The 51179-nt window shown below is 36.8% G+C and overlaps 1 protein-coding gene across 1 annotated transcript; it reads right to left on the bottom strand.

Annotated features, from left to right (window-relative positions):
- Positions 1–43077: 43077 nt before the first annotated feature.
- Positions 43078–45057, bottom strand: LOC149833383 (cytochrome P450 94B1-like). The gene has a single exon (XM_090015089.1). It carries the CDS (start codon positions 44767–44769, stop codon positions 43318–43320), a length of 1452 nt encoding a protein of 483 aa, XP_089871215.1. The 5' UTR covers positions 44770–45057; the 3' UTR covers positions 43078–43317.
- Between the last annotated feature and the right edge of the window lie 6122 nt (positions 45058–51179).

Raw genomic sequence — 51179 nt, forward strand, 5'->3', positions numbered from 1 at the left:
TTTCTGGATCTTCATAAGGAGTTCTTCAGCTTCTTCTGCTTTTCCATGAACACAAAGGCCACGAATCATTTCAGTATAGGTATAAATGTCCGGTTGGCAGCCTCTTCTTAGCATTTCATCATACAATTGGAAGGCGAAATAAATGTGACCAATGCTACACAAACCACATAGTAACAGGTTGTAGGTCACAACATCAGGAAGACAACCATTAGATAGCATTTCCTGCTTTAATACAAATGCTTCTTGAAGATTCCCTTCCTTTATGTGTGCATAGATCAATGCATTATACGTGAAAACATTTGGTCTATACCCAAACCCATGCATCCAATCTCTTATCCTGATAGCATGACCAGCCTCACCACTTCGACCATATCCATAAATCAAAATGTTCCAAACAAGAGGACTAGGGACAATAAAATCATCTATCATTTTGTGGAAGAAAACTCGTGCCACATTAACATTTCCCTGCAAGCAAAGCCCATGAATAACCAGCTGGTATGAAATGTGATCAGCTGCAACACCCATGATTGACATGTCATTGTGAACGTCGCAAGCATCCATCAGTTTTCCTTCCCTGCAAAGTCCACCAATCAAACTATTGTATGTAATTACATCAGGACAAAAACCCTTCTTAAGCATTTCACCAAGAACTCCAAATGCTAGGTTTATATTTCTAATTGAAGAAAACCCGTTAATAAGAACATTGTAAGCTGTAACATCGACAACGATATCCTTTCTCATCATTTGTTCCCAAATTTCAAATGCCTGAATCATATCCCCTGCCTTGAAGCACCCTTTGATAAGTATAGTTGAAGTTATCAAATCGGAAGCCTCGTGTTCGTCAAGGATCTCTGCAAGAAGCTTCTTTGCTCCTTCAAGAAGACCTTTGTTACACAATGTGTGGACCAGTATGTTACAGGTTACCTTGTCTGGCTTGATGCCACCTTTGACCATGGAAAACAAGATAACAAAAGCATTATCAACACCATCATATCGACAATAACCATCGATCAGAGTGTTATACGTACACGTATTAGGCGTAAGTCCCTCTTCCACAATTTCCCTCAACAACCGATTTGCCTTCGGCAAGTCGCCAAATTTGCAAAGCCCATTCATCACATAGTTATAAGTAACAATATCAGGAACTAAGTCCATCTGTTTCATCTCCGCTCTAAGATAAAGAGCCACACCAACCTTCCCTTCCAAACACAATGCTCTAATCATGCTAACATATTCTCTAAAACGACTCCTCGATCTGATATGTCTCAACAATAATTGATTGTTCTCCCTACAAAAATTTTGATCGGTTGAACCCAGAATTCGGGTTCTCGAATTCCTATCGTACATCGAAGCATCGCTCAAATTTGTCAAACAAAATCTGTTTTTATCAAAACAAAATGTGTCATCATCCACATTACCCTCTTTAACACGATTGTCACGGGCATTGCGCAAACACGATCGGAAAACCGAAAAAATAACCAGATTCGAGTCTATAATCTCCTCATTAATCTTAAGGATCCTAACCAACCTATTACAAACCTTGAAAGGCAGAACGTAGCCGCATTTATCAATGGCACTAACAACCAGAACAACGTCACCAAACATGCTCTTCTTCACCAAAGAAACAACAACCATGTCGAAAACCACCGGGTTTACCGATCGTCGGGCGATAAAATCGACGACCCAGATAGAGAACGGATTACCACGATCGAACAGCAGCCTCTGGATCAGTCCCCACAAGCAGGCCCTCAATCCGTTCTCACCGAGGATGCAGAGGATGGCGCCGTAGGCCTCGACAGAGTGGCGGGCGCCGGATTCGTGGCCGAACCAGAGGAAGAACCGAAGCGCCCGCCTCGGGCCCGATCGCAACAGGGAGAGAACCGAAGAAACGAGAGACGGGTGCAAGCAGGGGAGGGTCTTCCTGAGGAGGGGCCACTGGTTGTGGGCGACGAGACCGCAGATGAGCTCCGCCCGGAGGGACTCCGGCGAGGGGGAGTCGAGGGAGGACGTGGAGAAGGGTGGTGGGGAGGCATTGGGGTTGCGGAAACGGTGGGTTTTGGGGGTCCTGACGAGGCATCTCAGCAACTGGTTCATTGGTGTCTCTCTTCATTCCCTCGCGGGGGAAGAAGATTGGCTTTGTGGGTGTCTCGTTTTCGAAGGGGAGAGTGAAGGAGCGTGCCCAGAGAGCCCTTTGGCTGCCTCCATGGAGGCGTGAGAATAACTCTCGCTCCGCAGTCGCTCTCTTGTCATACCGAGCGCTGTAGGGATGGCGCCTCTCTATGCACGAAAGGAGCGTACTCAGACTACGGTGGTGACTCGCTATGGATGTCACAAGGACACTTCATCGTGCCATCGTGTCGTATCTGCTAAAAGTGTGTTTCATGTCCTTAAAGTCATATACACTTCTAAAATTTTAAAAAACTAAAAGCCTGAGAGACTTAGAAGCTAACTAAGAATAGTCTTGGAAGCAAACTGAAAGCAACTTAGGAAGCGAACTAAGAAGTGAAGAGAAAGCCCGAGAGAAGTAAAAAATAAATAAAATAAAATAAAATAACGCGTTTTGGGGCTTCCCCTAAAGCTTTTTTGGCGCTTCCCTGCATGTTTCGAAAGCATCAGGTTTTAAGCTTCGGGGAAGCACACTTTCCCATACGTATGTTATGACGCTTTTGATAATTCTCATCTAGACCGAGTTTATTTTGGGTCAGTTCTGGAGGGTGGTGTGTGTTCTCCCCCGAAGACGGATGTTAGCTACATCGCATGTTCGGGAGGTCTCAATGAGTGCCACGTATGTAAGCACATGGGACTCGTATCCCCATGTTTGTCAGCATCAGTTAGTGTCGGAGTCTGGTGCGGTTGCAAAGACTTAAGTACCCTTTCTTGTTATTCTCGCCATGAACAACGGTTCAAGAAAATGACAAAAATGTCCTTCATTCAAAAAAAGGAAAACGATGGTTCAAAAAAAGACAAAAATATCCTTCATCCAGAAAGTCGAGGATGATGTTAACTCTTCAAAGTCCAAACAACAAAACAAACCTAAAACACTCTCTCTCTTTTTTCCGTCATCATCATCTTCTTCTTCCTTCTCTGTGAAACATTGTATTAAGGGAGGCAAAGAGTTGACGATCCGATGGTGATCGTCATCCTCTTTCTGCTAGTAGTGGCTGAAATGCTGCCTTCGTCTAGAGGGCAACCAACTACGGTGGCCCCTTTGCCACCTTCGAGGGACACCTACAATGGAATCTTTCTCCAGTACACCTACAACGGAGTCTTTCAAAGTACAATCCGTCTACCCCTACGTCGACAATACTTCAGATTAGGGCTATGCCTTCCAGGCCACCCTGACGCTGCTCAACACGGGCGTTCACACCCTCAAGTCTTGGCGGGCATTCGTCGGGTTCTGGCATCGTGAGGTCCTCATCTCGACCTCTGTCGTCGTGCTCTCCGACAGGACCCACCTCCCCTCCAAATCAATGGCAAATCGTTATGCGATTTTCGTAAATTGCTATATCGAATAGCAATTTACAAAAATCATGTAGCAAAAATAAATGGCAAATCGCATAGCGAAAAAAAAATGGAAAATCGCTAAATCGAGTAGCGATTTACGAAAATCGCGTAGCGAAAAAAAAAATGAAAAATTGCTAAATCGAGTAACAGATTACAAAAATCGCATAGCGAAAAAAAAACAGAAAATCATGGGAAAGGGTGTTACAAAAACCTTGAGCAATAAACAATCGAAGGAAACATAAGAGCGTCACGATCAAACAAAACACTTTATTGCTCTTTTCGACAATTACAAGAGGGAAAGAAAAGAAAGAATTTATACAAGGCCCAAAAATTTTTTTGTTCTGAGGGGCGCTGGCCCCCAGAGACCCCCCACCAGGGGCGCCCCCCCTTAGACCGCTGACCGCGCAGCGGGACCCGCACCAGGGGGAGCCTCCGGACCCCCCTCCTATAAGGGCAAAAACTCTGAATCAGGCTCCACATCACATCAAGTTGAACCATTCTGCAATATAGGATCGTCTGCTGGATGTGCACAGAGGCAATGTGCAAGTCAGTCAGTGCTTGATGGGGCAGTGTAGGATCGTCCGCTGGATGTGCACAAAGGCAAAAAGAGAAGGGAGAGAGTGAGAGAGGGTTGATGTTCATGGCCTTCTTCAGGGGGGATTCCTTTCTCGGATAATCCTGCAGTGCAGGGACTAGGTCTTAAATAACCATATTCGGGGTACTTAAGTCTTTGCAACCACTCCTTTTATAGAATCATTGTTTTATGGCACCAATAGAGGAAAGGGTACTTAAGTCTTTGCAACTGCATGCTAACTGATGCTGACAAACATGGGGATACGAGCCACACGTGCTTACATACGTGGCACTCATTGGGACCCCCGAACACGCGATGTAGCTAACAACCGTCTTCAGGGGGGAACATATAACCTGCTTCGATCTAATATGTAGCACTTTCATTTTTTTATCCCAAAATTCATGTAAAATTTTTTTTGTAATAGTTTTATAAATTTGCAGCGAAAATTCGAACGAGATAAAAGCTTTGGCATATTACAGTTTTCATATATGTGCTTCAAATACACTACAAATTTAAAATTAAACATCCACAATTAATTAAATGTTCATTACACTTTGAATTTAAATAATAACATAGTCTTTCAAATTAAATCAATATCAAAATCTTAAGCACCCATAGGTACTCATAGTCCAAAAATTGAAAAGGGCTTGGCTCGATTCTCGTTACAACCTCCCACTATCGTTTGGACCCTCGTTTGCTACCTTAAAATATTTAATTATAATAGGGTCAGACAATTAAGTTCTTAGTAGGCTAAAGCTATTCAATACACATAAATTAAAATAAGTAAACAAGAATTAATCTGATATTCTCTCGCCCAAATATGATTAAGCACACCAAAAAATACATACATGAAATTCATTACAAGACATTCAAACATACATTTATAAAATTCTCTCAATCAAAAGCATTCACTTAAGTAGAAATAATTAAATATGCATGAGCAGTTAAAAATTCATGCACTTACCATTGCAGAAGTCGAATTGTATGTGTGAGTAATTTTTTATTTTTAATTAGGTATTCTTTTTAAATGATACATGTCATACTTATTTGAATGCACAATCACTTTAGGTTTTAGTTCTTAGCCTTGTGGGCACTATCACAGATTTAAACCTAGATCAGGTTTATGGCGAAGGTAGTGTTTTCATACAATTGTGACTTTGGCCTGCTCAGGCACTTTTCACTAATCTACAGGTGAGAGACGAGTGTATTGAGAGAGCGCTCTCAATACCGTCATCCTGATGAATCAATTTTTCACTCATGAGTTTTTATCTTCCATACAGCAATCTAATGCAAAGGTTTTTTCTATCTTCATGGTTGGAAATGAGCAATCTTCTGTGCTCAAAATAATGCCACGAAGTTGAAAGTATTGCTTGACCTCTCCTTACAAGCATCGATCTTTAGTATTACATGGTCAGACTTTTTAAATTAATTAATTCCATGCAACACTCACTTATGAATCCAACTCAGGGATTCGGCCTCTTCCAGGCCCATGGATGCACATTCTTAAAACATACATTTCAAGTATCATTGAACAATGTTTTTCTTTTGTTTCAACTTAAGCATACATTTAACATAAAACAATGATTTTAACAATTAAATGCATCCAACCATTCACATTATTATGCACATGTCATTCATTTCAAAATCATCATTCATGAACAATTAACAATTAACAATTGCATTCGATCACAAGTCAGACTCAATTTGTCTCATTCATTAGCGAATGACTACAAAGGCAAGTTAGTTCATAAGCACTTCATTCAATTCATGTCTCATATTTGACACTTAATTCCTGCATAAAAATTATCTTAGTAGTTCACATAAGTATGATACTCATTCGCAAAAGCACAATAAAAAAACCACATAGAAATCATACGTACATGCTAACCAGACCTTTAACTGTTTCAAAACTTGTCGAAACTCAGTTTGGTTTGACTGTTACAACTATCACAAAAAAATGTACAATCATCAGACAAAGTTAAAAAATTTACAGGTTATATATGATTTTGTCAGCTTTCCGATGTCATAAACCGTTCGTAAAAATTTCTCTGGATGAGAGAGATACAATCAGTTTAGTGTACACCTAAACTTTTTTGTTTTGACTGTCACGGTTCAGTGCTCATTCTGAGAACAGAGCTCAAAATCTCATGGAATCTGTGAAATATTGTTAGCTTTCTAATATAATAAACTATTCATAAAAACTCATTCGAACGAGAGAGATACAAATAATTTATCGGTCAAGTGTCAAGCCAAAAATACGTAATAGCGGGCAAGATGCATTCGAGTGAGTAGAAATATGCCACTTGAATTCATATTTTTGTTATTTTACTTCATGAACACATTAAACAAAATCTCTAAATTAATAACATATGATTTTTAAATAATCCATCATAAAAATTTTCCATTTTCGCAGTCGTTAGGCCAAAAAACTGATCTGTCTTACCGAACCCTATTTCCTCATAAATAAATTTTGGTATTTTTGCAATAATAAGCAAAGAGATGAATAAATTTTTCATGGCAAAAATAACAAAAACATAATAGTCATTATACCACATGTACATGAACATTAGACTATAATTTCTAACTAGAAGTTTTGCAAAAAATCAATAAACTTTACCCTATTTTCAAGCAAATACGATTTTTGTTTCTGAAAGCTCATAATATATGGCATACATAGGCATATTCATTTCTTTTTCAAGTAAACTGTTGACGTTGAGGGTGGAACCGATTCTACCTTGGGAGAATCAAAATCAACTCCTTTTCATTAACCCAATTAGATTTTTATGAAAGCCTTTCTTCTTGACAATATGATAATTTGAACTCAATAAATGATTTTGACAAAAATGATTTTTGAGAAAGGTTTTCTTCCGAAAACCCTTTCTATTCAATTTCCGACAAACCCAACACAAATCCCACACATAGGGGTTTTGGTACAAAGTTTGTTCTATTAGAAACTAGAATAAATGCGTGCCTACGAGTTTCGATTTACGTGTAGAGAATAGAACCCTTTATCTTTCATGCAAAAATACTTATTTCTGTAATGACCTGAAAACTTAACCCAATTTTTGAGATTTTTTTTATTCACTTTAGGTTAAAGATCTCGAGCACGTCACAAGACATTCAAACCAATAATATTATTCCAAGTATCAATAAAGTTTAACAAGAGATAAAGTGTTAAGTTTACAACAAAAGCAGAAATGAAAATAACTAAATTATTTCAAGTTGTCTCGGGAACATAAAAAATTCATGCATCATAGTCCCTACACCATCCCGCAATCGCTCTGTATCATCTATTTTTCATCTGAAATGATGAAATAATAGGATTAGACTACAACCAGTCTGAGCAGTGGGATTACTATGATTAAGCATATGTACAATATAACAAAGATGTTCCATGCTATGGGTTTTCCATTAAATTATAAAGCTATAGCATATAATGAAATAACTAAATAAATATCACATTAAACAATTAATATCATGGCTCATGTCTGACATATGAATAAGCACAATTCATTAATCACATTTTCAGGCATGGTATATTGCAAGTTTCAAATGAATAAAAAATATAAAATAATTAATTTTAAATTTCTCTTTAATTATCTCATGAGTACTCGCAGGTCAAGGCAACTGTAAAAGAAGAGAACATTCAAGGGTTTGCTATGTCATGTGTTTTCTTAATCTAAGTGTCTAACTAAAACTGAAATTCTAAGAGAGCAGTTTAATAACCAAGAGAACCTCCCGAAGGCCAAAAAAACATGATGCACCCTAAACTTCTGCAAAAGAATTTGTACTTACCACTTAGGACAAATTAGTAGTTCAGGTCCCCTAACTTTGAGAATTGGAGACCAACGAGCCATTGTCGCTCGAAGCTAAATAATGCATGTTCCCAGAGTTGTATACCACCTACCTTCTTCAAGGTAAGCCTGAGTCTGAGTGGGTTACTTATTTTATTAATTTTTGTTACCTGACCTCTCAAGAGTTCAACATGTTTTGAACCCAATACCTCAATGTTACATGTACTCATATATACAATGAATTATGCAATTGTAGCAACATAATCTTAGAGATTTTCACCTTAGGTAGGTAGGTTGCCAATTATCAATTTATTTATACAATCTCACTCAGTGTGCTCTGGTGCCTTCAAATCGGCGAGCACAAGTACCCTAGTACCGTTAAACCATTAAGGCACAAATTTAAAGTTAGGAGTGTGTATTAGATTTATAAAGCTTATTGTGTATGTGCAGTACACTAAAATCCTTTGGTTTGCAAAACCCTGGTTTGACAACCCATGTGCCTTCATTGACATCATTACATCTAATTGTATATAAGGACATAACTCGTGCTCCCAAGGCACTATTATGGTTCACTCAAACTGCAGGTTCGATCATTAGCTCATTGCGTGAGAATTATAGGTGGGTTAAATTCCATAATTATTCACATAAATGTTGTTGTAAAACCTCATAACAACAGTTCCTGCATATGGCATAATTCCATTGTTACTCAATTAATAGCACTATATTAACACTTTATATGAACAGGCTACATAAACTATATCTTCTGTATTAAAAGTTTTTTTTATAAACAAAATTTGACAATGACATAGTACCTAACGTCTTATAAGACTTTAAATGTTTATAAGAACTTGCAGGGTACATAATCTATATAGTCTATATTATGACATGTTTGAAAATTTGTACAACACTTACGTCTCATGCAGGCCACATACATTCCAGTTTGTATTCAAGTTTCATCACTAATGAACATGTCAGGGGTAAGCAAGTTGTTCACCGATTTGTAGTATTGAACTTACATAGAAAGTAAATATGTAAACACAGAATTTTGGTCTTGGAACTTGACACCAAAACATATACTATTGCAAATATGCAGTCATCGATTTCTGTCATTGGATTCTTAATACAGAAGTGAATTTTTGTCCTTAATCCCTATATAAGAACAAGTAAGTTCCACATATTAAATCTGAAACAAGGATGATGTAGGAAAATTTAGTTTGGGAATATATGGATCAGGAACAACTATATCTACCAGAACACAACTAAACAACTACCTTTGGTAATTTATTAAGACAGTTTCAAAACAAAATTTTAAACTATAGTATTTCTTAGTTGCATCTGATTTTTTGTAGTGATAGTGACATACAAATTTAACATTAGAAAGGAAAGGCTTTTCTGAAGTTCTTAATTATTTGGAACAGTTTAAAGAAATTTTCCTTGACAAAACCCACATACCATTATATATAATTTTTTTGTTTTGAATCATATCACAAATTATGTCAAAAGAAAAGTACACAGATCAGTAAAAATTTTGTGAACCTATTACAAAATGTTCTCAAACCAAGCATGCAAAATGGGCATTTTCTTATGGAATCTATAGCCAAAACTGCGGATTAGATTTTTTTGTCATTGAGCATATTACTAAATATATCCAAAGCAAAACATGCAGATCAGAAAATTGCACGTATTTTCCAAAGCCAAACACACAGATAAGTTAACATTCAAAAGTGGTAACAACTACAAGATTATAATTATATATATATATATATATATATATATATATATATATATATATATATATATCATGATTTAACTCAAGCAAAAACGTAGGTAATTACTAATTGCTCAAAAACACAGGTTGTTCTCAAAACCTAACATAGTGTCTGAACCTATATGAAAAAACTGAGTTTTGAAACTAAGCGAGACACAAAAACTGGGATAAAAAAATTAAAGTAAACTAAAACTATAACTAGATGCGTGCACAATAGAGTTTGCCAAATCATGAATGCAGCCCTAGGCGTTTATGTATACAACAGGAATGTACCTGTTCCAACACAGAACTATGTGTTTTCCTATGCAACCAACATAGGGAAACACAGGTTTGTTTGTGCACATTTTTTTTTTTTGCATAACATTTCCAAAGCAAAATGCACATATCAGAAATTGAATACACTTGAGAATATTTCCAACGCAAACACATAGAGCAGTGTTAAACAACCCAATTTCACGCAAATTGATCATACCAAAAAAATGCATACAACAAAATCACATAGACCCTACCTCTTGGCAGCTTCTTGATGATGCATGAAATGCATAACATATTTATCATAAATTCATGCATTTATATATGCTTTTATAAGATAAATAGCCATGTTTCTGTTATTTTAGGTACAAAGAAGCCACAATTCAAATTTCATGTAAAATCGGTTTAAAATAAGAAAGATAGAGTTATTTCAAGGTAATTGAATCGATTTTTGAGATGATTTGGGTCGAGATCAGACCCAAAGCCTTCAACTTGGACCTTGAACCATACCCAAGCTCAAATCAATCCTAGATCCAAGGACCCAAGGTAAGAAATTAAAAAAAAAAAAACTCAATAGGTGCCACCAACCCTGTTTTTAGAAAGTAGTTGGTTTTAGGTAGTTTTCTAAATAATTTCTAACCTTGGTGTGTTTTAAGAATTTTCAACAAATTGTGTAATATAAAAAATGAAATTTTCATTGTGAAGGGCGTCTAGCCTAGGAAATCATGCCCCTCTCTTCCCTCTTCTTCTTCTCTAACGTCCTCTCCTTTCACTTCATTTTCTTCTTTCTTCTTTCTTCTTTCTTCTTTTTTCTTTCTCCTTCCCCATTGTTTTCCTTCATATTTTTCTCTGTGGGTTGCTGCATTTTTCTTTTATTTTCTTGTAGGTACAAGTGGCTAGAACTTCTTCTTCAGATTTGGTGCGAGATCACCATTTACCTCCATAGCAGGCGGTCGCAAATCTCCTTCCTTTATAACTGTCGACCCTTTACTCTTCTCCATTGATCTCCCTCCTCAACGATTTGGGTCCAGCATCAATTTCAGTAAAAGAACACATGTAGTAGCAAGCTTAGGAGACGTGTAGAGTGGTCTTCGAAGCTTTGGATCGCTCTCTTCTTCCCCAAACTTGTTGGGCATCCCTTAAGGTGCGCCTTCTCATCCATCACTTGTAGTTAAGATCGAGTCTAATTAGGTTTTTGCATTTATATTTTTGTTGATGCATCATAGCTTAGACATTTTGGATTATATCTACCTTTCTCACATTTTTATTTGGTTTAGGTGTCATTAGTGAAGGAGGATTAGCCTTCTTTGTAAGTAATAGGGTGATTAGAGTATTTTAGCACAATGAAATTTCTAAAATATTTTCAAAAATCGATTTGGCTTTCTTTCTTGGGTGGTTAATGTTTATTTTATTTTATTTTCTAGTAGCTTAATGTGTCTAGTTTGTAAAAAAAATAAGTTTTTGGTATGTCTTTGGCCAGATTGTCGGTATTTAATTCAAGAACCACATCTATCCAGAACCTGTCAGGCAACATGCCTGAAATAGAATAGTGAATTGTTTTGATCCTTCACACTAATACTGAAGCTATTTTAGACTGAGATTTGGGGCATAGTCTGGTGTATGTGTCTAAAGTTTACAGTCCAAATTTGGGTCAATCAGATATGTAGTTTGGGAGATATTGGCATTTTATCAGGGTTCTATCCCAATTCTGCAGAACGAGTTTCTGCATAATCCAGTTCTGACCTGACCTTGATCCCTAATTTTTCTAGGAAAGACCACTTTGAATTTTCTTGTGATTTTTGTTCCTATGTTTTATTAGGATCTAAGAGAGTCGTGTATATATTTTTTCTGATTTATTGAGTCGGTATTAGGTTCTATTTTCTCTTTTCTTTCTCCCTTTATAAAACTAGTTTTTACAAGTTCAAAATTCAATTTTTGCAAAATTGTGTTATAGCCTTTTCTAAGTTAAATTGCAAATTTAGTTTCTAATTTTCTAGGGTCTTGCATGTGGTTTAGGAAGTTGCTAGATTAGAGTTTCCATTTTCTAATTTGGTAAGTAATGTTTGCCTAAATAGTGTCTAATTTTTCTTAAATTTACTTTCTAATTTAGTTAATTAAGTTTTTAAGAAAGTCATGTGTTGTAAGTTTAGGATAGGCTGTAGTTTCTAATTTGCTTCTTGATTGGGTTTTAGAAAGTACCTAATTTAAGTTTTGGTAAATTTCTTTTTTAGAGTTGGTTTTAAAATACTACTTTTCTAGTTCGTTTGAGTCTATTTTTGGGCAAGGTAAGTCTTGGGAGTCAATGTGGGCCCAAGAGGTAGACATGTGGGCTAAGGGTAGTCACCCATTTGGTCTAGGCGTCATATCTTGGTGGGCCTGGTTAAGATAATTACTTTCCCATTTTTGTTAATTACTGTTTTAGATAGAACTTAAGTTAGTTATTTAAAGCTTTAAGTTAAGGTTAAATTAGAAGTTAAGTTGCCTCTGTTTTCTGTTAATTAGAGCAAGTTAGAGATAATTAGCTTTGAATAATTAAATTAGTTAGCCGTCCTATAGAGTAGTTAGGTTATACATTAGTTAATATAGTTAATTAAGATAGTTAGTAGTTAGTTTATTGCTTTAATTGTTAGATTTAGTTTAGTTAAGTTAGTATAGTTTGATTCTTGTCATGCATTAGTTTAAGTGTAGTTAATTTTAATTATTGTTTAGTTTAGTTAGTTTCAATCTAGTTAATGTTGCATAGTTAGTAGTCATCAATTGGTTAACCATTAGATCCTTAACTAGATAGTTAGTTTATATTAGATAGATTAAGTTTAGCTAGTTTACATTCATTATTGTGTTACTTCTTTGCTTGCATTGCTTGTTAGTTTAATTCTTTAATTGCTTTGTAGTAGTTTAGTTGGTAAACTTTCATTTGTTAGTTAAGTTAGTGTGCTTAATTATAGTGTAGTTAGCTTAGTTTTACTTGATTCAAGTAGTATAATTGCTTTTCTTTAATTATTTTGTATTTTATGATAGATTGAAAATTATTGAAATTTTGTTTTTTGTCAATATTTAGACTAATTCAGTTGTGTTTAATTAGTTTAAATTATAGTTAAGTTATAGTTAGTTCGTGATAGTGGCAGAAAATTGACAAAATTTTGCCAAACTTCGGGTCATCATTTTATGTGGTTTTCTATGAAGTTTTGACCTGGGCTAAGTTTCGTTAGCTTCATCAGAATGTTGACTTAAATTATGAAAAGTTCCATCTCATTTGGAGTCGATTTGACTATGTCTCCACTTTGTTTTTGAAAATTGGGTTTCTGTCAAACTGCAGTCTTTATTTCATAATGGTAGGGGTATTTTCATCTTCTTCGTTGTTGTTTAACTTAGTTTTTGATAGAGTTTAGTCTACGGGTAAGTTGGGCACATAAGTTTAAGGTTTGAGCCGGGTCTCGGCCAAATTTGGTGTCAATTCATTCTGTTTTGACCTTTCCCATAGTCTGTCCAACCCGAACAATCCTTGCCTTTGTTGTAGTTAGCTAGTTTTACATAGTTTAGGGTAATTTAGTCATTTCCTTTATTTTCCATGTTTTTTTTAAAGTTATTTCATGTTTTTAAATATTGTAGGGTAGTTCTTTAGTTGTTTAGTTATCTTAGTTGTCTTAATTGCTTTAGAAGTAACTTAGTTAGTCTAATTGTTTGATTAGTTCTGTTATTTCCTATTAGTTTTAGTTTTGATAACATAATTTATTAACTAACTTTCATTTTGATTAGTTATTGCATTTAGTTGGTAGAATAGATTTAGTTTTTTATGTTTTACAAGTGGTTCTCTGTGATGTGTTACTGAACAAGGAGGTGGGTGGGTTGAGGCAGACATACATATTTTGGAGCTTCTTGGTTTTGCGTGCGTGAACTCGAGTTTAGGATATATTTTACTTTTCATTTATTTGTTTATTTTGATTTGCATTGTAATTCAAGGATATTGTAAAAAAAAAATTATTTTAGAGGTATTAATAAAGTGAGTTTTTAAGTAAAATTGTGTACCTTAATCCCGTTTCCTGAGGAGATGATCCAACTTGCTACTCTACACAAGTTCAAGAACTGATTTAAAATTTATTATTTGGTGCGTGGTCCTTGGTTTAAAAGTATTATTTTCAAAATCGCATCACTTCTCCTTCTTGCTATCGTGATTTCGTGAAGCCCCTTCTCTGGACCTTGAGAGATAGATAGATAGATAGATAGATAGATAGATAGAGAGATAGAGAGAGAGAGAGAGAGAGAGAGAGAGAGAGAGATGGGTCACAACATGATAGGGTTTTTAAGATTTTCGTGAGAGGGAGAAAGAGAGGTCGTGAGTGGTAGTTGGAGAAGAAAGGGGGAGGAAGAGAGGTCGTGGGTGAGAAGATTGGGGAAAATGGGCAGTTAGAGGGTTTCCCCCATCTCAACCTAATGTGCGTGAATGAGGCTTTCACCCCCCCCCCCTTTTCCTTTTGTGTTTAGCATTTTTTTTCTATTTACTTAAATGCCCACGTTATTAAGGTTCAACCATGACCCCACCTACGTGTGACACACATTTCTTTTTTTTTTTTTTCCATGCCATAATGTGTGATAGTATGAGCTTAAAAAATAACAAACGTGATTTTGAATCTTCTACACAGGGACCCAATCCATTACATTTTTGGATCCATATTTGGGCTATCTGGGTCCATCAAGGATCCAAATTTTCCTGGAACTCGATTTAGAGATCCAAACATCCGATTAAAATATCATGGATCCAAATAAAAAGCTATGGATTCCATACTAAAATTCCAATCCAAGATTCAATTAAGATTCGTGGATAAAAAAAATGATATGGATCCAATATCAAAAGCCTAATTGGACCATTGTGATCCCACTATAAAATCCACTTAAGATATCGGGGATCCGATATTAAAGATCCGAACAAATATCTAGATATCTAATATTAGATATATAATTAAGATATCTGGGATCCAATATCAAAGATCCGAATAAGATATCCGGGACCCAATTTAATTTGACTAAAAATAAATAAAAATATCCATATAGAACATTTCAGCCATGAAAATTCAAGTTTATTTATGCTATAAAATTCACAAGCATTACATCCTCTCATCCTTAAAAGGATTTCGTCCTCAAAATTCTCATTTAAGGACTACTTAAATAGACCCTACCTCTTGGCTACTTCTCTCTCTTGCTAATGTGATTTTGTGAAGCCCCTTCTCTGGACCGTGTAAGAGAGAGAGAGAGAGAGAGAGAGAGAGAGAGAGAGAGAGAGAGAGAGAGAGAGAGATGGGTCACAACATGATAGGGTTTTTAAGATTTTCGTGAGAGGGAGAAAGAGAGGTCGTGAGTGGTAGTTGGAGAAGAAAGGGGGAGGAAGAGAGGTCGTGGGTGAGAAGATTGGGGAAAATGGGGAGTTAGAGGGTTTCCCCCATCTCAACCCCCCCCCCCCCCCCCCTCCTTTTCCTTTTGTGTTTAGCATTTTTTTTCTATTTACTTAAATGCCCACGTTATTAAGGTTCAACCATGACCCCACCTACGTGTGACACACATTTCTTTCTTTTTTTTTTTCCATGCCATAATGTGTGATAGTATGAGCTTAAAAAATAACAAACGTGATTTTGAATCTTCTACACAGGGACCCAATCCATTACATTTTTGGATCCATATTTGGGCTATCTGGGTCCATCAAGGATCCAAATTTTCCTGGAACTCGATTTAGAGATCCAAACATCCGATATCCGATTAAAATATCATGGATCCAAATAAAAAGCTATGGATTCCATACTAAAATTCCAATCCAAGATTCAATTAAGATTCGTGGATAAAAAAAAATGATGGATCCAATATCAAAGGCCTAATTGGACCATTGCGATCCCACTATAAAATCCACTTAAGATATCGGGGATCCGATATTAAAGATCCGAACAAATATCTAGATATCTAATATTAGATATATAATTAAGATATCTGGGATCCAATACCAAAGATCCGAATAAGATATCCGGGACCCAATTTAATTTGACTAAAAATAAATAAAAATATCCATATAGAACATTTCAGCCATGAAAATTCAAGTTTATTTATGCTATAAAATTCACAAGCATTACATCCTCTCCTCCTTAAAAGGATTTCGTCCTCAAAATTCTCATTTAAGGACTACTCAAATAGACCCTACCTCTTGGCTACTTCTCTCTCTTGCTAATGTGATTTTGTGAAGCCCCTTCTCTGGACCGTGTAAGAGAGAGAGAGAGAGGTCACAACATGCTAGAGTTTTTAAGATTTTTGTGAGAGGGAGAAAGAGAGTTCGTGAGTGGTAGTTGGATAAAAAAAGGGGAGGAAGAGAGGTTGTGGGTGAGAAAATTGGGAAAAATGGGGAGTTAGAGAGGGTTCCCCCCTCTCAACCTAATGTGCGTGAATGGGGGATTTCACGCCCCCTCCCCCCTTTCCCTTTTGTGTTTAACATTTTTTTTCTATTTACTTAAATGCCCACATTATTAGGGTTCAACCATGAACCCACCTACACGTGACACACGTTTATTTCTATTTCTTTTTTGTTTTCGATTTTGCCATGCCATAACATGTAATAGTGTGAGCTTAAAAAAAACTAACATGATTTTGGATCTTTTACACTAGGACCCATGATCCATTACATTTTTGGATCCATATTTAGGCTATCTAGGTCCATCAAGGATCCAAATTTTCTTGGAACTTGACTTAGAGATCCAAACATTTGATATCCGATTAAAATATCATGGATCCAAATAAAAAGTTATGGATTCCATACTAAAATTTCAATCCAAGATTCAATTAAGATTTGTGGATCCAAAAAAATTGATATGGATTCAATATCAAAAGCCTAATTGGACCATTGCAATCCCACTATAAAATTCACTTAAGATATTGAGGATCCGATATTAAAGATATGAACAAATATCTGGAATCTACTATTAGATATCCAATTAAGATATCTTGGATCCAATATCGAAGATCCAAATAAGATATCCATGATCCAATTTAATTTGAATAAAAAAATAAAAATATCCACATAGAACATTTTGGCCATGAAAATTCAAGTTTATTCATGCGATAAAATTCACAAGCGTTATACTTTTGGTCGGAAAAAGTGAACTCCACAAGCGAACTGGTCGTCCTTTTCATGTGGTGGCTGCGTCTAGACGATCAAATCGCTTCACCAACGTACATAGGTTTACTTCTTGGCTGCACAAGAGGAAAACACAAGAAAAGAAGAAGGAAGGAGAAGAAACAAGAGGGAGAAGAAGGAGAGAATAGAGAAAGCTCAATTTTTTTAGAAAAGGCCAAATAATGGCGGCGTGGGGCCCACCTCCCTTTTTTATACACTTATGGTATTAGGTCAAGGGCTGGGCTAATCTCAACTCTTGATCTAATTTAGGTTTCCTTCCTTTCTCTTGCTCTTTCAACCAAAGGTCAGCTATTTTTTTTTGGATTATCCTGTGAGAGAGAGAGAGGGGTCAATTCAAACTAGTATCATATGAGATTTGGAGTAATTATTTTTTATAACCCATCTCTAAGGGGGTTGGCGGGGGTGAGGCTTTTTAGCTACTGGATAGGCAGTCAAGATTCAATTCTTATGGGTGTTGGCCTTCTTTGCAAACCAACACATAACATAGTTCTCGGGAGCAGGGGTCTTAACCTAAGAGGTTTATGATGGCATGATGACAATAGGTATAACATGCTGAGCCAACATGACCAAGTCTTTACATCGGGAGCTTCAAAAAAAAAAGTACAACCATGAATATGGTGAGCACAATCATTTCATGAGCTCTGAACCCTTTTGTATGGAAGACAACCATTCCTCAACAAATCACAATCACTCGTCAACTTCACATCTGACCCAGCCCTTCTGAGGATAAAAAGCCAAGAGGCAGCGGCAAACAAGACTAACAACGTTGCCATGTTTGAAACAATGTGGTGAACATGAGCCAAGCCACCAAAGGCAAGCTTGATGGCATCCTCTGCAGCAACCAAAAACCCCTGCAACAGGAAGAAGCAGGTAGCCTTCCATGTTAGAGGCACTTCAGGTATAAGGTAAAAGGTGAGCTCATGGATCAACCCAGATGCCGCGAAGTTCCCAACAATGGCCGTATGACGCGGCAACCTTACAGGCAGCCATGTTGGTAAGCTCGTTCTGATTGGCGCTTGTAAACTATCTGCTTTAGCATGTCAGCAATGACAATGTTCCACCAACAAGTCCAGAAGTCGTGAAGTGAAGTTGCCATCAAGGGCTTGTCAAAATTTGGTGCAATCTCCATTCCCACACCCATACCAAGGTGCACCACTGCTCCAAGACTTGTGAGAAACACATAAGAGCTAAGATTGAAAAGAGACCAAAGAGGGGAGAGCACAACTCTTGCCAAAATGACAACCTTTTTTTTTCGACAGAGAAAGCTGGGGTTAGGCAGACTCCTACCAGTTATACAACCATACCATTTGGGGTTCCAACTTGCAATGTCCCAATACAAGGTGACGTGCACTAACTGGTGCTAGACCAGCGGAGCCCCATTGGTGCCAAAATGACAACCTTGATGCATAGAGAATGATTGATATCTTTAGTAGCAAGGCTTCAAAGATACATTAATTTGGGTTTTTAGCTATATCTAATAGAACTTGTGATGGGCATGATGGCAATGTGGATGAACATGAAGAATGAGTGGTCTAAATTTGGCCAAAGCACTGGGCCAAAGTCAAAGCAAAAGAGAAAGATCTTAGCACAACAAAGCTAGAGTAGGGTGAATCTTATAAGTATGAGATGAAGGGTGGAAAACTGTCATGGGAGAAGGGCTACGAAACAAATAACGGAGAAGGTGGTTGGGATGGAAGTTTATGGAGTTTATGCATTTGAGGAAGTGGCAGCTGCCACTAGCTGCCAAATCCATCCTCTAGTGTAAATAGAAAGAAGAAATGGCCACACTTCCCATCCCAAATGCATAAACGCCCAGATTCCAAACAGGACCACTATGGGCATTTGACCAAGATTTTGCCTCAATAACTCTAAATGCATAAACGCCCATCCCAGTGCTAAGATTCCAAACAGACCTTTAGGGTGTTTTTTGGAAGCTTTGGTACAACTTTGTAGACATAAAGAAAGGGGATCACAAAGGAGAAGGATACCCTCAATAGGACATGAAGTTCACTCATTTTGCTTTCATGGAGAAAGGTGTAACACCTGACCAAGCTTGTCAGGTGGGCTTGAGCCCACCTAAGCCTAGCTGAGTCAAGGGGGGTGGGGGAGAGAGGGGGGAATCCCACTCTCTTCCTCCAAGTTGTTTATGGTCGGAAGTGGGGGAAGGCTTCCCCACTTAAATCGATTAATGAGGGAGCCTTTTCCTCTCCCCCATGAATGAAATAGTGGGGGAAGGAGAATTCTAAACAAAGAATTGAAAGGCTTGTCTCAAATGAGATTTTTGATTTCACTGACTTTCAGGTTTGTGTTGAGTGTATAAAAGAAAAATGAATAAACATAAAGAAATTAGGTACTGAAAGGAGAACAAACGTCTTAAAACTTATTTATATAGATATTTGTGGACCCTTCCTTACGGTTTCTTGGAATGGTTAACAATATTTTATTACATTCATAGACGACTATTCTCATTATGGGTACCTATATTTAATTCATGAAAAATCTCAGTCCTTGGATGTGTTCAAATCATATAAGGTCGAAGTTGAGAAGCAACTTGGTAAAAAAATTAAGGTCGTCAGATCTGACCGTGGTAGTGAGTATTATAACAAATATGATGGATTAGGTGAACAATGTCTAGTACCTTTTGCTAAATTCTTAGAGGAATGTGGGATCGTTCATCAGTATACCATGTCATGCACTTCTAGCATGAATAGTATTTCTGAAAGACGAAACATGACTATTAAGGATATGGTAAGAAGTATGATTTCTCATTCTACTTTACCAGAGTCCCTCTGGAGAGAAACATTAAAGACTGCAACTTATGTTTTGAACATGTTATCCTCTAAAGCAGTAACCAAGACCCCATATAAATTGTGGACTGACCGAAAGCCTAGTATGAAACATTTTCATATTTGAGGATGTCCAGTTGAGGCTAAGCCCTATAGGCCATATGAAAAGAGACTGGATTCCAGAACGGTTAGCTGCTATTTAGTTGAGTATTCTGAAAGGTTCAGGGGCTATAAGTTTTATGACCCTACGACTAAGTATATTGACATTAAGTTTCTTGTTAAAGAAAGAGTGCAGAATGGTCAGATATCAATAGAACATATTGGCACAAACTCCATGATTGCAGATTCGCTTACTAAAGGTTTGCCACCCAAGGTCTTTCACGAGCATACTGCTCGCATGGGTGTTTTATCATTTTATGATATACTGGTTTAGTGAGAGTTTGTATTTGGATATTTTATGATATAATAAAGTTACTTTTACCACTTTGGTATAAAGTTAAAGTTTCAGTTTCATTCTGTGCTCATTATGTTGTGATTTCACTAAAGTTTTCAATAGGACCTATTGGAAATAGGCATGTTTGATCACATTGCATATAATTTTCATGCTTCACATCTATACTTGATCCATGTCATTTGACTACATCGATATATGTAATCATTGATGGGTCTAATTACGTTATTTGTAATAAAAACCACTTTGGTTCTATGCTGACATGATCAATGGACCAAATTGGTAGATATATCAACTGATAAGACAATATTTTTGAGCTTATAAGGTTGCAATGTGTGATTATAAGGTTACGTATGTTGCCCAAGTGGAAGATTGTTAGAAAATCGTGTGGGTTTACGTACGTTGAACCACACATTGTAAGTCTGTCTTAGGTTTAGGCCCAGTTCATGTGATCTAATCCGGATGAGCCCTGTGATATCTCATATGGTATGGTATATTATGTGGAGAGACCTGCCTTGTCTACAATTATATATGTAATAAGCTGAATTGGAGACAAACTCCTAAACACATTAGGTTATGGTTCCCAAACCTTATATAATTGCCTTCTCTTCAGATTCTCCATAAGTTATAAAGAGAATTCAGTCCCTTTCTCATTAGGTTTAGAGAAAGAAAAAAGGCTAGATATACAGGTTCTGAAATATCATACCATCAACGATCAGCCTGAGCGGTATAGATTCAGGTATCGCTTCCTCGATAAGTTCTATTTTGTTTTTGATCTCAACGACTTAACGAGAACATGGATTCGATTCTTCTTTTAGTTTTCGGTAGATTTTTATTCCAACATCTCTCTCTCGTCATACCGAGCAGTGTAGGGATGGCACCTCTCTATGCATGAAAGGGCGTACACAGACTACAGTGGTGACTCGCTATGTATGTCACAATGACACTTCAAAGTGCCCTTTTGTCCTGTCTTCTTGCACACCCTTTTTAATGAAATGTTGCAAAAAAATGTGTTTCACATCCTTGTATCATATAGAGAGGCAGCTGGGACTGAGATTGAAAATTGATCGGGTCTGTTTCGACCTAAGTGTATCTAGACCTAGTTTATTATGGGTTGGTTTTGGATCTAATGAATACACATGGTTGATGAATAGGGATTTAAATGGTTGGGATTGAGGCCAGATGTGGCCGATACCAGATCAAGTATCAAACTAATCGGATGTTGGCTAAATCGATTTGGATAGTAAAAGCTTATACTGTATCCGGATTTCTTATATGTAATTGGATTCAGATATCCATCACATTCCATAGCTGAAAATCAAAACCATATATGCTTCCTATTCTAATCGGATATATAAGTTTTGGTTCACCAAATCTGACTAAACGGAATCTGCTTTGGTCGAACATCAGATAAAAATCCGATCCATTGACGTCATGAATGATCGGTGTTGTAGTGACAAAAGGTTAAAACTGCAAAAAAGTCGACAGCAAAATTCTCATGGTAAATTGAAAATTTGATATTTTCTTGCTTTTTTTTGGGCAAAATAAATAAAATCAAATTAGGCAAAATATGTAAAATGAAAAAAATAATACTATACAATAAAATTGAAGTAACCCTTCTGCGCAAGCGCATAACATAGGCCTTGGGAGCAGGGGTCCTAGCCAGGGAGTTTTACACTGTCGGCATGATGACCATAGGTATGGCAGGCTGAGCCAGGATGACCAGGTCTTCGGGCATGCCTTGTTTATAAATCCAAGTAACCTACTATATATGCAGGTGAACAACGCATGATGACCATGATTATACTCGCCAACTTCACATCTTATTCAGCCCTTCTATGAGGGAGGATAAAAAGGCAAGAGGCAGTGGCAAACACGACCATTTTCTAGCTTTTGTATGGAAGTTCACTCATTTTGCTTTCATGGAGAAAGGTGATGATGATGCTCTCCACTTTTCTAGCTTATTCACTAGTTTCCTCTTGAAAGAAGTTTATTCTTACGGGATCTAGTTTTTTTTTAACTTTTTTTGTGTCTACAATAGCCACAACTATGGATAAGGATAAACAACTCATTTATATGATTAACCATATAGATATAGAATGAAAATTCTTGAAGTAGTGATTGGATTACCAAATGAGTTCTTGATTGTATATTGTTTAGTTGCACATAAAAAAATGACTTGAAAAATTAATTATTGTCACAAATAAACATCTTCGGCCTTTTTCATAGTCAATTAGTTGATAAAGATTGAAATTTTTTGGTGGGAAGATTAACTTGTATAGCTATCATAGGACATGATAATGATTGAAAGGATAAACAGTTCATCTTATGTTATCCTCCATCATCATATCTCTTTTAATTATTATGATGCAAGTTGTTTTGATCAAATCTGACCTTATAGATGGACATCATGGTTGATTTATTAAGAATTGACCCTTGAATCATATTTTTCAATGAATAAATATTACTTTTGAAATCACAAAATTTTGTATTTTGTCAACAGTTGATTTTTTAATGCCCAAAAAAATTCTAAACCAAGTAGGATTTCATGGATTTAAAGATCGATACTCACTAAATGAATGATGTGTACATCTATAGAGTCCGATTTGATCAAAACAACTTGCATCAATGAAATCCCAACGAAGGGTACGAAGATAGGGATGAGTGAAACGGATTTGGAAGGATAAACCCTGGATCTGCATCCTTTTGAAATTATGTATCTTGATTATAATCTGGTTGAGTTATGCCTAACCTCATCTTGCTAATCAAGAAAAAAGATCACAACAATATATTGAAAAGAACAGCGAAATTGAAAATATCGCATTATTAATGCGATTTAAACTCGTTATTAATGTGATAAACAGTGCAAAGTTTTTGTGTTATCAATACGTAGACTTGTATGTTATGATTTTATCTTTATACATACCAATGTCTTCTCGGTATTTTAAAGAAAAAGTAGATTTTTGAAAATATTGCTAGATTTTTCCTTGCTTCAATTTTTTCGGATAATAAGAATTGTGATTATGGTTCTCATCAATGTTGTCCGTATCGGTATTGGTCCTTAATCAATACAAAGAATGAACCGATTCTGAGTCGAACCTGAATCAGCCTGTTTTCAACCAGAGAATGACACGTGTCAGTGAATATTAGCATAATATTAAATTATTATTTTTTTAACAATTTGCAAGTATTTTTTAAAAAATACGCCTAATCAGCCATGTTTCGTATCGATTTTGGGCCAATACCATTCACAACGTTACTGACAACATTGGTTCTCATGTATAAAACATCGTTTAGATACATTTAGGACCTGGATCTCTTGCTAAATTGTTATTGGCTTCGGGTTCTTGACCCGAACAGCGCGGAAGACTTATCTATAACTAGGGGTGTCAACGGGTCAGGTTTGATCCGGACCTGACCCATACAAAACCCCATAGGGTGAGGGTTTGATGATAAATAAGAAGGCCAGATTAGAATGCTGGTCAGACCCAAAGGGTCCAATTAATATATGGAGCTGGGTATGGTTTGTGAAATTTTATACTAGACCCGGGCCTGACCTGAGTTCCGATTAAGATCCACAAATTTTGAATGTAAAAATGATAAAAAATATTATTTTACCAGGTATGGTCTGGGTCTGGTTCATGTAGACCTTATAGGATCCAGGTATGGTTTCTCTTATGCTGGGTCTGATTAGACCTGGGTTCGGAATCGGTACCATCATCTGAAATCTGGTTTGAGTCTGGTTCCTCTTGGGTCCGAACCAAACCCGACCCGTTGACACCTCTACTTAGAACAGGCAAACTGGGACCGGATCCGGTTCGGATGCGCGTCTGAACCCGAACCACTTGCTCTACTCTCGTCGATTCGCTCAAACCGAGCTATTCTGAAACACCGGAACCGTATCGTTTTTTTTTTTGTGTTTAAAATTTGGCGCGGAGATCTTCAGCGCGGCAAGACAACTATAAAAGGTTGAGGCGGTGCTCGCCCGCGCCCAGGAGCAATGGCGTCCGAGGGCTCTTCCGGGCCAGCGAGAGCGGAGGCAGCGCTGGCGAGAAGCTCCACCACCTCCGTTCTCTTCTGTTTGGCGACGAGCTCGCCGCAGAGCGAGACGATCGCCGCCCCACCTGGTTCTTTGCTCTCCTTCTCCTCGGCTTCCTGCAGTGCCAAACCAAAACCCCAAACAAACGACGCGCTGATCCGTCTCATCTGCTTGAAGTTCCTAGACAAGATCGAATCTGCGCCGCCGATCTCTTGTTACAGAATCTGATCGGTATGATTTCTTCCCCCATTGGTTCTGCGTTTGATTTGTTTATTGATTTAGGCGAGTTCTTTGCTCTCCTTGTGTGATCTCTATTTAATCCTTTTCTTTTTCCGGCGTGGGTGAGGGATGGGTTTTGGTCGTGCATATGGTGAGCCGTGTCGATCAATTTGAGTGCTTGAGCTCCACGTTTGGATTCTGTGTTTCTTTCCCTGATTTTTTTGAATTTTGGGTCTTCTTGTAATGGTTTGTCATTCTAGGGTTTGTTAGGGTTCTTTTCTGAAGATACTAGATGGACGTGTGCGCCAGAATTTAAGGCTTCCAACAATTGTTCTTTCGGAATCACAACTTTCGTTTCACGTGTTTGGTCTTTCGGAATCACAATTCTTGTTTCATGTATTTGTTCATTCGGAATCGTAATTCTCTCTCTTCTCTCTCATCGTGTCGATGTAGGAAATAAGATCCCTTTTCCAGCCCGTCATTGGGCGGATCGGGGAAATAGTCTTAATCAGTTTCCATTTTCCATATTGTCTATGTATTCCGCTTCTGCTTCTACATGCACGAGGGTATGTGTGTGCACCCCTATATTATTTTTAAGGTCAGTGTAAAAAATCTCCTGAATTCAAATATGAATTAATAAATTGGGGGAAATCATGTTGATGCACTCTACCTGTTAAGCTCAGATGCCAATTCATGCCAATATTTTAGTGTAATTTTTGGCTATTGATTATCGAGCTTATTTCTTTATAAATGCTGAATTTGGTCTTAATATTTCTGCACAATTGATAGAAAACTGTATCTGATATTTGGTCTGAATTTTCTGCTCAATGCACAGAAAATGATATCTGATATATTGACATGACATTAGAGGAAGCAGTAGAATAGAGAATTTGCAGAAATGGCATTAGCAGTGTTCAGTGTTGATCGATGCAAGTTAAACTGAAAGTGCTTTGCTAGTCTAGAGGCAGTGTAGATGTCATAGTATTGTTAACGTGGACGAAATAATTCCTTATAAATCATATTGAATATATCCATCAGTTGTTATGCAGAAGTCCTATTTCTTATTTGTGCCCTTTTCAAAGCTTTTAGAGAGGGCATCACCGCTAAGACTTTATGCGGACCTCATACAGGTAGAATATGGCTATTAGTTTTCTTACGTTGCTTTTCTCTGATAAAATGTTCTGCAAGTTAGATGTTTTATTTCCAGTTTGGTTTGTCCTGCAGTTTAATATTTTAATCATTTTGCTGCTTGTATATATTTTTTTTTGCTCTGATTGAAATTATTGAAGTTATGATACCGTAACAATGGTTGTTTTACTTTTGAAAAATGATACGCACTTAACACTTTTTATTCATTTTTATTGATAAGGGAGCAAGTTTTATACATGGTTTTGATCTAGTTGAGTTCCACAATGCTGTACACATGGATCAAGTTTAAAACTGCTGGAGCCACCTTTGATCACACAGGAAGTTGCATCACTAGAGGAATCATTCTATGTTGCTATGTGTCTAACAGCTATGTGAACATTGATTTGGTACTTCATCCCATAGTTGCTAGGATAGTAAGTAGATGTAAGAAGAGACATTGGAAGCATACTGCAAAGAGACAAAGTAAGCAATATATTTAAACATATCGGAGTGGGGTCATGATATATATCTTTGCTGATATCAATTATTCATGAAATGCCTTATGAAAGTAGTAGGGTATTATAACATGTCATGGCAATGTTTCTGCTATTTTGAAAATACTGCAATGATATACTGCGTACTTTTGTTGTTTCTACATTTTTTTTAATGATGCTTTTCATGATCTTTTTTTTATTTTTCTGATTCCAAAATAACCTCTAAGGAAAACAAAAATATTTCAAAATCTCTAGAAATTCATTATTTCTACTAGAAAAACCTGAGATATTGCATTTATGAATAAATGTTTGGTTAAATAGGTCTCCATGAGGGACTCTTTTTTCTGAGAAGCGATCCCATGAAATTAAGAGAGGTTTGGGTAACTATCTTCGCATCTATCTGGACTCTAGAATTAATATACAGTGGTGGACTGAAGGTTGTTTGGTTTAGCATATAATGACAAGTGATATGGGGCTGCCAAGAATGGTTATTTCAATTTGTTATAGCGGTTGGATTTGATATTTTTCGTATTGTTACTTGCCTTCTATTGATGATGCACCATTGAAGTTGAACTCCAAGGATATTAGGTTTTGGTATCTTCTCATTTTAGCTGAAAACTATGTAACACAAACTTTTCCAACAGGGCATCACAATCACATCCATGCATGTCCGACACATGAACACAACTTTCTTTGTGTCAAGTGAAGTCAACCACACTCAGGTCTATTTCTATTAAAAAATAGATTCAGTTAACCCTAACCAAGTCCAGTTTTATCTATATTATATATAAATACATAAATGCACACATATACAGGTGTGTTTGCGTTTGTGTGTGTGTGTGTGTATATATATATATATATATATATATATATATATATATATATATATATGAGAAACTGGAATATGTAAACTAGCAAAATATGTAAACTGGTATGAACTAAGATTTTCACAGTTTGTTTTGCAAATCTAATCCTGCAGATGCATTCGGCGTGGTCCACTTGCTTGGAATTGATTATTGCATCATCATAATTGGACAAAAAATATGATTTTTTATGCTTGCATATTTACAAAAATTCTAAGTCGTCGATTTTCAAGCCTTATAAGATCCTTATGCATTGTAATTAGATTATCCAAGAGTCTGTTTCTATAAAACCATGCATCTAAATCGCATTTGTACAGTGAAATTAAAAAAAAAACCTTTGAAAATCTCAGTGCATACCAACCTACATATTTTAGTTACCACATATATATATATATATATATACATATACCCTCCCCACATCCCCACACTAAAGTTTTTTTTAAAGTGCCGCATCACCGCATCCATACTCGTATCCGCGTCGCACCTATGTATGTGACATAGATCTAAGATGATTGTTGCATTGCAAGGTATTTCAAGGTTACACCTAAGATCAATTATGATGGTGTGATTTCAACAAGTCAAGGAGACACAATCCTAGATAGAAACCCAAGTTGTAAACAACCAGAGGTTCAACAAAGGTTACAAGCTTGGATTTAACGACTTTGGATGAGCCTTCTTGACTAGGAGTTGAATATTTGAAAGAAACAAATATTAAACAAATAGAAATTCAATCAAGGTTACTATGCTAAAGACTTGACTTAGAGGTACTAGAAGTAGGTGGATGATTATTTACACATATATGCTTGAGATCCTGGAGTAGCGACTAGAATAACATTTGCACAATTGGTTTCATGCTTTCAGCTAAAATGAAAGATATCAAAACCTAATATCTTTATAGTTCAACTTTAATGGTTCTCCATCAATAGAAGGCAAATAGCAATACAAAAAAATGAGATCCAACAGCTATGACAAACTGAAATAACCATTCTTGGTGGCCTCATATCACTTGCCATTGTATGCTAAACCAAACAACTTCCAGTCTACCACTGTATACTAATTTCATAGTCCAGATAGATAATGCGAAAACTATTACCCAAACCTCTCTTAATTTCATGAAATTGTTTCTTAGAAGTAGGAGTCTCTCATGCAGACCTGTTTAACCAAACATTTATTCATAAATGCAATCTCCCAGGCTTTCTCTAGTGGAAATAATGAATTTCTAGAGATTTTGAAATATTTTTGTTTTTCTTGGAGGTTATTTGGAATCAGAAAAATAAAAGGAAGATCATAAAAAACATAATTAAAAAGAAAACGTAGAAACAACAAAATAACACAATATATCATTGCAATATTTCCAAAATAGCAAAAACATTGCCATGACATGTTATAATACCCTATTACTTTCAGAAGGCATTTCATAAATAATTGATATATATATATATATATATATATATATATATATATATATATATATATATATATCATGACCCCACTCGTTTAAATATATTGCTTACTTTGTCTCTTTGCACATACTCCTCTAACAGGGCACCACACCCGCATCCATGCGGGTGCGACACTTGAACACAACTTCCTTTGTGTCAAGTGAAGTCAACCACATTGAGATCTATTTTTGTCCAAAAGTAGATTCAGTTTATGCTAACCAAGTCCAGTTTTTTCTATATTATATATAAATACATAAATACACACACATACACATATATACCCTATTACTTTCAGAAGGCATTTCATAAATAATTGATACAAGCAAAGATATATATATATATATATATATATATATATATATATATATATATATATATATTGATGCGGGTGCAACACTTGAACACAACTTCCTTTGTGTCAAGTGAAGTCAACCACATTGTGGTCTATTTTTGTCCAAAAGTAGATTTAGTTTACCTTAACCAAGTTCAAGTTTATCTATATTATATATAAATACATAAATACACACACACCTATGCACTGATGTGGTGTTATTTTTTATTAATGAGGAATAGCATTTGTAGATTGTTAATTTGATTTATTGCATGAATTTATGCATGATGAATTGATGATATGATAATTGCTTTTATTTTATTAGTGTTAACTTAAAACTGTTAATATATATGTGGAAAATTGAAATATGTAAACTTGTATGAACTAAGATTTTCATAGTTTTTTTTTGCAAATCTAACTGAAATATGTAAACTAGAAAAATATGTAAATTGGTATGAACTAAGATTTTCATAGTTTTTTTTGCAAATCTAACCCTACAGATGCATTCGACGTGATCCATTTGCTTGGAATCGACTATTGATTCATCGTAATCAAGTTAAGAAATATGATTTTTTATACTTGCATATTTACAAAAATGGTAAGCCATTGATTTTCAAGCTTTATACGATCATTCTTATACATCATAATTAGATGATCTAGGAGTGTTTTTATAAAAACAATGCATCTAGATCGCATATGTATGATGAAAGTTTAGAAAAAATAAAAAAAACCTATGAAAATCTCGATGCATACCAGTTTACATATTTGACTGGTTTATATATTTCAATTACCACACACACACACACACACACACACACACACACACACACACATATATATATATATATATATATATACATCCCCGCACCGAAGTTTTTTTAAAGTGCCACATTGCCGCATGTGCACTTGCAACTATATATGTGACATAGATCTAAGATGATTGTTGCATTGCAAGGTTACACCTAAGATTAGTCATGATGGTGTGATTTCAACAAGTGAAGGAGATACAATCCTAGATAGAGACCCAAGTTATAAACAACCAGATGTTCAACCAAGGTTACAAATTTGGATTTGATAACTTCAGATGAGCTTTCTTGACTAGGAGTTGAATATCTGTAAGAAACAATTCAATCAAGGTTACTATGCTAAAGACCTGGCTTAGAGGTACTAGAAGTAGGTGGATGATTATTTACGCATATATACTTGAGATCCTGGAGTAGTGACTAGAATATCATCTGTACAATTTGGTTTCACCCTATGTCACATAGGTGCAGGTGCGGGTGCAGGTACGTGTGTGGCGATGCGACACTAAAAAAACTAGGGCATGGGGTTGTAGGAGTGTGTGTGTGTGTGTGTATATATATATATATATATAATTTTTAATAGTTTTAATTTTAAGTTAACAATTAACACTAATGAAATATAAACTATCATATCATCAATTCATCATGCATAAATTCATGTGATAAATCAAATTAACAATCTACAATTGTTATTCTACATCTATAAAAAATAACACCATAATTAAATCAACTTAAATATATTACGATCAAACAAGTCAAGCAGAAAAGAAGTAAATTATACTAATAAAAGAAGCAATCAATGCACACTTGCATACCAAAAGTATCTATACATAATGTATAAGACAGATGAGGTAGTTCTAATAATTTTTTATTTCATTATCAAATTCATCATAAAAAGAAAGAGTAGGCTCACAATGCATAACTACATACTAAGTAGAGCCAAACCCAACCGAGCCGAACCCAGCACACTTGGGTTCAACACTTGTGACAATGAAGGGAGGAAGAGAAAGGAGGAGAAGAAAGAAGAAGAAAGACAAGAGGAGGAAGGGGAGAAAGAAGAAAGACTGGAGGAGGAAAAGGAAGAAGAAGAAAGACAAAAGGAGGAGAAGAAAAAAAAAAGAGTAGAGAAAGAGGAGGTAGAGAGAGAGAGACCTTTGTGGATGTTGCTGCCATAGGAAGAGGAGAGGAGGGGTCGGGGAGGGCCACCACCGTCGGAAGAGGAGTCGGGGTCGGGGGAAGAGGAGAGAAAGAGTTGTGCCCTAAACCCCTGTGCCCCCAACCTTTGGACAAATTTAACCGTCGATGTATTCAACTGTACCTAGGGTTATGTTGACCGTATCGGGTGCCACATCCGCACCAGCACTAGTGTTGCGTCGACGAGGGTGCGGCACCCTGTTAGGTGAGTCCTTATGACAGATTTAGTGGCATACACAAATGATAATCAATGAAAAATGATTGGGTACAGCCATTGGCCACCAACCTTATCTTGTACCTTTCAATTAACTTTTCTATCTTGATTTTGAAGATAAAAGCCATTTACACTCTGCTGGTTTTCTTTCAACTGGTATAGTAACTATTTCTCATGTTTGATTCTTCCTTACTAATTCACTTCATTATGTATAGCTTCTCTCTACTTAGGATGCCTCATTGCCTTCCCTACACTAGTCACACACACTCTAGAGGCTTTGGAATAGAATCATAAGATACATAATAATACCAAAGATGCGAAGTGGCACTCTTTCTCCTTTCCTGAGAGTAATAGACAAGTCAATATCTGCTGAAGAATGTGTATTATTGACAGTAGTCACTTCTTGAGAAGAGGCATCATGACTTAATTCTTAAGGAGAATATTGATTGTAGGAGTAAGTGGACAAGTCATCATAACATTTTCTTGACATCTAGAATGCGTCTCAATTTGCCTCTATTATAGGTATTTAATTTTGTACTCTCTGAAAGACTATCTTTCTCCATGATACCCTTATTAGTGTTCACTGGAAGAGCTAAGCAGGTGGTAGGCTTGGTTATCTCTTGGTAGACTCCTCCTCAGTTTGAAAATAAGTTTTTTTAGGAGAATCTAACATTATAGCCATCTATAGTCAAAACTGGGGATGAAACCCCATTTGAAGAGAGCATTATTTGGAAAGGGTAATAGGAAAAGCGATTCTATGATGTTTTAGCCTTATGACACACATCGCACTGTAGTAGGAACTCATTGTTCATCCTAATTACACTAGGTAATGTTAAAGGTAATGCATTCACATGTAATTATTGTTACAAGTTAGGGATGTTTGTCTTTTTACATATATGTTATTTTGTATTTTTCTAGTGCTATTTTAGTCCTGGTATTGTAAAACTTAGTGTGCGCCCAGGTAGACACCTTCCTTCCTCAACAAGATTTTTTTAAGAAACATGTATTAGGGAGGAAAACTTAGATGAAGAATAAGAAATAGGATGAGAAATAAGAGAGGATAAAAAGCAGTATGGGATTGTATTAATAAAAATATGAAAGAAATGAAAACAAGGGTAAAGGAGACGAAGAAAAAATAAGTTTCAAAGTTAACTGGAAATTGATAAGACATATTGTCTAAACAAAGCTTTGATACCAAAATAGTTTTATGACATTGAGGCAAGGAAAATGCTGACCCACATTAAAGGGGTGCCCTTCACACGTAATGATTCATGTGAAACCACACTAAGTTTCATTTATACAATTACCAGGGTTAATAAAAAAAATGCTGTTATGCAATGATACGTGCCACATAAATGATGCCCTTGCAGAGAACATTAAGAAAAACACAAAATTACAGTTATGCTGTTACACAGCAATTAATAAATGTGGCTTCTTTCATATCACACTCGGACGCGTGCTTGGTAACGTCTCATGAGATTGGGATTCTCATGCAAATGAGAGAATATATCTCATTGACATGGCTAAACAAACATCAGAAACTAGTGGTCAGAAACCAACTCTTATTTGCCTTGCAAATGAGAGTTGTTTTCTCATTAACTTGAGAATCGTAATGGCAAGGGCCATCTTGAGATTCTGAGTCGCACATGGGCTATTAAACCAGGCGTACCTTTAGGAATGTGGCTGTCTAAAAGATTACGTGATCTTCACATTTGATAATGTGAAGATCATGAGGTCAATAATCAAGGATAACCCTATCCTTGATTATCGGCAGCACATTTGACATGGAGTCCTCACATTTGATATGGAGTCCTCCATCGTCGGCACATTTTGGAGTCCACATTTGAGGAGAAGATCATAAAGTCGATAATCAAGGATAACCATATGCCTTGATTATCGATTAGCAAGGGATTGGACTCTAAGGACGTCGAGTTCATCTTGAGATGAGAAATCCATTTTCGTTGTATTCTGTTTTGCTCTATATATACCTCGGTTGTACTCTATTTCCTTTAACTCTCTCATAAGAGAATAATGCAACAATATTCTCTCTCTCTTAGCTTTCTACTTTCTTCCATGGTATCAAAGCATAGGACTTAGTGCGCCCCTGCTGCAAGATCGGATCGGCCCTCTATCATCTGTGCATCTACTAAGTTTTACTTGCAGCATCTCCATTGCTGCAATATTTGCCCATTGTCCAATTTTTCCTTTTCTATCTGTGCATCCATTTTATAAATGGATAGCGGAGTTGAAAGTACGTCAAGATGGAGAGCTCTTTTTTCCTTCATCATTCAGACAATCCCAGCATGGCGCTAGTATCATAGCCATTGACCGGCCATAACTACACCAGATGGTGCCACACAATGACCATGACACTATCCGTGAAAAACAAATTTGGATTCGTAGATGAATCCATAAAAAAATCAACGTCTCCCGCAAAATCCATTGTTGCCTGAGAACGATACAATACCATCGTATTATCATGGCTTCTCAACTCATTGCATTCAGATTTATCATCGAGCGTTATCTACGCTGAAACTGTGGCCGAGGTATGGGCCAAACTTCGCGAGCGATTCTCCCAGTCAAATGCTCCGTGCATATACCAGATCCACTAAGAGATTAATAATCTCAAACATATGTAAATCTCTATGGCAGCCTATTATACAAAGACGAAAGGTCTCTGGAACGAGGTGTCCACATATATGACCGTTCTTCCATGTACATGCGGGACGACAAAAGCCATCTATGAACAACAAGATCAGGAAAGACTTATGCAATTTTTAATGGGTCTAGATGCCATACAGAGCCAACTGCTCTTAATGGCTTTTGCACTACTCGTGCAAGAAGAAAGACGTGACCTTAGAATCACGTTCATTCAGGAACCAGTTGTGACAGCTATAAAAGGTTTTAATGCTCAAACCAATGCAGATTCCAACAGAAATCAATAGAATCGTGTTCGCCCAAAGTGCGACCACTACTAAAAACTACCTCATTATTAGGAGCACAATATTTTTTGACCATAGTGGACAACTATTCTAGAACCACATGGGTTCACTTTATGCGGTACAAATCCGAAGATATTGTTTAGATAAAGATTTTTTCTCGATTGTTGAAAATCAATTCAACAACAAATTTTAAGCTTTAGATCTGACAATGGAACTGAGTCTTTTTTCAAATGACATGCAAACCCTTTTTAAAGATAAGGGCGTTGAGCATCAACATAGTTGTGTTGCGATCCTTCAACAAAATTGTGTAGTCGAGCGTAATCACAAAGATCTGCTAAATGTTGCAAGAGCCTTGAGATTTCAAGCTTCTTTACCCATTAAGTTTTTGGGAGAATATGTTTTAACGACCACTTATATCATTAATCACATTTCTTTCAAACCATTAATGGGCAAAACTCCTTACGAGTTTCTTCATAAGAAGAACCTGACTTATGAACACTTTTGCGTTTTTGGATGTTTATGCTACGCTCATAACATATATCACTCTCATAAGTTTGATAACTGTGCACGCAAAGGAGTGTTCATAAGATATCCATATGGTCAAGTGGGATATCATGTTTATGATCTTGAAACAAACAATATTTTTGTAAGTCGGGGCGTCAAGTTTTATGAAAACATTTTTCCCTTTCAAGATTACAACACTCTAGATGAATAGGAGGGGCACATCCTACCCATTCCCATTTTTGAGCCCCAATCTTATGAAATTTAAGAACTCCCTGATAGTCCAGTCAGTGAAACTCCTAATTATATTCCCCCGATCCAAATCTTGAAACCGTTGAGCTCGTTCAAGTCCATCTCCGTAGATCTTAAAGAAGTCGACAACCGCCACTGCATCTTAAGGACTACAGTTGTTACACGGTTGCCCCCACACTCCATTCACCCAATACAAGAGAGGAGGTCCACACCACCAATCATGAGTTATCCAAATTCTTAAGGTATGGTCGTTTTTCCAAGGAACATCATGCCTTTTTAAGTGTTATTTCTCAAACCTCAGAACCCAAAACCTTTTCCCATTCCATGAACTCCTAGGATTGACGTGATGCTATGACTGCATAAATTAAGACATTGGAAGAGAATCACACTTGGTCGATTATTGACTTGCTCATGGGAAAACACCCGGTCTGATGCAAGTGGGTTTACAAACTCAAATATTGTTCTGATGGCTCCATTGAAAGACATAAAGCATGACTAGTGGCCAAGGGTTACACTCAAATTGAATTATTAGATTATAATGAGACTTTTGCTCCTGTTGCTAAGTTAGTGACTATGTTGATAGCTATTGTAGCGGTAAAAAATTGGCATTTGTATCAAATAGATGTTAATAATACTTTTCTCCATGGGGATCTCATGGAAGAAGTGTATATGGCATTGCCACCTAGTTTTTCGGTTCAAGGGGAGCGTAAGGTTTGCAGATTGCACAAGTTGTTGTATGGACTTAAGCAATCATCTAGAAACTGGTTCACCAAGCTTTCATATTATCTGCTTCACGAAGGTTTTGCGCAATCTAAGGATGGTTATTCTTTTTTTTTCAAATACCACTAATGGAGCACATATTTTTGTTCTAGTTTATGTCGATGATATCATCATTGCAGGAGATGACATTCAATACATCGGGCAACTTAAATCTTACATAAATCAACAATTTTGATTAAAAGACCTTGGTCGCCCAAAGTATTTTCTCGACATTAAAGTTACACGGTCCAAAACTGATATTTTCTTATCTCAACGCAAATATGCTTGTGATATTTTGCATGACATGGGCCTCCTTGGAGCCAAGCCGAACCAGTTTTCCATGGAACTACATGTCAAACTAATAGCGACGATGATGTTTTACTAGAAGATTCAGGGCCGTATAGACATTTACACTACAAAAAAAATGTTATTTAGCGACAAAAATAATTTGTTGCAAAGTTACGATGGATTAGCGAGAGACAACTATTCGTCCCTAAAATTAGAATTAGTTGCAGAATTAGCGACGGAAAAATTTCATCGCAAATGCCGTCGCAAATTTGTGACGGATTAGCGATGGAAAAATTTTGTCTCACACTCCATCGCAACTTCACGATGGATGAGTGACACTATTTTTTCGTCGCTACTCCATCGCAAATTGGTGATGGTGTTTGTGATAAAATTTTTCGGTTGCTAATCCGTTATTAAATTTCTCATAAAACCCTAATGTGAGCCTCCTTTCTTTTTTCTTTATGTTTCATTCATCGCACACCCACAACTTTCTCTCGCTTCGTTGCTCACCCTTCTTTCTCCCCCTTTCGGCGACCGCCTCCCTCTTCGACAGCTTCGTCAGCACCACCTTGCTCGTCTGTCGACGTCGATAACACCTTTCTCCTCTCCTTCCCTCTTGCTCGTTTGCCGACGCTAGCGACCTCCTCCCCCAGGTACGTCTCCTCCCTTCCCTTCTTCTTTCCCCTCGTCTCTCTCTCTTTCTCACATTGCTTGCTCGATGTAACCTCAACTTCTGTCTTGCTTTGCAGTTGACCCGTGATCGGATCCCCTTTGTCGGTGAGTTTGCAGGTATATCGCCTATCTCTCTTTGCCAAGCGGTGGCGGAGCCCCTGCTGCTTTTTGATGAGTTGCTACCTTTGTCGGATATAAATGTGCTTTGCAGGTGCGTAGCTGAGCTAATTGCGTGATGTTTAGTGTTAAGCATCACATGCGGTTAAAAATGCAATGCAAAAAGAAATAAGAAAAAAATGCAAAGGCAATAACATGCAAATTGGGTAAATACCCGTAGTGAGTAAGTGATGCAAGCACATTACATGTTATTTAATTTCTTTGATGCAACAATTTTCTGTTCACACACTTGATTGTTGATATTTAGGACTGCTTTGATGGAGTTTGAAGATCATGATGAAAACGATTTTAGTGTATGAAAATAGTAGTATTTTTATTTTTGAATTTCGGATTTCATACTAGTCATGGTAGTAGTTAGCAGAATATTGGAGTGCGTTTACTGCAGGTATATATTTGACATTGTTTTGATATGAATGGTTTGAATGTATTACATGTTTGATGTGACTGTATCTATGCTTACATGGAGTTATTTTCAATTTGATTATGCTTTTCATGTGAAATTGTATCATAAAAACATGTTTTAAATGAATGTATCATGTTATAAATGAGTTTGCACATAAAAATGAATGATAAGTTATCAATGCTTCAAACATGCTTCAAATGAATGGTTTTGCACATGAAAGTATTAAGTTATCAATGCATGCATCATAGTTCTTGTGATTGAATGACATACACACACACATATATATATATATATATATATATATATATATATGTGTGTGTGTGTGTGTGTGTGTGATATATCAAATCATTACATCCATCATGAATGCATGATAAATTATATATTTTTTTATCATAGCGTTCTTATGATTCTCTTTTAACTGGTTAGGATAATATTTGTAACATCATAGGACAAAATGATTGTAAATCATGAATTGATGTACTGTAAGATAGTTGACAATGAGGTATTGCTTGAATATATGAATGATGTTGACAATTTTATTGAATTTGCAATGACAAATGTCAGTACCGTGGATCCCACAGGTCGGATCAGGTGCCCCTGCACGATGTGTAAGAACAATCGATTTATAGAACCTCATAGCGTTAGACATTACCTATACAGAAAGGGTTTTGTGAGTGATTATCAGAATTTGACGCTTTATGATGAAGAATTTTGGAACAATTTCGATGCATAGGTGGATGTGGTGCATGCTAATCCATATGTATATTTGATACCACAAGACCAAAATTGGGTTCTGCTATGTGTTCTAGTGATGTACCAACTGAGGTAGAGAAAGAATCAGCAAACGATGCAACTAGTAAATTTTATGATTTACTTAAAGATGCTGATAAACTATTTTGGAATGGTTGCGAGTCACACTATTTTGTTTGCAGTTCTTCAACTAATGAATTTGAAGTCTGAGTATAATTTGAGTCAATTATGTTTTGACCGTCTGTGCTCTATTGTGAAGAGTATGTTGCTTAAAGATGAGAAATTGCTACAAAATTTTTATTGTGTAAAGGTTATGGTCAACGCTTTAGGTATGGGGTATCAAAAGATAGATGCATGTCCAAATCACTCATGTTGTATTTCAAAGATCAAGAAAATAGCAGATCATGTTTGTCATGCGAGCATCTTCGGTTCAAGCCAAAGACAAGAGATAATGATAGCACGAGGTTAAAAGAAGTGTCATACAAGTCGTTCTGTTAATTTCCTATCACCCCTAGATTGCAATGATTATATATGTCTTCGAGGACAGTTAAATACATGAGATGACATGCAAATAAAGTTTGACATGATGAAGACAAGATCACGCATCTTGTTGACGCGGAAGCTTGAAAGCACTTTGATCGTACTCATCAGATCTTCATAATGAAAGCGAGAAATATTAAATTAGATTTGTGTATAGATGAATTTAATTTATTTAGGGGTAGATAAACTCCATACTCGTGTTGGTCAATATTTGTCACCCCATACAACTTTACTCTAAGCTTGTGTATGAAGCGTCAAAATCTTTTCTTGTTTATATTGATCCCTGGTCCGACTTTTCCGGGCCAAAATCTTGATGTATATTTAAGGTCATTGATTGATGAACTAAAAATACTGTGGGATGACGATGTTCTCACGTGCGATGCCCACAAAAAATAAAACTTCAATATGAAAGTTGTTCTATGGACAATCAGTGACTTCTCTTTATATGGTATGTTATCTGGTTGGAGCACACATGAGAGGTTGGCATGTCTGTATTGCATGGAGGATACAAAATCTTCTATATTGACGCATGGAAGGAAGCCGTAATGGTTTGATTGTCACTGTCGATTTCTATCCAGTAACCATCCGTTTTGACGATAAAAAAATGTGTTCCAAACAGGCATAACTGAAATGGAAGGTCTACCTACAAGGTTGTCTGGCATAGAGATTTTAAGACAATTGCGATACTTTCTATATAGATTGATAGATGCCTGTAGTTCGACGCTCTTCTTTGGATTTGAAAAGGATCACAATTGGACAAAGAAATCTATATTTTGAGAACTACTATATTGATTGACTTTATTAATACAACATAATAATTTGCATGTGATGTATGTGGATAAAAATGTGTTTGATAATGTGTTCAATACGGTAATGAATGTCAAAGAGAAAATGAAGGATAATTTGAAGACCCGTATGAATTTAAAAATAATATGTAAAAGACCAGAATTGAAACTTAAAGAGTATAATGGCAAAATATTGAAACCAAATGCAAGGTACGTGCTTAGACCAGATCAAGTAAAACATGTATGTCAATGGTTGAACAGTTGAGATTTTCAGATGGATACGTTTTTAACATTGCTTGAGCTGTGAAGATAGACGGGGGCCAATTATATGGGTTGAAGAGCCATGATTATCATGTCATTATGCAACAGTTGATTCCCTTAGCATTCTATGATATGTTAGACAAACCTATATGAGGGGTATTATCTGAGTTGAGTAGATTTTTTAGAACATTGTATGCATCGAAAGTTGCAACTGAGGTAAAAAATCTTAAAGATTCTGTCGTTACTATTATTTGTCAGCTAGAAAAGATATTTTTGCCAACATTTTTCGATGTTATGAAACATGTGATCATACATTTGCCATATGGACTAAGGGTTGGTGGTCCTGTGCAATATCGTTTGATGTACCCATTTGAAATATATATATATATATATATATATATATATATATATATATATATATATATATATATATATATATATATATATATGATTTTTCTCTTTAATGCTATTGGAAATTTATTATATTATGAGATGTATATTGTTGACAAATGCATGTTTGACCTAAAAAAACGGTTTAGAATAAAGCAATAATGGAGGGTTCTATTTGTGAGGTGTACACTTTAGAAGAGATTTCAAAATTCTCATCTATGTACTTTGAACCTCACATTCCAATACGTTACACTTGCCCACTTCGTAATGATGATGTAGAACAATTTACTGTAGCTGACAAACTGTCGATATTTCAACCACTTGGGCATGCCTTTGGTAGTTGTTGGTCAAGACTCTTGAAAGATTGAGAGCAAGACACATCACAAATCTATATCTTTTTTAATTGCTTAATGATCAACCCCTATATCGAGTAAGTATACTTAATATGTAACACTAAGTTCTATACGTGCATACATAGTTCAGTAATATAAATATTTGTTAAGTACAAACGATTTGATCTGGAGTTGCGAAGAGAACTTCCACATTTCACTGATTTAGAAGTACAGAAAGAACGTAAAAATAAGTTTGTGGCATGGTTGAAAGAGTTGGTAAGGACGATGACATACATTCCTTCGTGTAAACAACAATAAGTTACTTAATTGATCGTGATCACAGTCATTGTTTATGCTTGTAGGTTCATCATGGTGATGTTAATGACTAAGGAATATGTGATTTATAAAATGGTCTGACCAAAGTTGTACAATGTTACAATGGATACATCATAAATGATTATTGATTCCATACAAAAGACTACAGTGTAAACAAGTCAATGATGAATAGTGTCGTGTGTGTCAAGGGGAGCAACTACGGTGAAAATGAACATGACTACTACGATGTTATGGAAGAAATAATGAAGTTGACTTACTTAGACACAAATAATAAAGTAACTTTATTCAAGTGTCATTGGTTTGATCCCACAGCAACAAGAGTCGACAAAGACTCAGGCTGTAGAGGTGAATCATAAATCAAGGTTTGGAACATATGAATAATACGTATTGGCCTCGCAAGCTCAACAAGTTTACTATACTTCATATCTGAATACAAGAAAATCATATAGAAATGAATGGTGGACAGTTTGTAATGTGAAGTCTAAACTATACCCCGAGTATGATCAGTTACAGGGAGACAAAATTGTTGAAGAGGGTGATTATTATCAATCAGATGATATGTATGATTTTTCTTATGATCACGATGTCGCACATGATATGCATGTCATATCTTTATTGTCCAATGACACACGTATTAAAGAATGTGATCCAAATGATATATCAAGTGGATGAACGCTCAATGAAAAAGAAGAAGAAGAGGACAAAGAGGAGGAGGAAAAAGAATAATATGAAAGTCAAACAAGTGATGAAAAAACATACTTGAGCTAGTGAAATACATCTTATAATACATATCTTATGTTTGAATGTATTGCAATGTTTAATGTGAATGATTTGAATGATTTACATGATTTGAATGTATTGCAATATATTGCATAAAGTTATTTTCGATTTGATTATGTATCCATGAAGATATAGAGTTATGTAACTGATCAAATTGTATTGCAAGTTAAGGATAAGTTATTCATGATTAACAAGTGTTCTCATATCTTATGTTTGAATATATTGCAATGTTTAATGTGAATGATTTGAATGTATTGCAATAATTTGAATATATTGTATGAAGTTATTTTCGATTTGATTATGTATCTATGAAAATATAGAGTTGTGTAACTGATCCAATTTTTTTTTATGTATTAGAATATGGTTCGTGGAGGTCACAATGATCGAGCACCCAGTGGTAGTCAGTCTCAGTATTTATCTTCACGGGCTGCTTTGATAGGTATTTCATTTAACTAATTGTATACTTGATTAATTTAAATGCGTATTGTGTGAATTTCTAACTTATTTTTTTATAGATGATGTTTTGCTTTCACATGACCCACCTATATCAGCTATTCATACACGTCATGAGACAACGCCGGATGTAGGGTCTTTTCAGTCTGACGCACGACGATTGATTCAAATAGTGTATATCGATAATCGACCATAAGTATTTCATTTTCACTTATCCAATACTTATCTTATAAATAATATATATCGATAATTAATGTATACCAATTTATGTGCAGTGCGAGGTTCGAACCATAAGAAGTAATACTAGAAACTAGGCAATTACTAATTCTGCATCTTTCAGGGTTGGTTGATCAATGAAAAGAGTACCTAGGAGAGGTGTTGGACAGATTGTGGTCCTCATTCATGGTATACAATCGTTTATTATAACTAATGTGTTTCATATTTAATTTTTTGTTATAGTCATGTCTACTAACTTTTTGAAATTATTTGTAGGTTTCGAATGGCTTCGCGACTGCGATAGAGGAGCAGGACGCGAGGCGAGTGTGGCAGAAGGTGGCTGCCAGTCGATTTGCAGACATGCTGCACAGTATGAAGACTGCAACAATAAAAGCATCTGGTGGAATAGATGATTCACTGCAGTGGAAGGGTCATGACCCTCCTACTATCAGGTCAGATTTTTTGGATGTAATGTGCGATAAGTGGGCGGGACATGAATTTCAAAACCGCTCAGCAAAGGCTGCACAAAATCGAGCGAAAATGCCCGATGCTCATCTATACACAGGTGAATCTAGGACTTTTGAAAGCGACCTGAAGAAAATGGTAACTCATCAATATAGACATTGTTAAATTTATAAGTATTGTTGCATACTTTTTAAATAGTTTTTTTATCATTTAACCTCGTAGGAAGCAGAAAAAGGAAGTATGGACAAATATTTATTCGTTGGAAAATTGAATTGGTCGATGTTTTTTGATGGATTGTAATTTATCGCAATTTCGTCGCTGCATTAGCGACGAAATTAGTGATGAACGTGTATCTGTCGCAAAACCAAATCTCTGCGGCAAATCATGGCATTCGTTAATTCGTCGTAAATTAACGACAAATATTTTTCGTCGCTAATTAGTAACTAAAAAATTACGATCGCAAACCTGTCGTTAAACTGTTTAGCGATGGATTTACTATAAATTAGCAATGAATTACGAACGGTCGTTAATCCACATATATTTGTAGTGTCAGGCAAATATTATCCTAGGTTATAGGTGCTTCTAAATGCTTATGGTAGAAGTTTTTCATTCGTCATTGGAGCCTGGTATGGCCTATTTTATCCTTTTTTTTATGGTGTACATTTACTATCCATCAAATTGTTGGACAGGAGGAGCCCGAGAGTAAGTCAAGACAGTGCATTGATTAGTTATGAATATTAACTAATTTTACTTTGATTCAACAACTGGAATCAACCATGCTATGCTATAATCTTTGAAGGGGCTATGTCTGATGTTAGTATCTCTTTACACATCATAATAGATATTCCATAAAGATTACAAGAAATTCAATAAAGTATGCACATCGAATTATATATTGTCAAGGACATCGCCTATGGCTTCCTTGTTTTCTCAGGACTTCATTATTGCTGAGGCGTTCATCCCAATGGTGGAAGAGTTGCTGATGTTGTGCTTAGGACTTCCTCTTCTCAACTGACACATGAAACCCACCTGCCATTCGAGAAGTTAGGAATGGTACAAACTGCGGTTTGTTAGAACTGATAGGCTTAAGCTCAAACCGGCTCAGTATGAATGCAGCAACGTATTTCATCTCCATGAATGCCATCTCCTTTCCTAGGCACTGCCTTGGCCCTGCTTGGAAAACTGGGAATTTGTACACTGATACCGGTTCTTCTTCTCCTAGTTCTGTGCTTGCAAATAATGATAGCCATCTCCAAGGTTGGAACTCCAAACAATCCTTTCCCCACAAACTCTCCATTCTTCCCATTCCATAAGGAAAGTAGGTCACCCTACTTCCTTTTGGAACGAATGTCCCATCAGGAAGGATATCATCATTTTCTGCGTGTTTTGAATCCCATGGTACGGGAGGGTACAGTCTCATGCTTTCACAGAGGCAGGCTTTGAGGAATTTCAGCTCCTGCAAACCTCTAAAATTCAGAATTTCATGTTTGCTTCTGATCTCATGGACTACCAATGTCTCAACATCTGGATGGTGACAAAGGAGCCAGAAAAACCATGTAAGAGCTGCTGATACTGTGTCCCTCCCTGCTAGCAGGAAGCTTATCACCATATCTCTAGCCAACTCTTCGTCTTTGTCACTGACAGACAAGAATCTTGACAGCAGATCATCACCAACTGAACTTTTCTTCCTTTGAATCATCTTCACAACTGACTCATGCACCGCATCGACTGCTTCTCTAAGCCTGAGTTCGGACCCGACGCCCAAGGCGCGTTTGGCCTTCCATATCAAGGTCCATGGCTCTCTTGCCCTCCTAGCACTGATCTCTGCTGCTATGTCGAATGCGTCCGCGAGGCGACATTCGGGCATCGAGGGATGAAGGCACTCTGGATCCATGTCGAATGATACCTTGCAGACTGTATCAAAAGTGAATCTGCTCAGTACCTCTTGGAGGTCAATACTCATCTTGTTGATGCTCGCAGATTGCAGAAGAGGTAACAAACGTTGATTGGCTTCAACGTCCACTGTTCTTAGCACTAGGTCCCTCAGTGACCTGGTTGTGAACTCATGGCTCAATGCCCTCCTCTGTCGACGCCATAGCTCTCCATCAACATTGAATATTCCTCGGCCTAACAGGTCTCCGAGGATATCAGTGAAGGGTCTCCCCTTGGGGTAGTTATGGAACCGGGTCTTGAGTATGTGTTCAACATTGGCAGGGTTGGCTGTGACTATAATTAAGGTGGAACCAGGGCGATCCATGAGTATCGTCCCAGTGGGTGATCGAGAAAGTAATTCAGTATACCAATCAAGGAGACGATGACGGTTCTTGTAGAAGGAAATCAAGCAACCAAGGATAGGGTGAGATGATGGCCGATAGCCAGGCTTTTTGGGACTCGATAGAACAAAATATAACAAAAAGAGTGTAATAAGGAATACCACCACCATGGCCACAATCTCTCTCTCTCTCTCTCTCGATTATGTGTAAATGAAGATGGTGATCTCTCTCTCTCTTTCTTGTGTAAGTGAAGATGGTGATCTCTCTCTCTCTATCTCTGGCGAAGGTAATCTCTCTCTCGATTATGTGTAGGTGAAGTTGGTGATTTCTCTTTCTATCTCTGGCGAGGTAATCTCTCGATTGTGTGAGTGAAGGCGGTGATATCTCTTTCTGTTTGTAGTTGCGAGTGAGGTGAAGATCAAGGTGGTACAATCTGGTGACATGTCTTATCGTCTCTGGTGAAGGTACAATCTCTCTCTAGATGATGGTGGGTGGTGCTGCCATTTCTACTCTCTTCCTCTCTCGTATTTATCGTGTGTGAAGGCAAAAAGATTTATTATTTGAAGCACTTTATTACGGTAGATTTCATTCACCGGCCTTTGTAAATTTTCTCCTTTTTTAAATGTCGGAAGGTAAAGGAGTCAAACGGAGGAAGCGTGTGGCAGTTAGCGCCGTCTCTCCTGCACAGGGGTGGGCAACGGGCCGGGCCGCCGGATGGGCCAAGCTGACCCGGCATGTCATGGGCGGGTTTGGATCATGATTTTAGGTCTTGGCCCGTTAGGTACCAGGCCGAAACTCAGTCCGTTATTTGATGATTTCACCATTGCCCTCTGCCGAAAAGTCCCATTTCAAGCGAGAGACGGTGCGTCAAACGTACCCTTGGGCATCCACTCCAGCCAGTCTTTGACTGGACCTAGTCAATGCCATCACGTGGGTCACATGCTGAAAGATTCCTCCTCTTTGAAAGGGCATCTGAGGCACCAAACCCCGCATGCAGCTTATTTAGGCCACGAGGTAATTAATTTGGTGCATGGATCCATTATTATTTATTTATTTTACATTACAGGTGTAACAACCGCATGATTCTAAATATCACAATTTCCTAATGCTCCATGTTCTAACGGGCATTTTTTTTCCAATGTTTTGTAAGCATTTAACAGTAGTTGTTATGATGTGCAATTCACCAAATCCGTCGGTGCCATCACACCAGCATAGTTTTTTATAGAACCATGCAAGTTAAATTTTTTTTAAGGGCAAAATAGGGTTAAGCTGACCCTAACCAGTTACACATTATACCATTGGGTTTTGAACCTGCAACGTCCCAACAGAAGGTGACGTGCACTAGCTGCTCCTGCCAGACAAGGGGAGCCCCCGTTGTTAACCATGCAAGTTAATTACTTACGCTGTTTGTATTCATTTCCGCCGCCTCAGAAAATGGCTTAAGCAGCATCCATGGATAGCTTTGGTAGATCTTATGTTTCAGTCTCTGATTTGTGCAGTTAACCTTTTAGAAGCAAAAAAAAAAAAAGTTGCAAGCTTTGAGTGGTTTGGCGCCAAAGTTGCATTTGCAATTCTAGAAGGGCACTGTCTTGTTTAATCAAAATAATCCAGCGTTTGCTTAGAGAGAAACACCAACTGTTCCAGAAATTCTTCATCGGTAAGTCTCGATTTTGATCTCATAGAAATTAATTAGTATTTCTGGAAGTTTGTTTTTCTGAATCTTGGCACACACACATGTTCTGTATTGGAACATGTGTGTGTGCTATATAAATGCTGGATCCGCTTCCCAAGAACCATCATATGATACGCAATTTCTTATGTGTTGGATTCGCTGAGTATCTTGAATCATATTTTTTTTAGTACTAGCACATCATGCTTTTTGCCGGCCTGATGATCATACTCCGAGTCTGGCTATTTAGTTTTTCTTGCCTCTGTCTGTCTGCTAAGCATTCTCATGGTAAGTGCCATTTTATTGGATGTATCATTATTTTTTATCTTCTAAAAATTTAGTTACACATTTGCATGCATGTGTTGTCATGACTATGGTTCATTTAAGGTTACAATTTCTGCAACAATAAGAATGTTTAAATTACTGAAGTACCCCTAAGGCAATGGTCTTTTGAAATGTATACCTAGTTTTTTTTTTCATAAAATAAGATTTTTTAAGAACATGAGAAGTTTGAAGCCCCAAGGGGTTTGGTGCAGTGGAGGAGGCCTTGGCCACTAGGCGGGGTGGTTAGGGTTCTATTCTCATGAGCGGGACAGCGATTGTAAGTACGTCTGGCTTAGTCAGAGTGACTAGGTCTATGATTTCGAGGGTGGTTTTCTTGTCCTTCATAAAAAAAACCATGGATAGTTTGATAATTTTGGTTTAAGTGAATGTGTATGATTTTTTATTTTTTGAAAGAAGGAAAAACTCATTGAATGATCAGTAGAAGCTACATTCGATGCTCAAAGAAGAGAATAAAGTGAGGTTACATTGAAAAATCCGATTGTAGCCATTATAAAGATGTAAATCCTCACTTGGAGTCAATCATAAGGTGTATTTCAGCTAGAATCAGGTTGCACAGATGCTGGGGTGTTGTGGACAGTGTTTGAATGGATTCTGGAGTTACGTTCCTTCCAAACAAACCACCAAGTTGTGATGACCCACAACACCTACAAATGAAACCCCATCCGCTTCAGCTGGTGACCTCCGTCGGGCCGAGTGGTAGATCCCTACACCAAGATGTAGATCGAACCACCAGCCTACTTCACCTTTTTCATCTCCCAACATCTAGCTTCCAACAATCAATGTAGGTAAGTGAGGTAGGTAGCATTTATTAACTCCCAATCTCCCTTCCCAGGGATGCCAACGGGTTGGCTTTGATTTGGACTCAGGTAGAACCAGACTTGAACCTGATTTTTCGGTATGGTATTGGGTCCGTCCCTAGGTCTAAATCTGATTCCACCTGGTCCAAACTTTGGTCCATGTATTAATCAGACTTTCAGGTCTGGACCGAGTCATAATCGAGTCTTTTTATTTATCACCATACCTGGACCTTATAAGGTTTGATTTGGGTTGGGTCCAGATAAACCTGACCCGTTGACACCATTACCCATAACAGAGTTTTAGAGGATTGGAACGAGTGAAACAGCTCCTGAAGAACTTGTACCTGCATGAATGTTTTTTGCTTGAACTTTTTTTTCCAGCATTGCTGATGGTTTTGTTTGCGCATGGTGATGCTATCAACCTTATTCCAGCAACGTGGTACTCCTGGATTTGTCTTAAAAAAGAAAGATTTTTTCGACCTGGATACATCTGCTTATAACATGGAAAATTGGCATCTTGACACTGGCCGCAAAACTGGCGTTTAGGATATGTTTCTTGAGATGTGTGGGCCTCATTTTTTAATATGAAGAATTGAGATCAGGTGCAATGTGATTGCACACTTTTAAGCGTTCTGCTGCACTTGATCACCCGTCATATGTGATCCTCTATATCATCTAAAGCATTTGATGGGGATCTTGTGCTTTTGTAGCGTTTTTGGCCCTTTCTTCTTATCTGGACTGGGGGTCGGAAACGACATTTCTTGCTTCGGAGAAAGCTGGGGCTATTGGGACTTGAACTTGCAACTTTCAGCACGGCTCCTGCAAGACAAGCGGAGCTCAGTTAGTGCTTCAAAACTATTCTTGGCAGCAAATCCAAGAGGTTTGGCGTAGTGGTATTGGGCTTGGACTGATAGTCGGGCAGTCTAGGTTTAAATCTCATGGGCGTCACCTGCTGTGCATGTTGAAGCTTGCCGACTCCCTGGGGTCAAGGGGCAAGCCCTCGGAGTTTTATCCCGACATGGATGGACACCGTAATACTGCAGGTTAAGCCAGCATGGCTAGGTCTTTGTGCCTAGGGTGGTTTCTCTGAGTATAACTCAAAAAAAAAGAAAAAACAACTATTCTTGGCAGTACGCTAAAATCATTAGAATTAGACCTCCTTGATTGCTGCCAATAAAAAAGATTACGAAAACAAAACTCTCCAACATGTGGCACCTACCAATCAAAATCATAGAGTAGTAATATATGGTGTCTGGCAGGAGCAGTTAGTGCACGTCACCTTGTGTTAGAAAGTTGCAAGTTCCAATCCCAATGCTATGTTTGTATAACTGGTAGGGGTCTGCGTAATCCCAGCTTTGCCTGTGGAAAAAAAAATTGCCTGCCTGTAATTAATGATTAAGCAGTGCTGAGGAATCTTAAGCAAGAGGGTTCATTTTCTTTTTTTACGTCAGTGCTTGCTTTGGGAGTAAGACTGGATGATGCTCTCAATTCTTTTAGGGTGTGTTTGGCGGTCGATCAACATGTTGATGAAAACAACAGTCGGAAGCATAAGAGTATTTTTACTGTGCTTGGATTTTTTTTCCGCGTATCAAAGGCACCTTTACTGTTAACTTCTTGCTGCACAAATAGGGTTTAGGTGTGGACTTTAGGTGCAGACAATGAATCAATCAGATGTAATCTAGATGCTTGATTTTTATAAGAATCTAGTTTTAGATAATCCGATTCCAACACTTGGATTGTTATTTATCGAGTTTAAAAATCAATGATGTAAGATATTTATAAATATTCAAGGTTATAGGTCGTAAAGATAAGCTTAGGGTTGGACCTGCCAATGCATATTCAGGAATTAAGCTATATATATATATATATATATATATATATATATATATATATATATATATATATATATATATATATATATATATATATATATATATATATATATATAGTTTAAAAAACATAGTTTTGGTGTTAATTCTTAGTAAATGGCTCATGAAAAACACATTTACAGTTAGATTTGTGAAAAATGTACTGAAAGTGCTAATTTTGCATGCAGTTCACACTTAATTATGTTCTACGCTCCAAATCCAATTCCTTCTTTGCACGACTGAAACTTGAACTAAGTAGGTTTCATATGGTGCTGAAATGTACTTATCTAACTAATAGGGACCTTTTTCTTTTGAAGGAAACTAATAGGGACCTTTTTCATATGAATCTCCTTGTGGTTTGCTTCATCTTGATCTTGCCTAGATCACATGGCCGATCACATCGGAGGGCCACTAATCATCCCATGCATAGCTGTGGTGATTGGTACGTTGCAAATTTTCTGACAAATTGGTGGCCTCATATGCTGCCAAATGAGACTGCACATGCTGCGTGTGACTAGTTGGGACCAGATCCTTCCTTCCTTTGGCTTATAGCCAGGCCATGTTTTCACTATTCGGCTAAGGGCCCCATATATTTTCTGATTGGTGGTTGAAGGACGTCATCATCTTCGTCAATATGAAAGCGGCCTTTCAGTTAAAAAACCTCCGTATGTGTCCAGAAATGAAAATAAAGAGGCTTTTTTGTTACAGAGAAAGCTGGGGTTAGGCAGACCACTAGCAGATATGCAACTATACCATTGGGATTCTAACTTTCAACGTCCCAACACAAAGGCGACGTACACCGACTGCTCTGGTCATACGAGCTGAACTAAATAGTCCATACGGACACAAGTAGTATTTTGAAAATGATTTTTAGCGGCATTTTTATGCACTGTTAAAATTCTCAGTGAAACTGAAACCTTTAGTGGCACTATAAAAGTGCCGCTAATACCCTTTTCACCTGTTTTGGTGCGTTATTTAGCATTTTTGCATAAAAAAAAACAGGCTAAGCATCCATCGCGCAGAACAACATAAGTAGGTGTTTACGCACCTATAGATTAAACAGCTACTCGTCACTCTCTCTCTCTCTTTATATATATATATATATATATATATATATATATATATATATATATATATATATATATATATATATATATAACTGAACATATTAGGCCCCATTAATTAGGTTTTAAGTATTTTATGACAGATCTAAACCGTTAGATGTGTTTAGCATGCACAACTTAGTGGGAATCAACTACTCTTGGATCATATTTTTTTTTATAAAAAAACATATTTTTGTGAGCCGGGAAAAACTAGTACATGCATAGCCATTGATTTTGGATCACTGGAAAAACCTGTATACAGGTCAGATTCCGGCAATCCAAAAGCTGGTTTTCACTACTCATATATATATATATATATATATATATATATATATATATATATATATATATATATATATATATATATATAGGCCCTTTTTTTCGTTAGGTCTCAATAGGCCTCTTCAAAAATCATAGTTTTAAGTATTTTTTCTCACGTCTAATACCGTAGATGTGATCTATAGGTTTTGTTTAGCGAAAACCAGCTTTTGGATCACCAGAATTTGACCTATATAGAGGTTTTCCGGTGATCCAAAATAAATGGCTATGAAGGTATTATTTTCTCTCGGCTCATAAAAATATATTTTTTTGTTGAAAAAGCATGATCTAAGAGTTGATTCCCACTAAATCAAGCATGCTAGACACATCTAACGGTTCAGATCTATAATAAAATACTTAAAACTTGAGAAATAGGATCTAATATGTCCAGTTCTCTCTCACAAATATATATATATATATATATATATATATATATATATATATATATATATATATATATATATATATATATATATATAT

Source organism: Nuphar pumila, chromosome 7, assembly GCF_984573655.1.
Source record: "Nuphar pumila chromosome 7, dmNupPumi1.hap1.1, whole genome shotgun sequence".
Taxonomy (NCBI): Eukaryota; Viridiplantae; Streptophyta; class Magnoliopsida; order Nymphaeales; family Nymphaeaceae; genus Nuphar; species Nuphar pumila.

Coding starts and splice junctions, on each gene's coding strand:
- LOC149833383 (XM_090015089.1), bottom strand. CDS start 44,769: ATGGTGGTGGTATTCCTTATTACACTCTTTTTGTTATATTTTGTTCTA.